Source organism: Pocillopora damicornis, chromosome 1 (assembly GCF_964200805.1).
Source record: "Pocillopora damicornis chromosome 1, jaPocDami1.2, whole genome shotgun sequence".
NCBI classification, from domain to species: Eukaryota; Metazoa; Cnidaria; class Anthozoa; order Scleractinia; family Pocilloporidae; genus Pocillopora; species Pocillopora damicornis.
In genome coordinates, this window is record NC_142670.1 from 25,296,375 (window position 1) to 25,357,322 (window position 60,948).

General features: G+C 37.6%; 7 protein-coding genes, 2 long non-coding RNA genes and 1 other non-coding gene across 12 annotated transcripts; 6 read left to right on the forward strand and 4 right to left on the reverse strand.

Moving 5' to 3' along the window:
• Nucleotides 1–2,542: 2,542 nt before the first annotated feature.
• On the forward strand, nt 2,543–5,204 carry LOC113664924 (uncharacterized). Its single transcript, XM_089208308.1, has 3 exons — nt 2,543–2,737; nt 3,700–3,996; nt 5,066–5,204. The coding sequence occupies exons 1-2, from the start codon at nt 2,674–2,676 to the stop codon at nt 3,966–3,968; spliced, it is 333 nt and encodes a 110-aa protein (XP_089064434.1). The 5' UTR covers nt 2,543–2,673; the 3' UTR covers nt 3,969–3,996; nt 5,066–5,204.
• Nucleotides 5,205–9,726: 4,522 nt separating this feature from the next.
• Nucleotides 9,727–15,150, forward strand: LOC113664952 (uncharacterized). The gene is made up of 4 exons (XM_027180581.2): nt 9,727–10,101; nt 10,794–10,905; nt 11,488–11,610; nt 14,271–15,150. Exons 1-4 carry the CDS (start codon nt 9,766–9,768, stop codon nt 14,810–14,812), a joined length of 1,113 nt encoding a protein of 370 aa, XP_027036382.2. The 5' UTR covers nt 9,727–9,765; the 3' UTR covers nt 14,813–15,150.
• Nucleotides 12,526–14,092, reverse strand: LOC149052932 (uncharacterized). The gene is made up of 2 exons (XR_016187342.1): nt 13,658–14,092; nt 12,526–13,183 (listed from the first exon to the last, which is right to left on the reverse strand). It is a non-coding gene; the product is annotated as an uncharacterized LOC149052932 (long non-coding RNA).
• A 4,391-nt stretch (nt 15,151–19,541) lies between the features above and the next one.
• On the forward strand, nt 19,542–24,651 carry LOC149052933 (uncharacterized). The gene is made up of 4 exons (XM_089208355.1): nt 19,542–20,373; nt 21,295–21,406; nt 21,993–22,115; nt 22,819–24,651. The coding sequence occupies exons 1-4, from the start codon at nt 20,038–20,040 to the stop codon at nt 23,358–23,360; spliced, it is 1,113 nt and encodes a 370-aa protein (XP_089064481.1). The 5' UTR covers nt 19,542–20,037; the 3' UTR covers nt 23,361–24,651.
• Nucleotides 24,652–25,573: 922 nt separating this feature from the next.
• On the forward strand, nt 25,574–35,982 carry LOC113664925 (uncharacterized). Of its 2 annotated transcripts, none has more exons than XM_027180545.2 (13): nt 25,574–26,204; nt 26,343–26,397; nt 26,909–27,006; nt 27,744–27,813; nt 28,803–28,861; nt 29,349–29,435; nt 30,253–30,312; nt 30,759–30,804; nt 31,153–31,212; nt 31,933–32,206; nt 32,957–33,025; nt 33,483–33,655; nt 34,930–35,982. In XM_027180545.2, the coding sequence occupies exons 1-13, from the start codon at nt 25,936–25,938 to the stop codon at nt 35,158–35,160; spliced, it is 1,551 nt and encodes a 516-aa protein (XP_027036346.2). In that variant the 5' UTR covers nt 25,574–25,935; the 3' UTR covers nt 35,161–35,982. The 2 variants fall into 2 exon arrangements, with proteins under 2 accessions (XP_027036346.2, XP_027036348.2); XM_027180547.2 differs by having other exon boundaries at nt 25,602–26,204; nt 31,936–32,206.
• Nucleotides 35,983–36,044: 62 nt separating this feature from the next.
• Nucleotides 36,045–36,119, reverse strand: Trnat-agu (transfer RNA threonine (anticodon AGU)). Its single transcript has one exon. It is a non-coding gene; the product is annotated as a tRNA-Thr (tRNA).
• A 1,147-nt stretch (nt 36,120–37,266) lies between these two features.
• Nucleotides 37,267–53,761, reverse strand: LOC113664949 (adenosine deaminase). Of its 2 annotated transcripts, XM_089208391.1 has the most exons (11): nt 53,389–53,761; nt 53,034–53,251; nt 51,480–51,541; nt 50,855–50,983; nt 49,295–49,542; nt 48,524–48,651; nt 43,374–43,445; nt 41,805–41,906; nt 41,650–41,717; nt 40,699–40,828; nt 37,267–38,139 (listed from the first exon to the last, which is right to left on the reverse strand). In XM_089208391.1, the coding sequence occupies exons 2-11, from the start codon at nt 53,058–53,060 to the stop codon at nt 38,050–38,052; spliced, it is 1,056 nt and encodes a 351-aa protein (XP_089064517.1). In that variant the 5' UTR covers nt 53,061–53,251; nt 53,389–53,761; the 3' UTR covers nt 37,267–38,049. The 2 variants fall into 2 exon arrangements, with proteins under 2 accessions (XP_089064517.1, XP_089064511.1); XM_089208385.1 differs by having other exon boundaries at nt 53,034–53,694.
• Nucleotides 46,259–47,614, forward strand: LOC149052935 (uncharacterized). Its single transcript, XR_016187343.1, has 2 exons — nt 46,259–46,550; nt 46,883–47,614. It is a non-coding gene; the product is annotated as an uncharacterized LOC149052935 (long non-coding RNA).
• Nucleotides 53,762–54,625: 864 nt separating the features above from the next.
• On the reverse strand, nt 54,626–55,981 carry LOC113664950 (uncharacterized). The gene has a single exon (XM_027180579.2). The coding sequence runs from the start codon at nt 55,979–55,981 to the stop codon at nt 54,626–54,628; it is 1,356 nt and encodes a 451-aa protein (XP_027036380.2).
• An 834-nt stretch (nt 55,982–56,815) lies between these two features.
• On the forward strand, nt 56,816–60,386 carry LOC113664967 (mitochondrial inner membrane protein Mpv17). Its single transcript, XM_027180597.2, has 2 exons — nt 56,816–57,334; nt 58,937–60,386. Exons 1-2 carry the CDS (start codon nt 57,253–57,255, stop codon nt 59,413–59,415), a joined length of 561 nt encoding a protein of 186 aa, XP_027036398.1. The 5' UTR covers nt 56,816–57,252; the 3' UTR covers nt 59,416–60,386.
• The last annotated feature ends 562 nt before the right edge of the window (nt 60,387–60,948 follow it).

Here is a 60,948-nt window from a genome sequence, read left to right on the forward strand (position 1 = left end):
ATGTCACTTGCAGGGTTTGAATAAATTATTTTTGCACTTGATGCGCGCGCTTTGCTTCTGCAGAATTATGATAACCTACCTCGTATTTTTTCATGTATATTATTAATACGTAATCATATGATTTTTCTCGTGAAATTTGGAATAAATAAGCACTTGTAAATTTTTTCAAAGATCACAAATTGCACTCGCCCTACGGGCTCGTGCAATTTTGTTAGTCTTTGAAAAAATTTACTCGTGCCTATTTATTCCAAATTGCACTCGAAATCATGTGATTGCCTATAAAAATGCTAAGGAATGTAGAGAACACAAAACACTCGCACTCGCCTAGAAAAGGCGTGAAATATGAAATCTAGAGGGCGGTGTAATTTATATAAAGCACGATAACAATGTTGAAAATATGAATATGCGACACAACGAAAAGAATGGGCGTAAATAAATGGTACGAGATACATAAGATATGTGCAAGAAATTGTAAATTTGCTAAGAGATTATTTTCTCCGATGGGACAATAGGACGTTAGAATATTTGTGTATTACAGTAGCTAACTTAAAGTTAAACAATGTGGCATATCAGTTTATTTGATATGTTCACCGAAATTTTAGTTTTAAATTTCGATAAAGGATCCCTATTATCAACAACGGCTCTACTGGTTTTGTTATTGTGGTAAAGGCCAGCAACCGCTTCTGTAAGGCCGCAATTACAGCCTTATTGTTGACTGGCGCGACTTAACCTAAATCTGGGGTCACACGGTATGGAATTCCGTATTGCTCGAGCTCTGACGAAATCAATAGGAACCTTCGTGGGTGAAAAGGGCTATCCATTCTGTAACTATGGATTCTTTGTTCACTTTCACTATTTCATCATTCCATTGTAGAAGGAATTGTCATGACATCGGACTAAAGTTTTCAGTGATTTTAGCTGTGTTGACTGTGATGTCTTCACAATAGCAAGGGACATTTTTAAAGCTTCCTTGAGAACGAGATGCTTCGGTTTTTAAGTCAGATAGAGGAGACAACGTGTATGAATCATTTGTCTATCTAGGCATTATGCGCATAAAAGGTGCTACGAATTTTTAAGAATACTACCCTCTGAAGCTAGCTTTTGTTATGGAAATACGATCACATTATTCATATGAAAGGATCAATCAATTATTTTCCAGTAAATCTCTAAGGAGTGATCCTTCGGTCAGATGAAAATGCTTTAAAGACAAATCAAAAGCTCAGACTGATCATTTTAGCAACCTGTTGCTTGCTGAAGGTCCCCAAAGCCCGACGAATACTTTGGTAAAACGCTTCTCCTCGGAGCTGAAGGTAATCACAACTTATTCGTTGCTGAATTTGAAGGTAGGCAAAAACTCGATAAAGTGAAAACTGGCGATTTTATGATTGTAATGATAAATAATAATTGGCTATCATGACCACGTTTAGTCGAGGCAGGAACAATTTTTTGACGAGAAGTCATTTACGGATAGATATGAAATAAAAATGTTGCATAGCTAACGGTAGAAATTGTTTCATATTTTGCGAATCACCATGAAATTATTAGGAGTATCAGTTATAAATGACTGTAAATATTTAATTGCGCTGCACCGGTATCGCAAAGGTCATGGGTTCAAATCCTGTACAGGCCTGAATTTTTTTCAGGCCTTATTTTCACTACTGCTTAAGAGTGTTCATTACTGCGAAGATCGCTTTCATATTCAAATATCAGTTATGCTTGAGTTTTCGACATTTTTTTCTTATCTTTTTAAGTTAAGTTGAAATCAAAAGAAAAGTCTTGCTTACGAATGGAATGGATATAGAAAAAATGGAATAGAAGCGAAACTACACATTATTTCAAGTGTAGCAAACTTTGAATAAACATTATGCTTTACTTTTTGGAGGGAAATTTTCTGCTTGTGTTGCTCCATAGCTCTCCAGTGAGTTCTTCGAACAATGAGATGAATGATATAATTAGTTGCCATTCACTTAATAGAGCCTTACTACAAAAGGTCATGATCGGTGACCGTAAGTAAAAACGAAGCTTTCTCCTGGAAAATCAATTGGTATTCGCTTGACGGTCTTTCAAGTTTCTTCACTCTTCGATATGTTTAATTTGCGTTTAAGCCTCGACCTGAGGCAAGTAAAGCCGAATAATTGAACAAGTTATACTTGCAATGAGTAATGAATCTCTCTCCTTTATCTCATAAAAGCATCTAGCCTTGGTTCTTTTTTCCGAGAACACCTTCATGACGAAGGGAAAGATGACAAATGCAGAATTAATTACAAGAAGTCTTTTGGCAGTTCTGGATGCGCAAACAATACTGAGAAATCACCTTTTCCCTCATGGTATCAATGAAAATACTTTTCATTTACCGAATTTTTTCTTGAGTTTCTCCCAGCACCATGTACCTGCAAATAGCGTAGCCCACAGTTTTTCTCGAGCTTCACTCTCGGAAAATCTCTCTCATCTCTGAACTGGTACTATCCGCTAACACGTATCCGAGAATTTTTCGCGCTAAATGAAGGCTCTTGTTTATTTAACAACTTGATTCTAAAATTGATAGTGACCCTTGGCGATAAAACATTAACTTATCATTAAAATCACGGTGAACAAATACATCTATTGCGATAAAGAATTTGACAATTTCTTTTTCTTTCACTTCATAAATTTAAAGCAGGAACTGTTCAAACTATGATGCAGTGGACGATCTTCGTGTTTGTCGCTTGCACCTTTGCTGTGGTCCTAACGGCTAAAAGTAAGTCACACCCAGAATTTAACCAGTGGATTAATGAATACTATGTTGAACTACGTCTGCTCAGTAACAGATCACAGATGACATCAAATAAGGTACGAACAAAAAAATGGAACACGGGGCTCAGCCAAGTGTGCCTCTGCTGTTCTTACACCATTTTGACGCCTTCTGTGATTCATTATTGTACAGACCCACGGCAACACGGAATCCTTTTGTTTCATATAATATAGAACGTCTTTCCCCCAATCCAGGACAGATGACAATTCAGAACCAGTGGAAAGGCGCGCGTAACTTAGCTTTTGTCTAATTCGGGGTTGATTACAGCTGCACAAGATCAGGATGACCCTTTTAATGTAGGCCTTAGTCATCGTTTCAAAATGAATTCAATAGTGAAATTGGGTTTCCCAACGAGGTGATACAAATACGGGTTTATTGTTGGTTACCGACTTTAATTCCTCCGTGTACAGCGTAGTCAGTAACAAAATAGCACGTCAATCGAACGGCATTCAAGTGTCCAAATGCACAATTCTTCGATTCAAAAGCCTATAAAACTGGTTCGCTCTCTGAATTCCGCAAAATAAATCATACTGCACTGGAAGTTCATACCGCTACTCAAACAATAACCCGAGAAGTTTTCTATCCTTTTTCTTTTCAGCTCGCCTCAACGATTGCGAGACATTTCTGCAATTTTAAAAAACTTCCTAATGAAAACTCGTCTGTTATACTTAAATGGACTAACGAGATGTCACGCGTAAAATAGCTTCGCTGTGTTATCAGACCCAAAAATTAGATTTAAAATGTTGATTAATGGAAGATGGGTATGAGAGAAAGGTAGGGGTGACGTTCACCTTTTAACTATGACCGTGGGAAAAAACGAGATTAACTTCAAATCTAAAGCAATAATTGGCGTTCAGTAATTTTTATTAAAGGAGTATCTAGCTGAGGCATTCTTTTCTTATGTTCAGATCTAGAATGCCCCTACTGTGAAAGCTTCACTACCTTGGAGGATTGTGATAACGATTCAACAACGCAAGATTGCCAGCCAAAGAATGTATGCTTCGTGAGAAAGAAAATGTTCGGCCCTACGCCTTACTTCATGCGAGGCTGTATTAAAAAGAAAACGGCCAAAGGGATACAATCCAGATGCAAAAAGGGCAGCTTAGTGAAAAATGACTGTCATTTTAACATCTGTAAGGAGAAGGGATGTAAGGCATCTCTTCCAATTGACAACTGATTTTGCATACAGCGGATGAGGAGTAAGGGTAAGTCTCAATCTTAATTTGGTCAGTTTCCAGACTACAAGCATTTCCCTCATGCTTCCATTTCGGTCATAAAATGCTATTCGCAACGTTAACGTCACGGAAATAGAATGACCGTAAGGATCTAAGAGAAAGTTGAGGAGGAGCTGCCGAGGGAAATTTTGTCGAGATTGAAATATTCTCACAGCTTGCCTAATCTAAGGAAAAACCATTGATCTCTCTGTGGGTGGGATGGCTGGTGTTTCCTCGTCTTACCCTCCGTCCGGAAGAGCGAGATAAGACACAGATCAGATATGTGTTTGAAAAGGCCTAATAGCCGATAATATGGGTTTATTTTGAACTGGTTGAAGTTGCCAAAGTAACACGTTACCAACCATTCTCAGTTGAAACGCGGTTACTACTGAGAATAATTGTTGCCAGACTTTCCGCGTTGCACATCTTGCATTTAGGGAAGACGTCATGGCGGCTGGTTTTCAAAATTTTGCAGCCTTTCTGCTTTCTACTTGGTAATTTTTAGCAATGAATCTGATAAAGACTAGAAGGGTGAGCTTCTTTGGAGAAGGAGCGGCCTCGTAATGTCACCGATTTGACCATTTGTCAGTACTCGGCTACTTTTTTCCGTAACCATTGCATCATACAATCACTCATAAATGGTCATTTTTGTGGTTTTCTGTTTTATTTTATTTCTTTATTGTTTGCTTGCTCATATCGCGTGTCACCTGAAGTTGAAGCCTTCGACCGATTCAAAAAGGCCCGAAACAATGGCAGTGGTCGTAACCCATTCCATGGTAGATATCTTATGTAAAGTACCATAAAAGGTTTCCAATTTTTTTACACCCTAGAAACTTTACATTCTGTGGGTATGTTATCAACCTGATGTAATATAATGTAACCTAGCACTGGGAATGTTGAAATCCCGAGACTTGATTAAGAAGAAATATGTACATTATGATTATAAAAAATTATGGTTATGCCAGAAATCAATTACTATGCGATGCCACATTTCTCATCGTAAATGTGTCAACATAATTATTTTTCTTAATGACATATGTGTTCTTGTTTTGTTCAGCAGAATTTCCCTCAGGAGTGTGGATCATACAATAAAAGCTCAAGAACGAACTTTTACGAAACATTTCAAAGTTGTCTCGTTTCTAACTTTGTGTGTATCATATTGCTTTTATGGTGAAGTTTACAATAAATGATCGAGGAAATGCTTTTTAATAGCAGTGTTTCTCTCTATAAAGATAACCCTTACTACCATAGGCATGAATTTTGCTTGGCTAATAAGATGCCACTGGTTGCTCGCATGGCTTTGTATAAGGGGGAATAAGAACGACCAAACAGCGGATACGATGGGGATTTGTCAGCAGTCAAAGAGAGTATTCAAAACGCCATGAAAATGGAAAAAAAGACTTTCGTTTCTGTCCGAAGCTGAAAACAAATCAAGCAAAATTGACAGATCCCAACCAACACCCATATTTTCGTCTCTGTCCCCTTACTTTCGCCTGCCAACCTGAAATGGCTGCTGTCCTATAATATTTAGGGGTACATAGGTTTTTCTTCATCTTTATTTTGATACTGGCATCCACATGATTCATACGGCGAGAAAGGATGTGCTTCAGTTTGATAGGTTTCAAGATTAAAACCAGTTACTGCAGCGGTACGAAGTAAAATCGGTGGATGGGAAAGCACTATGTAACATTGCTTTAGACCATGTGAACCCACTACATTCGAGCGGTTAGGGTTAGGGTTGGAAATGTTGCTTAGTGCTTTGCCAGCGGATGTCACCAATTTGCTTGGCGACCGCTCATGCCAATTAGTAACTGTTCCTCCCTTTGGAGTAGCCATACTTTTCCATGCTTTTGTTTTGATCAGTGATTCATTCAGATATCCAATTAATCCTCTGGCAATCCCCTATGTAAAGGTGGACTACGTTGTTATCTTAAGAATAAATTTCGTTCTTGCAAGTAACAACAGTTGTATTTTCCGTCAGAACTCCTTCGGCCGTTCGGGGACAGCAACAGTGTATTTTGTGGACCAGTGTCTTGCACTCTATTATTTTTTTATTAAATATGAGAAGAAATCCCGCCCCTTTGCTACGGAAAAAAACCTACTAGCTCAGTAGTGTTTATAACTGCAGGATCTCTTACACTCGTTTCTTCACCGCAGTGCACATATATGATTTTTATATATCTACAATCATTAAACCCTTGATTCTTCATGTTTCCCCTCACCCGCCCGACCCGTGTGTAAATAATGACTGGTTCCGACATTGTTGTGCAAACTCTACAACAGACTGAGGGAGAGTCGAGTGAAGGGCAGGAAGGCTTGACTAAATGTAAATACGATTTTGGTATTCCTTTGACATTCTTGTAAATCTGTTAGTAAATAGATCGCTTTTCGATTGAGTGTCGTAAATTAAAACCGAAGTAATTACAACGGCCAATCAGAAGAAAGGAAAGTACATTGAAAAGCCAATGAGAACTCAAAGCAAAATCAAGCAAAATGTCCAAAGCGCGGGAAAATGCGGGAGAGCAAGTCATGATAGGTTTAAATAAGGAATCTGATCGGTTGAGAAAGTGGTACGAGTTTTGAGGACCATAGAGCGAAGTAATTCCAAAACCAAAGAAATTCTCCAAAAGCATTGAGTCACGGAGTCTGATAAAAGAAAAAGCTGAGGGGAAATATTTTTTCTTTTATTTCAAAAGGCTTTTCTCATAGTAAGACGATTGTGTTCATGACATAAGGATTCGTTTATTAGCATCATCTAATTCTTTCCAGCATATCTCTCGGGAATGGCCCTGACTGGTTAACAGATCAAAATCTATTGATTTCGGTAAGAAAAGTGCGTTTTAAACAAGCGAAAGATTAGCCGCTTATCATTATTTTGGCATCCTGTTGCTTGATAGAGAATCCCGAGACACGAAGGAAGCGCTGGTAAACGCTACTACTCGAAAGAAAAAGGACTAAAACCTCATACGTCGCTGAAGGTAGGAAAAACTTCGATTGGGCATCACCTGGCGTACCCTGTATAGTAATAACAGGTGAGAAACAGCCACAATGATGTGGAAGTTGTTGTATCCTTAGCAGTACATTTACATGAGGGGGAGGGAATTTTTTTATTATGTGAGCTGCAAGGGTGGCAAAAGATGCTTTTTCCAAAGAGTAGAATGTTCAAAAAGCAACCCTTAGGAGAAAATAGGGTAATTTAGTAATATAAAATGAGTTGATAACGGAAATTGGCCATCGTGAAGAGTGTAAAAGCTGACATTTCGAGCGTTAGCCCTTCGTCAGAGCTATTGACGAAGGGTTAACGCTCGAAACGTCAGCTTTGAAAGTCTTTACGATGGCTAATTTACGTTATCAACTCATTTGATATTACTGAATTACCTTGTTGTGCTTCTCCCACCTACGCAACATCACAGTTTCTTTAGAAACTTACCCCCTTTGGGAATAATTTTTGTAAAAGAACTTTCGAGTGCCAGCCCGAAAAGCTTAGCAAATTCTTTTTTTCTCTTTGTATCTTCGGGACGTCTGCGGTCATTTCCACATTCCCACACAGAGCAGTGGTCTCGTTGGTTTGAGGGATTTTGCGAAGCCTCTATCCCGACTCCCCAATAGCTCTTGAAAACACAATTGAGTAGCCTGAGACTAAATAGAAGCGCTATGCTACCTCATCGAGAGATGAAATCGAAAAAACCAGGAGAGCAGAAGGACTACGAAAATTCGTATCAGGAAATGAACTTGTGGTACTTGTCCAGTGTTACAAGAACTAAATGTGAAATTTTATTAATGTTCAGTTTTTGCTTGTTTACTCTGTGTTCTCCAGATGTATAAAAAAAACCCTTTTAAGTAGTTCTAATATTTTTTTTTCCCTCAATGTTTCCCTCGGGAGCAGACATTAACTTTAATTAACTTTATATTTCTTCACAGTACGAATTCAAGTACAAGAACTGTGTGAAGATCATAATGCATTGGAAGATTTTCGTGTTTGTCTCCTGTGCATTTGGCCTGGTCCTGACGGCTAAAAGTGAGAAGTATCTTGACCTAAATTTGGCTTTTACTGCAGCAGCGTATGGCCTCTTAAGTCTGAAATTTAGGGCTCAACTTCTCCTTTAGAATTATCTACACCATAAGATAATCACTAATGAACGACCCGGCTGTCAAAATTTAATTGGAATCCAAGGCTTCTGGAATCATCTTCGCATGGTTTTTTCGTTTTATTGTTTTCCGCAACTATAACTGATATGTCTCTATATGAAGTATTAAATTTGTTTACCCACTGACCACTCGTATGTCGGTCTTTTCTTCATCCCCCACTCGTCGCCCGTGATGTAGTAACTCCCGAAGAGAACAGACAGAAGATATAAGGCATTATCTTCCCACAATGAAAGTCCATGTTGTAACCGTCATAGAAATTTTCCTACGTCTGGTCATTCAAACATAATATACATCGTAAAAACGCAAGACATTGCAAAATTCTTGGCATATTTGATATGCAGTACTTCATGGTTATCTAAAAATTATTCTTCGGAGTGGACGTGGCTAGTGTGAATATTTACCAAGCCACGAAGTAGTGAGTTAATTATTCACTGCAATCCACCGACACTGGGGAGAAGAGTTGTAAAATTGCAGGGGCTTAAAGACTGCAGGCAGCCTGCGGTCGGGCCCCTTGGGGCTTTGGAGGCTAACAGCTATGTCATCTTCAATCAAGCTCTATTACGTTAGACGGTGGTCATCGGTCAACATTAACGAGTAATGTGCATTAAGAAAAAGATTTCAGCCGTCTAAAAATCTTTTTGCTATGCCTCGTTTTCGGTGCTCCATCGCTTAATATATACAAAACCGCTACTCACATGAGCTAATTTTGAATGCGAACATCTGCTTGTTAATCGAAAACGGCTGATCATCATATTCGCGAACTAATATTCCAGTTAATTTGCTTGCCCAACAACGTAGATTTCATAGCATTTTGTTAAAAGAGATAAACTGGTGCCATACAGCATCTGATTACACATGGGGCACATTCATTCTCTCCTGGTTTACCTATGGCCGTGAGTTAATTCCCTCACATCTTGTACACCCGGTTCCTTTTGCTATTCAAATTGGGGTAGGCACCTTAAGCAAATCATGACGGCAATGGAAACGAGAATGTGGCAAAACAAAAGATCTAATGGGCAAAACAACAACTCCGCACGTGCATTTTGAAACTTTGTCCTAAGCCGTCCTTTTCAAAAGAAAGAATTTGTAATTAATTCTTGGTATGATACATTAGAAACCAGGCTTGTTGTTCTTTTATCTGTGGAGGATTTCAAGCCTCGCTAGTTTTGTTTTCATCGTTAGCAACGCTGGAAATAAGTGCGCAAACGGAAATGCTAATTTTATCAGAAGTTTGTATAACAGGCAAATGTCAAAAAAGCTCTTGCTAACTGTCAATCTGGTGAATATGCCTAATTTATAGTTTCAACCAGTTTAAAGTACTCTTTGAATATGAAAAAACGCTGAAAAAACTTTCTGACTTTTTGTTCTTGAGGCTGATGCATATATACACACACACATATATATGTACATATTCATAGCAGCTGACGCCGCCGAATGACAAGTTTTATTTATTATAGAAAAACAAACAAAACAAAATAAAAAACAAGCAAAGATTTATATTTTATCGGCAAAAATGACATAGAAAGTGGTCTTTGCGCATGCGTTAAGTGGCATGTTAAAGATATGAATGAACCTTTTTAATTCGCATTTTCCCATTGTCTGTTTAAAAAAATGAACGCCAAAAAGACTTGGTTTTTTCTGCTTCACGGAATGATGCATTTGGCAATCGTCGCTGCTGCTAAACAGTTTCCTATTTCTCGTAGAGCAATATTTTCCACACAGGAAAACGTGCGCTTGAAAGGCCATATTGTTGAGAGGCTTAACTCACCCAGTTTAACGTCGTGCAGCCATTCCTGCCTCAGGAATTCATGGTGTTCTTCCACAAATTTCCAGAAGCCATCAAAGGACAACGACCAAGGAACTTGTGAACTAAACCAACACGGGTTCCTCGACGAAGATGCCGAGTTTCAAGACGAGCAAGGTGTAACATACTCCGTGTTTCTCAAGGTAGGATATGGGAAAAATTTATGTTCATACATTTTTCTCGTATTTTTTTGTCATTTCTTTGGATTTACTTCAGTTTCTGATCTTTGTTATCTTATACATATATATGTGAAACTATCATAATAAACTTATGTTGCACTGAAACTTGCCGGGAATGACTTATCTCTCATAGAGCACAGGTGTGGTGTTATTTTCCAACGTTGATAAAAATAATCAAATGAGAATGTAAGCGCATAGCTTTTTGTTAATAATAGGTGTAGTTGGAGTTGTGGTCGAAAGTATTTGAGATTGGATTTAGAGTTAGAGTTGATGTAGTATCAAAACATATTACTTTGAAGTAGAAAGCTCAATTGTGATCCAAGGATCTTGGCAACTGCCTCTCAACCAGTTTCCCCACTGACATTATTTTGAGCAGGATAAGAATAAATATTTATAGACATGGCGCTATCGACATCGCTGATCCTAGAAGTATGCAGGACGCGTGTCACATACGAACTTCATAATGGGCGTCGTTCACCAGAGAGTCTCTGTGGCTCAGTTGTACAGCATCGTAGCGCGGAATTCGAAGGTTTGAGGTTCCATTCCTTATAGGAACTCAGAATTTTTTCTTTGTCCCTCGCTCGTGACAAGACGCAAAACATCTTGCTGTATTATTTTGAATATTTTGAAGATTATCATTATTATGTTAATCATAGGGATGTGATACGACCTGTTATCTCAATGGTGGATCTTGCGTTCTTGACGAAAACAAACAGATATTTCAATATTCGTGCAAAGCTCCTTGGACTGGAGAAAGATGTCAAAATGGTAAGATCTCTTTTAAGCTGAAATCTGGTATAGTACATGTTAAGCAGGATTTTCAGCAAACTGAGCTGTTTACCTGCCCTGAGGCACTAGTGATTTAGACTATGTAAGTCGTTTAGTGGATTAGAATTTGTTATAACTACAGTGTAAAATTTACGTAACATTTGATCTATAGCAGAGAATCTGGTGGCTCTTCTTGTCCACTGTTTCCAGGTCAAATTAGAAATTGGAATGTTGGCTTTCGTGGAGGAAGAAAACCGGAAGATCTGGAGAAAAACCCTCGGACGAGATCCGACAATAATCTCGCCTCAGATGTGACACCAGGTCCGGGAATCGAACCCGGGCTACAACGGTAGGAGGCGAGCGCTCTCACCACTGCGCCATCCATACTCCCTCTTGTAGTTAAGCTTATTTCTTTATTCTCCAAGATAGAACGTAAAGAGGTGTTCTCTGGGAAAATATATTGAGGTAGAGTGAATGGGCCTCTCTCTCGAGTAATGTCCCGGTGGCTTTCGCTCTTAGTTGAGCAGAAGTTGGGGGCGTTTATCGGCTGAGGCTTAAGTGTGGACTCTAATATTTTGATAGCTCCTCTTTCATGCAAGGACATCCGGGACTCATGGGACTCCATTGGGGACGGAGAGTACTGGATCGACCCTGAGAACAGTTGCAAGCCTGTGAAGGTCTTCTGTGACATGACAACGGAAGGAGGTAAGCTTGGTATGAAAACAGCTCATTCACAAGAAAGCGATCAGTCTTATAAAGTTCTTAGTCCTATAAATGCCAGATCAAGATAAATTAAGTTTTCATTAAACATTTCGAAACATTAACACGTTACGAGTATTTGAAAGAATATTTCACCCATCACAAATCTAAAAGGGTAAACTTCAAATTTCACCTTACCTTGTCTTTCTGTAAAACTTATGCATCACATCATCATTTTGATCTTAAAGGGCATGTAAACCCAAAAAACGTTCATTTTCTTTTCACATAGATGTTTAGTAAATATATCAAGTACACCAAAGGTACCATTCGTTTATTCTCAAAAGTCCATTTTCACTTTGTAAAAGCTCTTCCAAATTCGAAACATTCGCCATCTTGAAAGGCGCCATCTTTCCTGTGACGTCACGGGTGGACCCTTCAAAGTCTCGTTTTATAATCGCGTGAGGCACGAAGGAGTCTTTTCTACAGCCGTTGTTTGCTGGTCTCGTCATGATTTTTTTACTTACAGTTTACTTCAATATAATCAATTTTTTCGTAATGGTGAAGCGTTGTGCCGTCCAGTTTTGTACTGATTCAAACAAAACTGGGCATACAATGCAAATATTTCCAAATGACGCAAATTTGAAGCGACAATTTGTGAAATTTTTTCAAGTGAAAATAGCCGATTTCGTCGAGCCGTTCGAACGTTCTGTTGTTTGTAGCTGTCATTTTTCTTCCTGGTGCTGTACCGACGATTCAGGCCTCACCAGAAGCAAATTATTCGGAAGACGAAAAAACAACCGATACAGTCGGCAGACGACGAGGATTCGGAAGTGGCTGACCAAACTGAGAAAGAAGTTGAGCTCTTCAAAAGTTAGAGGTCAACAGAGAAAGTACAAAATCGATTTACACGAGAACGTTTCGTTAATTAAACAACAATAACTTTATTGGTTCTCTAAAAACATCTTTTTTCTCATCTAATGAAGATTATGGGGAAGCCAGTTGTTTGGGAGCCAGCGCTGAGCCCGTAAAAGACACTGACATGTCTGAACCTTTGCCTGAATTCGAAACACGTATCAAAGAAAGAGAATTCGTTGATATCAGTGTGTAATAACATGATCTGGAATTTTGTCGGTTCTATACAAAGAATTCTATACAGGATCCCATAATCAACCCTTATGTTCTATAAGAAAATCCATGCCAGCCCCACTTAGTGCTTCCTTTGAGAAACCCTGCAGAGAAACAGCAGAAGAATTTGTGTCGCGGTTTTCACAGCAGTGAAAATACATTCAAAGGTCAGTAGGACAATATTCATCATTTTGAGTACAACTTAAAAGATCCTGATTTCAGCTTGCAAAACTATCTTTTCGATATTTCAAATCGAAGCAAACACAAACAGGGTTGGATAATTATGAAGGCCACACAAGGAAATGTACATGATACAACTTGTTTATCGATGGAAATGCTTCTGAGATGAAGGATATTGTTTACCGCACAAGATAGCGCAGCGACCCTAAAGTGTTTGCCGAGATATCCCCAACACCAACGAACAAGCTATCTGTAGGCAATTTAGCGAAATTTCCTGCCAGGAAAGAAGCGAAAAACAACCAGCTCTAGTACTGTATTATTAAATCAATGGCAGAAACAACTCAAGTAAATCGATCTCAAAATATAACAAAACAGATGAAACAGAAAATATTTAGCTCAGTCGTTTCCGGTGTGATTATCTGTGCTTTGCTGCTGCCTGTAAGCGTACTTGGCCGTCTCCAGCACCCAGAAATCGAGGCAAATTGACTGAAAACCTGGATGCTCAGTGATACAACTTATCTGGGTTTCAGGCCATTTTGTCACAATTGCCCGATTTCCGTACAACAAACACTTTCATGAGTTGTCGGCATTGGTTGACAAGTTCCACACTCGCACCTTTGATAATTTTATATAAAACACTCTCAGAAGCTCAAGTTTAAAAAAATTCTGTTGCATTCCTTTAGATTGTACCCTCGCTTTATTGCATTTTCATGTTAAATACAAATAGATCACAAAGTAAATTAAATACCAGTCTGAGTTTCCGAGACGGTCGCATCGCTGTCGACATGTTCTGTACTGTCTTCGTGCGGATCGCTTCGGTGAACCCTACGCAGCTCATATTGTTAAGGACGTGGCCCAGACTCTCCTGAAGATTCTGGATTATCCCCAGCGCTGTCATGTACTAAGCTTAAGGCATTGGAGTCGCTATCTTCTGAAAAAACATCTTCCGAACTACCGCTACTTACACGAACTCCCACACCAGTTCTACTGGGGAATATGTGTTGCGCAATATTTTGGTTCCACCGCTTACGTCACGACTTCTCGCTATTGTTTTTACCGGAAATGGAATTTCAGTTGAAAATGCCGATTTTCTCCTAAAATAAGTCGAATTGGACAAAACTAATTTCAAATTCGTTTTCTACGCCACTTTTTACATAGTATAAGAAAAACATGTATTTTTGGGTTCACACGCCCTTTAATCACGTGACAAATATGAACCTTTTGAAATACTCAGCTAACAGCTACCTTACCCTCTACAACAGTTTCACCTTGTAACAGCGAGCGATCAAACTTACTGAGTGATTTCATTCATTGAAAATAGGCTTAAAAAGAACTTTAAATTCCGTTCTGTTTTATTTCAGGAGGATGGCTTCTCGTCGCGAACTTTGTGACTGATGGCTCTACTTCATTCACCAGATGGACTTTAAGTTCATCATACCGAGCGATCAGCAACTTCTCCAGCAATAAAATGGGTATTACAACAAAGGCGGTGCAAGATCTCAGATCACACTTGAATTTCACTCAGCTTAGATTCCACTGCAGTAAGAAACAGGGACGTACGTTCCACGTGGCCACTGTGGCTAACAGCTCTGGCGAAGCTGTAGTTCAGTACTTCAGCGGTCAGACAAATGTAGTGCCTACTTCATGCGGGTCCTTTCAAAAAATGCACGGGGATAACTCAGAGCTGGCAGCGCAGTGTGAAAGGTGGGGACATGAAAACAAGTACTATGTGGGAAAATGGGGAAAGAAAAACCAAGAAAGAGAGCAACGGTTGTACGATAGGGCTGCATTTGTTGGGTATAAGTACTACTGGTGTTTGAGAGAAGACTACTGGTTCTGTGATGACATGACTAATGTTACCATCTCGTCGCCAGGTGATTTTTGGAAAATCTACGTGCGTTAGATGATTACAACGCACAAGAGGAAGAGCAATTTTGATTTGAGCATCGAAGCAGTATATACAGATCTGCGCTATTCGTCACACTGTTGGAAACTGTACGATACGTTAATTATTCTTATCTGAGTTGACTGATATTTATTAGTGATTTCGGTTATCTATACATAGCCAAACTAACATGTATGCGGCACGTGTTTTATCGCCCCATATATAGCACTATTCCATCTGCTTACGACGGGACGTTTTGTGTGTGTTTCCTCGGAATAAGCTGAGAGTTGTTAGTGGGAGTTAACCGAAGCGTTGTTGTAAAATCGTTAAATCAAGTGAATAAACCGTGAGTTAATAAGGAGGCGTGGTACAGCTTTTTCACGTTTTGGACAACACTATGCTTTGTGAACTTTCTACCTTAAGACACGCACCATCCCGGCTCTCAATTGCCAATCAGGTCCAAAACTAAAAATAAATAACCCGAGATTTCCCGCCCTTAAGACCGATTTCGCACACTCACTCTCAGTTCTGAGAGATCTTCTGATCAGTTCCTTGTATAAATACTCTTCCTCTAATTTTCGTTTTGTTTCTACAATACTCAATCCAAAATCGCTCTATATATCTCTACTTTGTGTTTATTCGCACGTTAGGTCGTGTACATAAGTAATCTTGGCTATGCAGTGTTCATGAAAAGGGTTCATGAGGGTCACAATGGGGCAAGGGCTTTACGTCTCAAGCTAAACGTTTTAGCCATTCTACGGCCAACGGTTAATTTCTTTTCGTTAAAGTTGACAAAAAAATTTATGGTTAGCTTTTTTTATCGACAACCGGTGTAACTCTGATAGCTTTCAAGCCTGAAAGCTGAAATATTTTAACCGTTTACGGCTAACGGTAAACCTTTATGGACCCTCTTTCGATGCGCATGCGTTTGTAGGCAAATCAACTGTCATAAAGGTGGCAATTGCATAATGACATACATAATTAAGGTTTTTAAATGGAAGAAACCACCAAACGTTTACAGAAGTAATTTAATTCCGCCAAGTGCAATTTCAAAATCAAACGTGCTGCAGCGCCAATGTATGATTTTAGACAAAATTGCGGGACTCCAAGAGAAATTACTTTTTTTTTCGTATTTTTTCACGTGGAATTCCTTGTATAACACCATAGTTGATAATATATAGATTTAGCCAAGCCTAAAAGCGGAGCTCGCGTTTTTTTCCCGCACGTTTCGAGGGCACAACGCCTTGCCCTGGCCAGGACTAGAAACAGGGTCGTCCGACTCGGAGCCCAGTGCACTGACCACTGGACTACTGGACAAAGCCGTGGCGTTGGCGTGCCCGCAGTACAGTTGACCACGCATATTAAAAGTAGCACTTTGTACGGTCGGTCGTACGGTCGTACATATAAATTTTTTCGGCTTGATGGGTTACTACTATTTTGTATAATTACGGGGCTACGCTCTGCGAGCTCCGCTATAATAAAACAAAATAATCAACGATAAAACTAATAAATACATCGATAAGTAATAAGAAGGAAAAAAAAGAAATTAGTGTGATTTTTATTCTCGCCTAATTCGTACAGCGCTGAAATCTGTAATCTTACTTATTGTTTTTTCTCATTGCCTTAGAGAAAGTTACGACCAATGCCAAAAATTTGTGAAAAAATCGCACTGCAAGGTATCAATCACACTACAACGATGATGGATTTAATACATCTTGAAATATTTGGGAGATTAAATTGTTGAGGAAATTTGAGCCTGATCATTTTACTGGTGTAGAAGATTTTGAATGACACTGTCTGCTAAATGGGAAATACATAGTTCTAAATGAATAAAGACTGAACACAACGGAGAAATGCGTTGTTTCACTAAGAGGAAATTTGTAAGCATCGTAAGAGTTCACCAGTCCAATAGGTGTTCGCAGCGCACGCAGTGAAACGTGATGCATAAATTCCAAAATATCAAGTAGAGACAATAGCCTCCATTTGGCGCGAAAAATATGCGAAAATATGCGTTTCCCGGAGCAAAGCTCGAGGAAAACTGTGAGCTTCAACAAACAGATATTGTCCACTGAGGACAAGTACAAGAAAAATATCCTTCGCAGCTCAGAGCTCACAGTTTTCCATTAGCTTCGCTCTCGGGAAACTGTTCGCATCTCGGAACAGATAATGTCTGCCCTCTTCTAATATGTAGTCTTGCCCTTCCTGGCCGACTTTTTTGACAACCTTCGCTCTATAATTCCCTGCTTTGTTTTTATTTGCACATTGGGTCATCTCCATGAGTAATCTATGCAGGTTTATAAAGAGGGTTTCAGTACGCTTACATTGGAAGGCAAAACTGCTAAACTGTTCCTCGAATGACTACTAGTATTAAAAAACAGAAACATCAGAAGTTTGCTAAAACATGATCAGATTACTCGAAAAGCTTATATTAAGACTAACCCTAAGCAAACTTCATTTCTTACGGACAAAGAAAAACAAATTTTTAGACATCTTTTATCCTCTGCGATTCTCTTTTGTTTACCAATTGATTTATATTGAAACAACTCGTCATTCTTACACCTGTGGTACGTGTCCGTGTATTGGTGCAAATTTGAATCCGATCAGTTCACTTGTTTTAGAGATTTCAAAAGACACTGCACGCTACCTGAAAAGGCATTGTTCTAGCTGAATAAAAGCTGAACGCAAAACAGAAATGCGTCGTTAAACTAAGAGGAAAACTTGTACATTTGGTAACCAGACATAGGCATGTTAATTGGTCCTCTTGCTGCGCCTATGCACATAGGGCCTCAGCCATAAAACGCCATTGATTTCTTTTGGTTGCCTATCCATCAAGCTACCCCATATTCAGCCTCTGCCCCTCATTTTCTTTTTTACAGCTCTCCTCCACGCCTTGTTTGGTCTCTCTTTCGTCAGTCAAACAACCTTTGGACAATCCATTGCTCTGTTAGTGTGAGAGAAATTCGTTGGAAGTGCATTTTTCGAGCTAATTTTAGCCTTTACCCTAGGAATTTGATGAGGGGGCTCTAAATAGGGATACCTCAGGGATCAGCCGCGAGCCCAAACCACTCTGGATTCTTCAATAACTTATTGATCCTCATAAACTGTGAAAGTTTGAAAGAAATCGGTGAGATGGCATGTGTCACGCCTGCCTGTTCTTCTCGCGGACAGACTCTTTACTTCTCCTTTCCTTTATAATTAGAATTATCCACACCGTCAGATAATCACTAATGAACGATCCGGCTGTCAAAATTTAATTAGAATCTGGTAATATCATTTTGTGACAGGGTCTAACTGGCTTTTAAGGGCCTGCTGATTTTCATCGAAACTTGAAAGAGTAGTGAAAGAAACAAGTTTTCAACCTTCCCCCCCCCCCTTCTGTATGGTATGGACTTTCGCAATAAAACGATACATCACTATATTTAAGTCCAAACAAACGATCAACAAGTGACTAATGAATTGAAAACATAGTTAGAGCTATCCTTTGTGCTTTTCATTCCTAGGCTGTCCATCTTGCGAAGGTTCCTTCACATTAGCGGATTGTGATGGAAATTTAACGACAGAAATATGAGAAAATTTACCGTGCAGATGCTTTGTGAGAAAGCAACTGTACCCCATCGGGACGCTCTTCTTGCGAGGCTGTGTTGTAAAAGAAATGGCTGCGGAGAAAAGTAAAGCGTGCCGCGATGGCTTCTTGAAAGACACCTGTCAATATGGTATCTAAGGGGGAACTGGGTGTATAGCAACTTTCGAAAAGTGAGTTTGCATATCTGGATACTTAGTTGGAAAAAGTTTGGGGTAAGAGTCATGTGTCATTCTGGAGTTTCTTTGTTCCCCCATCCATGCTTTGTTTGTCTTTTTTTCGTTCGGTCACGTAGTGTTATTCCCAGTTTACATCTCAGAATGGATTGACTTTGAGGGCCTGGGAGAAAGTCTACAGGAAATATCTAATAGGGCAAATTTGGTCAATTATTTAATCCCAAGACTTAAAAATGATAAAAACGGAAGAGCTCCATCGCTCATTTTATGCAAAACGCCACTTACATGGGCTAATTTCGAATGCAGACAACTGTTTGCTAATCGGAGACGGCTGATCATATTCGCGAACTAATATTCAAGCTAAGTTTCTTGCCCAACGTGAATACTGTTGACAGATTTTATGGCATTTTGTTAAAAGTGATTAACTGGTGCCATAAAGCATCTGATTACAGATGGGGCACATACATTCTCTCCTGGCCTATCTATGGCCTCGGGTCCGTTCCCTCACATTTTGTGTGCATCTGGCTTCTATTGTTATTCAAATTAAGGTAGGCACTTTTAGCAAACCACGACAGCGACGGAAACGAGGAGGTGACAAAGCAAAAGATCTAATGGGGAGAACAAGAACTCCGCTCGTGCGTTTTGAAAATTTGTACGAAACAACAACGTGAAATCCCCAAAATTTGCGTGGATTAAGAAAGGAAACCCCGACGGCAAATTAAATTATTTAAGTTTCCGTCTGGAATTAAACACTACTTCCAAACGTGAAGCTGAAGTTGAAGCGTGGTGCTGCAAGACATTCATCCATTCACGAAAGTCTAACTAAAAATATGTATTTAATTTTTAATCTACGTCTTCCCTGAAATTGCCTTCCTCGCTGTTTAAGGTCCCAAATGATTCAAAGAAATGCAATGATAGCAAGTGGCCTAAACTATGGCCTAAACTGTTCAAAGCTGTCAAGGAATGATTTTTTAATTAATTCTTGGTATGATATCTTAGAAACCAGGCTTGATGTTCTTTTATCTATGAAGGATTTCAAGCTTCGTTAGTTTTGTTTCCATTGTTAACAACGCTAGAAATAAGTGCGCAAACGGAAATTCTAGTTTTATTAAAAGTTTGTTTAATACGCGAATGTCAAAAGAGCTATTGTTAACTGCCAACCTGGTGAATATTCCTAAAATTATACTTTCAACCAGTTTAAAGTTCCCTTTGAAAATGATCACTGGAAAAAACTTTCTGACTTTTTGATCTTGCGACTGTCGCATATAGAGCAGTTGTCGCCGCTGAATGATAAGTATTATTCTTCATAAAAAAACAAAACAAAACAAAACAAAACAAGCGAATGCTTTTTTTTTTAGAAAAGGAAACATTTGGCAAAAAGGACATAGAAAGTGGTCATGGAGCATGCGTTAAGTTGCATGTTAAAAATATAAATCAATCCTTTTAATTCGCAGTTTCCCATCTGTTTCTTGAATTTTTCTAAAAAAATGAACCCAAAAAAGACTTTGTTTTTTGTGTTTCACGGAATTATGCATTTGATAATCGTCGCTGCCGCTAAACAGTTTCCTATTTCTCGTAGAGCAATGTTTTCCATACGGGAAAACATGCGCTTGAAAGGCCATGTTGTTGATAGTTTTAACTCACCCAGTTTAACGTCGTGCAGCCATTCCTGTCTCAGAAATTCATGGTGTTCTTCCACAAACTTCAAGAAGCCATCAAAGGAAAACGACCAAGGAACTTGTGAACTAAACCAACACGGATTCCTCGAAGAAGATGCCGAGTTTCAAGACGAGCAAGGTGTAACATACTCCATGCTTCTCAAGGTATGACATGGGAAGAAATTGTGTTCACACGTTTTCTCGTATTCTTTTGTCATTTCTCTGGATTTACTTTCTGATGTCTCCTTACTCATATTATGTGTAACTATCATGAAAAACTTATGTTGCACTGGAACTTGGCTGAAATGGTTTAGTCACAATCTAAAGTGAAAAAGTAATTATTAAAAAGAAAATAACAGTATTTATAATAAACAGATGAAGACAATGATGACCTTCGTGCAACTGATATGACAATTCCATAGACAATTAATAGAGGAGATGATTACAAATGCAACAGTCATGTAATCAATAAAAACAATCAGTATTTCAAACTTTAAGTTACTGGAGTTTGATGTGACATCACTAGTGTTGGCAAGTGTTAGTGTTTTGTTTATAAAGAAGGAGCCAAAATAAGGCTCTTTTCGGTCTCATAAAAAACTTCGCGTTCTATAATTATCATTGTATTTCATTTGCATAAGACGTTACGCTGTTTTATTAGCGTAATATTCAGTGTTTTCTCACTAAAAAGGTTATTATTTATCTATGAGCCTTTCGTGCTTTACACTGTTTATCAATGGTTATAAGTACACGCCGCTATCTCACATAGAGCACAAGTGTGTTGTTATCTTCCAAGGTTGATAAAAATAATAAAATGAGAACATAAGCGCATAGCTTTTTGTTAATAGAGAGTTGTACTTGGAGTTGTGGTCGAAAGTATTGGATTAAGAGCCAGAGTTTAAACTAATCAAGGAGAAAATACTGTGAACTTTGTAGCAGCAAAACATGATACATTAAAGAAGAAAGCTCAGTTGTGTTCCAAGAATCTCGGCACCTTCCACTCAGCGAATTTGCTCAAGCCAGTTTCCCACTGACGTCACAACATTATTTTGAATATTTTGAAGATTGTCATTGTTATGTTATTCACAGAGATGTGATATGACTGGTTGTCTCAATGGTGGATCTTGCATTCTTGACGAAAACAAACAAACATTTAAATGTTGGTGCAAGGCTCCTTGGACTGGAGAAAGATGTCAAAATGGTAAGATCTTGTTTAGGCTGAAATCTGGCAAAGTACATGTCAAGCGGGATTTTCAAACAAGCTATTTACCTGCCCTGAGGAACTAGAGATTTATAATTTCCCTATGTAAGTCGTTTTGTGGATTGGAGTTGGCTATAACCCGTGAAATCTACATAAAACTTTGATCTATAGAGGAAAATCTGGTGGCTCTTCCCGTCCGCTGTTTCTAGGTTAAATTGGAAAGTGGAATGCTAGTTTTTTTGGAGGGAGAAGAGTTGAAAGATCCTGGTGAAAACCCTTGGAGCAAGGACGAGAACTGACAATAAACTCGACTCTGATGTGACACCAGGCCCGGGAATCAAACTCGGGCATAAAAATTTAGGAGGGAGCCCTCTCACCACTGCGCCATCCCTACTCCCTCTCATAATTAAACTTATTTCTTTATTATCAGAAATATAATGTAAAGAAGTGTTGTTCGGGGAGAGATTCCAGGTAGGATGAATGGGCCTTCCTCGAGTAATGTCGCAGTAGCTTTGGCTCTTAGTTGAGCAGAAGCAGGCGGCGTTTATCGGTCGCAGCTTTAGTGTTGACTTTGATATTTTGATAGCTCCTCGTTCATGTAAGGACATCCGGGGCTCATTGGACTCCATAGGGGACGGAGAGTACTGGATCGACCCTGAGAACAGTTGCAAGCCCATAAAAGTCTTCTGTGACATGACTACGGAAGGAGGTAAGCTAAGTATGGAAACGACTCATTCACAAGAAAGCGATTATTCTTTTGTCTTACAACTGCTGAATCAGGGCGAATTCAGTTTTCATTAAAAGTTTAGAAAAACTCACGCATCACTTGCACTTTAAACATTATTTCACACGTCACAAATCCAAAAGGGTAAACTTCAAATTTCACCTCACCTTGTCTTTCTGTAAAATTTACGCATCACGTATTAATTTTGGGCTTAATCATTTACGCATAACTGTGGAAAAACTTTTAGAAAATATTTACTTTTTTAAGGTTTAATTTGGTGCTAACATTACCATTTATTATCTCTTTTAATAAAAATGTACATCCAAGCCATTTCTCACAAAAGCTGCGTTCGAATTGGTTACTTTACTCGCTGTCTATTCCGTGATATATAGTGAGTAAAGAAATTAGGAACATTGTGTTATTATAAACAAGGTAAAATAAAAAAATGAGGTTTTCTTGTCGTTTGAACGACTAATAGATCTTGCTGAAACAATGAGATAATTTACTTTTGATTCATATGCATAATGTTTATTTGGGATTTGTCTTTGTCAACTATCAAGCGACAGAAATCTCGAGCTCGTATTGGAATTGTGAAATCTCATTTTTTATTCAAGCTGAGTGATTTCTTTTATTGAAAATAGGCTTAAAACGCTGAAAGAATTTTAAATTCCGATTTGTTCTATTTCAGGAGGATGGCTTCTCGTCGCAAACTTTGTAACTGATGGCTCTACTTCATTCACCAGATGGACTTTAAATTCATCATACCGAGCGATCAGAAACTTCACCAGCAACAAAATGGGTATAGGAACAAAGGCAATGCAAGATCTCAGATCACACTTGAATTTCACTCAGCTTAGATTCCACTGCAGTAAGAAACAGGGACGTACGTTCCACGTGGCCACTGTGGCTAACAGCTCTGGCGAAGCTGTAGTTCAGTACTTCAGCGGTCAGACAAATGTAGTGCCTACTTCATGCGGGTCCTTTCAAAAAATGCACGGGGATAACTCAAAGCTGGCAGCACAGTGTGAAAGTTGGGGATACGAAAACAGGTACCATGTGGGAAAATGGAGTAAGGAAAACCAGAAAAGAGAGCAACGGTTGTACGATAGGGCTGCATTTGTTGGGTATAAGTACTACTGGTATTTGAGAGAAGACTACTGGTTCTGTGATGACATGACTAATGTTACCATCTCGTCGCCAGGAGACTTTTGGAAAATCTACGTGCGTTAGATGATTACAACGCATAAGAGGAAAAACAATTCATTTGAGCATCAAAGCAGTATAGATCTGCGCTATTCAACACACTACGCTTTGTGAACTTTCTACCGAAGACTCGCACCATCCCGGCTCTCAATTGCCGATCAGGTCCAAAATTAAAAATAACTCACTCGAGATTTCCCACCTTTAAGGCCGATTTCGCACACTCACTTTCAGTTCTGTAATTCTTCCGATTAGTTCCTTGTGTATACACTTTTGCTCAGACCTTGATTTTGTTTCTACAATACTCAATCCAAAATCGCTCTATATATCTCTACTTTGTGTTTATTCGCATATTAGGTCGTATACATAAGTAATCTTGGCTGTGCAGTATTCAAAAAAAGGGTTTCGTGAAGGTCATAACGAGGTAAGGGCTTTTACGTCTAACGGTTAACGTTTTGGCCATTCTACAGCCAACGGTTAATTTATTTTCGTTAAAGTAAACCAAAAAAAAATTACGGTTGGCTTTTTTATCGACAACCGGCTTAAATTTTATAGCTTTTAAGCCTAACAGCTGAATTCTTTTAACCGTTTACAGTTAAAGGATAACCTCGATGAGACCCGCTTTCAATGCACATGCGTTGGTAGGCAAATCAACTGTCATTGAGGTGGCAATTGCATAATGACAAACATGATTAAGGTTTTTAAATGGAAGAAACCACCAAACTTGTACTAGTAATTTAATTCCTTCAAGTGTAATTTCAAAACCAAACGTGCCTGCAGCGCCACAGTATGATTTTAGACTTAAATTAAATTGCGGGACTCCAAGAGAAATTGCCAGTTTTTCAATTCCTTTGCCTTCACTGCCTTTATACACGACCTCGGTCTTATTCACATTTTAGCAATTTTAACAAAACAGAATAATCAACGATAAAACTAATCAATACATTGATGAGTAATAAGAAGGAAAAAAGAAATTAGTGCGACTTTTGTTCTCGCATAATTTGTACAGCGCTGAAATCTGAAATCTTATTGGTTGTTTTCTTTCATTGGCAGGAGCCCATTACTTGATGGGCTCCTGTCATTAGCTGAGAAAAAGGTACAATCAATGCCAAAAATTTTTGAATAAATCGCACTGCTGGGAATCAATCAGACTTCAACGATTATGGATTTAATAAATTTTAAATTATTTGTAGAATTAATTGTTGAGGATAATCGGGAGTCAGTTCTGAGGGCGACTCTGGCCAGGGCTGATGATGGCATCAGACTCGATAAAAACATGTACATAGATACAAATAATGTTATAAAAGGTTTGTGTGCTACAGTACGTTTGAACGAGCTTGTGTAATCGTTTTTTGTGAATCGTAGAGTAATAAAAATTGTTGTTTCTTTTCTATAAACTCTAGGAAGACACGTTTCTATTTACTATCGAGTAGACTTGCAGTACTAAAAATTAAAACTCTCACACAAAAACACATGCTCGGAAACCTTAATTAATGACTGAGAACCACCTTTGAAAAAGAGTGTCCCTCGTGCACCGTTTGCTTTATGCTTAGATGCGTTTATATATGACTACCACAGACAGCATGAGTTATTTGCAATATTATTTTATTCATCCACTTATTTTAGCCCCAAAAATAAGTGACATCAAGAGTTCTTGAAAAGTGTTCAAGAACTCTCGATGTCATTTATTGGCTGTATTACCAAAACTCATCTAGGCATTTTTTTTAGCTTTTTTGCCTTTAATGTTAAGCCAACCGGGTCAACCCTGTAGGAAAGTACTGATAATTGAGAAGAATGATTAACTAAATATATTAACGAATATGATTTATCAATGTACTGAACTAATTCTCGTAGTTCCGGTGCATATTACGGTTAATTTTGTTTTTCAATTTTCTCTTGGATATTTGATGTCTCCTCCCCCTGCCGGGTCAGCTTCTCCGATTCAATTTAAGATTACCAATGCACTCTTTTGGTTCACTAAGAATAAATTCGTAAAACAAACAACATTACGCGAGGCCTCCATGAACAATACAAGTTCCACTTCTTATAATAATAGAAACACACGAAATTTATAACTTGAAGATCCAACTCTTCAGAAAAGAGAAAGAGATTGTTTTTCTTTATCCTTTGAAAAAAAAAATAGTTTACGGAGTACAGCCCACGTAAGGTGGCCGATGGTTAGACCCACGCAAAATGGCTCTTTGTTCATTATCAAATCAAATCAGAACGCAAATTCGTAGTCGAGTCTGAATGCAGATGATCATTTAATCTCGGTTACTCTCGTAACCCTTTGTCACTAGCAACGAGTATTTGTTTTTTTACTTTTGCTTTTCTTTATAAAACTACACGGGTCATTCACGAAAAATCCAAGTCTTCAGCAGGATAAATGAGTTTTTAATTTGACACTAATGACGATTTGGTTACTATGTACGTCACCAGGGTAAACAAATCATGTGACATCCCATAATGCGCACGTCGACAATTACTGAGGTCACACAGAGCTCAGTGAACCGTGAGTGATTTTACCATGTCTTACCTAATAGTGTTCTTCTCTTCTTAAACTTAATTAGAAGTTCTAAGTAAGGTAAAAGAGGATTCCAGGATCATGGCTGCTCAAGAGAGAGGGATAAATATGATGGGAAAGCCGGTCTTTGTACATCTCAACGGGGACAGTTATAAGAGAAAGCGTATTGTTGTCAATCACAGAGACATGCGAAGCTTTGAATCTTTCTTAAATACTGTGGCAGCTAGTTTTCGTACACCAGCTCGAGAAATAAGGACTCCAGGTGGAAGACATCGAATCAGAACGCTTGACGATCTACAGAGAGACTGCACTTATGTCGTTAAGGGAAGAGAGCCGTTTAAAAAAATTGGGTAAGATTTTTGTTTGCGATGGCGCGATCAGACTCGTGTTTGCGGAGTAATTCTTCATCAAGTGTCATTTGGTTGATCTTTGTTCACAAATGCAAACTCTCCATATAATGATAGTCTGTTTGCGCTTTATTTTCTCAGATATGATGTGAAAGACTCGAGGCCCAACCGTTTACCGCCTCTCAAAGGACCTGAGGTAAGATATATTCAAAACGCGTCAACATACAGTTAAAATCTAATCTAGGTCATATTTTGTATACTTTGTCGTGCAGTGATAAAGGCAATTAAAGACAAATATTGTGTTCGATGTTTTTGGACTATTTTTTAATGATCGCACATTCGATCACAATCTATTTTTGTAAAGCAACTATCAATTGTTCAGAGTTTGATAGGTTGATCTTCTCTATTATTCATGGAGACGATAGAGCCTTAATTATGCCGAGTGAGTTCAATAACAAATCTGGTATCGAAGTGAACTTACCATGCATGAATAATTAAACACTTAAATGTTTAAATAAATATTTAACCCACTTGCTAAGGAGTTATATTTAAGTAAAGACTCAAAAAACGTCAATTTTGAAATCGTGAAAGATTAATAGGCTGGTCGTAGTTTCCAGAGTATACCTCACAGAATTAATTCAATGAGTTGTTCATGTACACTTCTCTCATTGTTTGACTGTCATTCCGTGATTATATTTCGTTAACAGGTAAATTTCCTCGAGCTAAATCATCGCAAATTTGGAAACGTGCCGGGCAGAGCGAGGGTAAGCGGTCTACGGAAAAAGGAAGAGATAAAAACCATCATGTAAGTACTGCAGCTCTCGGTAAATAATGTCCTTGTCGTTATTCACCATGAATTATTTCAAACTTAGCATGATTTGAAACCCAGCTTGTAAAAGGTGAACCAGTGGACAGTTAATATGTATGACAAAGGATTGAAACTTGGAGCCACACTGTTTTCTTCTTTTTTCATCAATAGGCACCCCCCTTTTTCAGTGCAGTCCCCAAATCAGTTGCAAAAGGCTCATGACCATTCTTTTACAAAGCTTCCATCTAACTCTTGGGCTCAGGTTATGTAGAGTAGTATGACTCTGACAATGCACTCGGGCAGCTGTACTGGGTGTTTTTCATAGCATAGCATAGCCCCTTGCAGAGCTCCCTTGCAATACTTTTGTCAGCATCTTACTAGAGGCTATGTGTCTGTCAATTATTCAAAAGTGTTCTATTCCATTTTAGTAACCTGAACAGAGGTATTCTGAATTAAATTTGAATGAGTAAACAATGAGTACCATTTGAAATAAAGTACTTTGAGCCCTGTTACTATGCTTGAGTGAGGCACACATGCCTTGAGTTTTCCCCCTGAAGAACTTTTTCACTTTGGTTTAATGTGAAATGATTTAGCACAGAATATAAAATATATGTAGAATTATGTTTTGGACAAATTAAGCAGATGTTCTTAATGTTCAACTGTTGTGTGGGTGTTAAACCATTCATATTCATGTCACAATGATTAATGTAATATGTAATGTTTTATTATAACAGTGTTTTTTGTAATGGAGTTGTGGCCAAACCAAAAAGAGTCCAGTTGCGAACAGACTTTAAAATGTTTCAGGTGAGGTGAATACTCCAAAAATCACATCATGTGCAAAATATGATTTAACCTTTTCACTTCCAAGATCTCATTTTAGTAATTCTCCTTACTATCTGCCATACAATTATTATTAATGATGTTTGTTTGGAGAACTTGGTATTCGATCAGTCAGTAATCTCCTATTGCTAGTTTTCTCTATTCTTGTTACTTGTCTGCTGGTGTTGTATTGATATTGCCTTGGTTGCTTTTGGGAGTAAAAGATTTTGAAAACATATGTAGGTCAATTTAATAAGCAGATCAGGGGCCTGTCCCTTGAAGGTTCTGGTAATTTAAAGCTGTTCTGTTTTAATACAAAATGGGGGCTTTTAAGGTTTTGAAAACTATAAAATTAAACTATAAGCTAAAGAAAAATATTGTACTTGAGGGGGTGATAGAACTGCTTCTCTATGCTTTAAATTTTGATCTTAAAAATTTGGCTTTGGGCCCATAAAGTTATTGACTTTCAAGAAATGACCTTTGGGCCGAGTTGTTCAAAGGCGGATTAGTGCTAATACCCTCTTTTTGGGATAATTTTCTCTATCCTTTTTACAACAACCAATCATCAAATTGTAGGGAAAAATAATTAAAATGAATTTCTTTTAAATCTTTTAGATCTGAAATCAAGTTTCACACTAACCCTGGGTTATATTCACCCAGCTTTGCACAACCCAGTTAAGGCCCTACCCTGAATAAAATAATGGAACCTTGACTTTCCAGATTTCCAGACTGGAAAGCCTATGAATTTAGGAATTTCAGAGTGTCTTTCTGGAGTGCAGAGTTGATTTCAAAATGATCGTATCCATACTAAAATTTTAAGCACTTTTAAAGCCAGGTAGTTGTAAATATTTTATTTCTTGATGGCAGAGATTATTGGTAAATATTTCTGAAGCATATTTCACCTTCTAATCTTACCAGTAGTTAGTTGATTGCGGTAATCAAAAGCCCTTTTTTTTTCCCTGAATATGATTAAGGTCTTAGAGTCTGTGAATGATAAAGTGAGCTCAGTCAGCAAGAATGGTGCAGTTTATGAGTAAGTCTTCATTGCTTTTGTAAATTACATGTAGGTAGTCTTGAGCAGTGTTAAGAGTGTGGTTATTAATTCTAGACGTGTTTGTGCACTCAAAAGAATTGTTAAAAAAAAAAAAAGAAGAAAAAAAGGTCAATTTTCAAATCTCTTTGAAACTTCCAAATAAGCTCTACATGAAATCAGTGTCTGTTAAGGATTACTTTGTTCATTGATAAATGATATCTACTAAAAAAAACACTGTAAGTTGGATTCTATTATTTTTTTGCTTTAAACATGGTAACATAAAACTTTAGATCAGCACCAACATCAACCTCAGTTGAAAGTCAGCCAAAAATAATCCTCTGGCAAAGTTTTAAATGCAATTTTGTTTCTCTAAATTGAATGAATGTGTGAAGACTGTCAACTTTCTTAATATCATTTACGCACATCACTTACTTGATCACTCAGTTAATATTCAATCATCTTTCTAATATTTATGTTTTTGTTTCAGTCTGTATACTTTAGATGGTCAAAAGATATCAGAACCATCACAGCTGAATGATTCTGGACAATATGTTGCTGTTGGGAGAGAACGATTGTATGTTTAGTCTAACTTCTTTTTTAATGATGTATCTGTTTAACCTTTCACAACAGAACATCTGTAAGTTTATACTCCATACTGTTCTCTATACATTTCCTATGGTGCTGACAAGGAGAATTTCTTTAACAATCAATAGTATCTTTAGTTTGTGATCAAAATCCTTTATTCTCTTGACTGAAATGTTTGATTCAGGGGTGATATTGAATGGAGAAATTAGATGCTAGTCACCCATTGGGATCAAAGTGCTGATCCATTTTCCATGATAGAAAAGAATGCTTAAAAAAGTGGAAATCAGAGTTGGAGCTGACTGTATTGTGCAACAAGTGAATTATGATGAGTAATTGTGAAATTATTCATAATTATTGTTTTGGAATTTAAAGTGTTCCAGGAAGTACTTCCAGTTTTAAAAGAGCATTTCTAGACACTTAAAGATCAATTACTTGGTTGGTGGGATGAGTCTGTAATTTTCCTTGATTATCATGATTGTGACTTGAAGCAAAAAGGTTCATTCCATGTTCTGAAGACATAATGTGTAGAAGAATCTGACTGGATTGCAAGTGGTTTTCCTTTGAAATATTTCAATTAACTCCCTTGGCCTCCTTACCAAGATCTACAAAACCATACTCCTATCAGTGGGCCACTCTGAGCAATTGATTATATAGTTTACTTCTATGTAACCAACAGACTGATGAAGGCTGAATAATTCAGTCAAAATATTTCCAAAGAAAAACTAATTACGTTCCCATCATATTCCTTTACATACAAATTTTATGATAATAATTCACCCTTAATGTTCTTTGGACTTTCATTTCAGCTTTGATAGAAGTGTTACCTACAGTGACCAAGGAGTAGCAGCCCAGTTAACTCCAAGAAGGTGCGATAATCATTTATTTAGGATTTTTCTTTCACAATTTCTTTTTTCACAACCACAGTTATTTTAAGAATTGGTTAAATAAATTAAGAAAGGTTTATTCTTAGGTTTCCATAGTGGTCATTGGGTTACACACATGTAAATATATTTATTTGTAAGATAACAATAATTATATTTGTTTTGAGGAAAGATGATTTAAAAAAAGAAAAAATAGTTATTAGTCTTTGAATCAAGGAACTCAAAGACAAACATGGATCAAATGTAGCTGATAAGATATATGTAGAGACATTCTTAAGAGAAACATGATTAAAAATCATATTTGTGTCAAGTTCACTTGTTAATCAGTTTTTAGTGTTAAGAATTAATACATTTCACATTGTGAATTGACTTAAGTTTTATTTTTAAAAGTAAACTTACTTCACGGCTGATGATCATTTGTTTTCCAACAGAACCTCAACCAAAGCCAAAGGAATAGAAAGAAAACCCCCCAGTAAAGTAAGGTTAACTTAAACATTTTGGGTTTAGAGTGTGCAGTGTTTCTCAGGGTCTTTGTAAAATTATGTTGGATACGAAGCCCCAATTTTTTTTTTGAATTCCATCTTAAATTGTACCCTCTTCCTTTCAGAAGTGAGGAAATTGTTTAATATGTTTTGATCATTATGACATGACCATCATGAATGACTGGCCCTTAAATATATATTTATATGAAATGAATCTCATATAAAATTGGAAAACAGCTACATTGATAATTCAAGAAACTGTTTTGTAAATAACAGGAAGAATTCGAAATTGATAACATTGGTTATTGAAGTTGATGAGTGTAATTTAAATGTTTTCATTCAGAGAGGAGCAGCTAAACGAGCTACAAAAAAGAAGTCACTTGTGGCCGACAATGAGGAGCCTGTGAGTAAAATAAATTACTTGAATCAGCTGTAGAGAGCAAGTCAAATAACATTTAATTATTCACTGAAGTTGACGTACATGATGTCCACCACTTTCAGTGACACTGAGGTGAATACATGGACTATGTCCTGTTTTAGTATATACCACACAGACACCAAAAATGAACCTTTATTTTTTTTTTTGCAATATACTGAAAAATAATTAGAAATTGAAGTACTGATATGCAATTTTTGCCTCTTCTGCCACTAAAAGGTAAATAATACTTGTTAATCACTTTGAATTCAAACTTCCCAATTCATGGGTGCAATCAACAACTATCCACCAAAGTGGAGGTGGCTAGTAGTGGATATTTACTGAGCCATGAAGCACAGCAAGGTATGTATCCACCACCAGCCACCAACACTGTGGTGAATATTTTTTTTCAGTACCTGGTAAAACAATGAGATCAGACACAGCACAAAGATAATTTAACTCATTTAGTCCTGAAACGATTAACTGGCTGTGATTTGTACACATGATTAGTAAATAAACATTTTATTACAGTGCCTATAATTTAGAGGCTCCATTGGTGCACCTCATCTGGCAGAGATCTGATACAAATATTGATACTCCAAGTTCAATCTTTTGCCAGGCTAAACATCTGACTGTATGGTTCACCCAGAATTGTAAAACTGTAAATCATCACTAATGTGTACTTAACAATATTAATTTTTTTTTCAGCAGGTGAACAGTCTGCCCCCATACATGGCAACAAGAGATGAACCAGAACCATTTTCTCATTTTGATTCTTTGAAAGATACTCTAGCTGAGTCTCTTAGAGATGATGAGCCAGTGAGAGGCCATGTGACAGAAAGAAGTGACTCTCCACATGAATCAGAGATTGAGGATATACCAATAGAGGAAACTTTACAGGATCAGGTTGCTAATGTTCTTGGAGACAATGGTGTTCCAGTTGATAATTTTGTGTTTGGCAGAAAAGATAGTGCAGATAATGGTAAGTCTAAAAACTCAATTGGTCAATAAGCAGGCTAGAAATTGAGGAAAGATTTTTCAAGTGTGTGATTAGCAGCTAGTAGTAATGTTTGTCCTGGTTAAACAATTTCTTTTTCCTTTTGACTTTTGTTTATTCTAGCATTGTATTAAGTTTAAGAAAGTTCTCAGGGATGCTAAAAATGACTCAAATATGTTGATGCAAGTTATCTGAACACTCTGATGAGCCTTCCTGTTAGGGTGCCAAACTTGTTACCTGGTGGTCCTGGGTTCAAGTAATACACCCTGCTACTCACTGGATTTGTTCTTGATTGTCTGGAATTCAACTCCTGGGCAGTACCCTGTAAATAGCCAACTGGTCTGGGTCCTGATAGTTGGGATTTTCAAGCACTTGCACTCGTTTTTGATATGTTACTCGAAATATTTGTTTCTCTCTCTTAACAGTGCTTGGAGGCTTGCAATAAGCACTAATATATAAATTGTGAATTTAAAATATTTGTTTCATTTCCCTCTCTGATTATCCTCCCTCTGGGACTTCAAGTTTGGAAAGCCCCCTCTTTGTCCCCCTCTTGAACTTAAGCAAAAGAAACCGACAACAAATTCACTCGGAGTGAGTTGTTCAGTGAACAATGTGTTACCATATCAGTTACTTCTGAATTTGTGCAAATCATGCTTCAAACAACTTGGTGCTGGTAGCCTTTAATATAACTCAATTCATTCTCTTGCTTGATATGGACATGTTTTCTCTTTACAGGGAAGCCATCAGTGTATGAAGCTAGTGGCGAGAACAGAGAGGATGCCAGAGAAATCCAAGATGATAGAGGTGACGCCCTGTTTACTTTAATTTGTTAACTATAAGTGATCTTGTGAGGAGCAATCACACTGGTTCGATATACACTATTTATTTTTCCAACTCACTAGCAACTCCGATCTCACCATCAATGACCCTAAATCAGCCATCATATTTTGGTACCAATCCGTCATGAACCTATCAACAAGCTCATTGTGACACTTCTGTCACAACAAACTAGTTTTTAATGTCACGGACACTATTTGAATACAAAGTTGACACAAATGTTACTTGTTTTGATGTGTATCCAACCTCGAGTAGTACATTTTGTATGTCTCAGCTGTCTTGTCCTGCATGTTGTGTGTGCAGTTTTGCCTGAGTTTGAATTTAAAACATTCAGAGATGATGTGGTGTACCATAATGTTCCCAGCTTTACATTACATGTTACATTGTATTGTAAAATTATAAAAATCTTTCCTTCTTTTTAAAGGAACAATAGAAGACAAACCCATTGATCAAATGCCAGCTGAAGAGGTTGCTGATGAAGAAATAGAAGATGAAAACTATGGCAACCGAAATAATTCTACAGACAAGATACGCAATGAAGAAGAACGGGAAGAGATGGAGGAAAATGGTGAAACAAAACATTATAACAATGAAAGAGTAAGTGACTGGAATGCATTTGGTTTGGACTAGTACTTTGCAATACTGTAGTTCAGTTAAAAGTAATAATTAAATAGTTCGCATAGCAGCACTTTTGGAACCCATACAGACACACAGGGGTATTGTTGTTATTTATAAATGTTGTCAAATTTTAGTAAAGAAAAGAAACCTCTGTGAAGTGGCATTCTGATGCATTTTGGGCCTCATAGTTTACAGCTAGCACCCACTCTTGTTAGTTAACCCTTAAACTCCCAAGATCTTATTGTTAATTCTTTTCTCTAGCTGCTACATCTTGCCTTGTAATTAAGCAATGAAAATTTGGTGTTTCATCAGGACAACTTCTTCCTGTTAAGTTTGAGTATTCTCATTACCTGTTTGCTGGATGATGTATCAATATTATGGTATCAATATTATGGGGAGAAGTTACATGTGAATCACTTCTGTGAGAGCTGTGGAAACCAGCAGGGGAAGCTGCACTTAGTGAGATTCAGTGAAGTCCTTTAAGTTTAGAGAAGTTAGAGCATTATCTTAGCTAGTTTTAACAATTAGAGTTAACTGTGTCAGGTAGCTGAGAAGGAAGGTACATTTGTCAAGTCACAGTCTTCGTTACAGAGGTTGAGACATCAGAGAAAAGGTGCGTTAGAAAAGTTAGGAGCTGATATTAAGCTTGATTGGCCATGTTGCCATGGAGCATCTTGCCCTTGAGTACAGAAGAAACCACGAATAGAAAAACTAAAATAGATCTGCCCTCAGGACTACAACATGACTGTGGAGGTTAACAGAAGGCAAAATAGATCTTGTTACTCGTTAAAAGCTCATGATGCAACAGTGAAGTCCCCAGACATTAAAAGCTTTGTTTTGGCTAACCCTAGCTCATTTTATTTGTGAGGCCAAACAGGATCATAGCTTTTTATCCCCTGGGATCTAGCCTGGCTGCCAAATCTGCTTAAAATGAGCTAGATGCTTTCTTCTCCTCCCTGATCAGCAGGGTTACTTAATAGGTAAAAGAGTATATGTAGCTTTTCAATCAGGGTAGGTGTAAGCTAAATTGTGCCCAAAATCTGTGGTAGAAGTGCTGAAACCCATGCATTCTTAACATACTCTTTTGAGTATTGTATTATTTTAAAAGTGGTAGAGTCACTGATAAAACTCCTGGTGGTAGTTGGTTGTGAGGTATCCATTTCAAAGTCAATTGAGGGAAAGGTGACATTTACTTTTGGAGATGGATTAGTTGTTAGGGGTGACTCACTTTGTGTGTGTGTTTCTTTTTTTAGGATCAACCAAAAGCAAGTGAACAAATTGAGTCTAAAGATACAAATGAAAGTATAGAACAACAAGAACAACTTGAGCCAACAGGCACTGACAGGCCACAAGAAGAGATTCATACAACTGAAAATAGTGAGCCACGAGAAGAGATTGATACAACTGAGCACAATGAGCGGCAAGACTTAAACAACCATGATGAACCACAAAATGAACACGATCGACAGGAATCTGTACAGTGAAATTATTTGTTATGATTATACAGTTAGTAGTTAAGTAGATGCAACTCTTGTTCTTCTGAGTGAAAACGTGGCATGCTCCACAGGTTTCCTGGAGGAAAGAAAAGATCCTCCTTTTTTAAGAAGAAAGCCTCTTGCCATGTTATGTTTCTAGAGGAAGAGTTGTCGAGAATTATTATATTTTTAAAAACTCAAGACATGACTCGGTGATTTACATCTTTGGAAGAAAGATTGTAGTTCAGCAACACACGTTATAGTCCCTGTCCTATACTGGTGGGGAACGTTTCAGGATTGATCAACTGTTTAAAGGACTGTTAAGAAGGTATTATTTTCTCCCCCAGATCTGAAAAAAATCTAAAAATTTATTTCAAATGGAGAATAAATCACAAAAGTCTCAGAAACATGTGCAAAATCTATTTAATTTCTGGAAACTATTCTGAGATTAACAAAGACTCTTAATTTCTTAGACTCGAAATTTAACTTGAATAAATCCTCTTGATGAACAATTCTGTTTTCGCTTTCCTCACAAGGAATCCTTTTGTTTGTTTTTGGGATTTTGTGTCAAGGGAAATCATTTTATACATTAATTAAATATGTTTATGTGGTAATGCAAGTTGTAACGGTATATTTTTACGGCGTTTCATTCGTTTATGCATTTCATAATGTAAATACATCAACTTGAAGAGTCTTTAATATAATGTGGGCTTTGTTTGTAAACGTAGTAAAGTGGTTGTTAAGATAGCTCAGGTACACCAGTTGTTTTCACTAGAGGTCTTAAATGGTCATTTGTCTGACAGTTGGATTAAATATTACATTTTAAGCAAATGAAGATCATCGCAGTATATACTCAACTTAAGCAGTTGAGAAATAAGGCCTGAAAAAAATTCAGGCCTGAACGGGAATCGAACCCATGACCTCTGCGAATACTGGTGCAGCGCTCTAACCAACTGAGCTATCAAGCCAACTGGGAGCTGATCAATTGTGAGTTCGTTATATACCCGTAGATGGAGAAGGTGTGATAAGAATACATGAAAGTCATATATTTGTACTGTGGAAAATACATTTTAAGCAAATGAAGATCATCGCAGTATATACTCAACTTAAGCAGTTGAGAAATAAGGCCTGAAAAAAATTCAGGCCTGAATGGGAATCAAACCCATGACCTCTGCGAATACCGGTGCAGCGCTCTAACCAACTGAGCTATCAAGCCAACTGGGAGCTGATCAATTGTGAGTTCGTTATATACCCGTAGATGGAGAAGGTGTGATAAGAATACATGAAAGTCATATATTTGTACTGCGGAAAATACATTTTAAGCAAATGAAGATCATCGCAGTATATACTCAACTTAAGCAGTTGAGAAATAAGGCCTGAAAAAAATTCAGGCCTGAACGGACTAAAGAACTTTCTTTACCCAAATGGAGTACTGATTTGGACAATGGAATTAGTAATAACAGCAAATATAAGTGAAGTTTATACCTGAGCTAAGTGGCCAATGCTGCCTGGGCTGGCCTACTCCACCCTGTATGGTTGTACCAGTTCATTCCAAAGTTACCACCCAGGTCTCCCTGACAATTCAACTGTACCCACATGCACCTTTGGGAGGAGAGAGGGATCGTGAGCATAAAGTATTTTGCTCAAGAACATAACACAATAACCAGGTCTGCACAGCTGACCGTAAGGCCACCGAAATAGTTAATATAGAATAGTAAAAGCTACAGCAGCTGGGAAATAAGTTGTAGTTTACCTTTCTGCATGAAAGTTTTTTAGTGGCTCGGTGCTTGAGAGTGATTTTCACTTTCTTGAATATTTGCTCAGTATTACAAACTAGCTTTAATCTGCAAGAACCCCTGTCTCTCACAACTGAACCATTTCAACATCAACATCTGTTAGCAACACAGTTTTCAAGTTGAATTCAACACTGTCTATTGCTTTCAGCATGGCTAGATACTGTTGAAATTGTTTGTCTGCTGGGCTTATAGCCAGCAGGTAGTTTTACATATATGCTAACAAATTCGTACTGGACTTTTTCTCCTTGATTGAGCTTTTTTGGTATGAAAACACTATTGCAAAAACAAAATGATCTGGGGATTAAAGAAGGAAACATTCTTCAATTTAGAGGAAAGAGATTTATTTCTTTTTAATATGAGCTCAAGTACTACATTTACAACAGTAATATAAATAATGATAGTGAGAATTTCAAAACTAACAACAACTAAAACACTTTTTCTTACATGGTTTTTTTTTGTTTGAGATTAAAATAAATTTCCAAGGTAAAATATTTTTTATCTATAATTCGTGAGCATTTCAGAAATCAGCCAGCTTTCTGAATTTTGAAGTAAACAACCCATAACCCACCTAACCCTTTCTAGAAAAAAATATAAATATTAGGTTAATCTCTTTGCTAATAACATCTTCAAAAATTTTACATCAAATGCAAGGAAATGGATGGCACATTTCCCAATAAGACTAGATCCTAACATATCTAACAATCTCAATTGGCAAGTTCTGCTCCAGACAAAATGAATGACAAAAAAAAGAGAGATTCATGTGCTTGGATTTCATGATATAGAGATGTTCAGAAACTGGAAAAATAGGAAACAGAAGAATTGGTTCCAAGTGCTTGTTTGGCCAAGAAGACTGGATATTAACCTCTTTGTGTGTGTTTTCATGGACTGAGACAAAATGGGGGAAAAAAAACTTTGTCAATGTCTCCTCATCTTGACCTTGTGCTTGGATAATAACCCCACATATATTGTTATATCAACTATAGTAATCATTATTGATTTGTGTTAATTAAAGGATCAATCTATTCCAAAGACTAATTTCGACAATAACCCTACATATATTGTCATATCAGCTAACCATCATTGATTTGTGTTAATTAAAGGATCAATATATTCCATGGACTAATTTCAGTCGCTCAATAAGGTTGTGCTTCTCATTTTCCGGAAGAAATGCAGATCTTGCAGCATTAAATGTCTGAAAAACACAATGATATCATGTATGCACCTCTTTGTTATATCAATACACTTCTTAGGAAGAAAAATAAGTTAAAAAACTAATGGCAAGTGTGGTAAAACATGTTATGAGCAAGCTAGGGTGCATTTTACATGCATGTACATTCCACCCAGCAGGCTAGAGTGCATTTTACATACATGTATATTCTGCCCAGCAAGCTAGTGTGCATTTTGCATACACATATAATCTGGCCAGCAGGCCAGGATGTATTTCACATACATGTATATTCTGCCCAGCAAGCCAGGATGCATTTCACATACATGTATATTCCACCCAGCTGGCTAGGGTGCATTTCACATACATGTATATTCTGCCCAGCAAGCCAGGATGCATTTCACATACATGTATATTCTGCCCAACAAGCCAGGATGCATTTCACATACATGTATATATTCTGCCCAACAAGCCAGGATGCATTTCACATACATGTATATATTCTGCCCAAAAAGCCAGGATGCATTTCACATACATGTATATATTCAGCCCAACAAGCCAGGATGCATTTCACATACATGTATATATTCTGCCCAACAAGCCAGGATGCATTTCACATACATGTATATATTCTGCCCAACAAGCCAGGATGCATTTCACATACATGTATATATTCAGCCCAACAAGCCAGGATGCATTTCACATACATGTATATTCAGCCCAACAAGCCAGGATGCATTTCACATACATGTATATTCTGCCCAACAAGCCAGGATGCATTTCACATACATGTATATTCTGCCCAACAAGCCAGGATGCATTTCACATACATGTATATTCTGCCCAGCAAGCCAGGATGCATTTCACATACATGTATATATTCTGCCCAACAAGCCAGGATGCATTTCACATACATGTATATTCTGCCCAGCAAGCCAGGATGCATTTCACATACATGTATATTCTGCCCAGCAAGCCAGGATGCATTTCACATACATGTATATTCTGCCCAGCAAGCCAGGATGCATTTCACATACATGTATATTCTGCCCAACAAGCCAGGATGCATTTCACATACATGTATATATTCAGCCCAACAAGCCAGGATGCATTTCACATACATGTATATATTCTGCCCAACAAGCCAGGATGCATTTCACATACATGTATATTCTGCCCAACAAGCCAGGATGCATTTCACATACATGTATATTCTGCCCAACAAGCCAGGATGCATTTCACATACATGTATATTCTGCCCAACAAGCCAGGATGCATTTCACATACATGTATATTCTGCCCAACAAGCCAGGATGCATTTCACATACATGTATATTCTGCCCAACAAGCCAGGATGCATTTCACATACATGTATATTCTGCCCAGCAAGCCAGGATGCATTTCACATACATGTATATTCTGCCCAACAAGCCAGGATGCATTTCACATACATGTATATTCTGCCCAACAAGCCAGGATGCATTTCACATACATGTATATTCTGCCCAACAAGCCAGGATGCATTTCACATACATGTATATTCTGCCCAACAAGCCAGGATGCATTTCACATACATGTATATTCTGCCCAACAAGCCAGGATGCATTTCACATACATGTATATATTCTGCCCAACAAGCCAGGATGCATTTCACATACATGTATATTCTGCCCAACAAGCCAGGATGCATTTCACATACATGTATATTCTGCCCAACAAGCCAGAATGCATTTCACATACATGTATATTCTACCCAACAAGCCAGGATGCATTTCACATACATGTATATTCTGCCCAACAAGCCAGGATGCATTTCACATACATGTATATTCTGCCCAACAAGCCAGGATGCATTTCACATACATGTATATTCTGCCCAACAAGCCAGGATGCATTTCACATACATGTATATTCTGCCCAACAAGCCAGGGTGCATTTCACATACATGTATATATTCTGCCCAGCAAGCCAGGGTGCATTTTGCATACATTTAACTACTGCTTATTAAGCCAGGGTGCATTTTGCATAAATGTATATTCATCCAGCAACTCAGGGTCCATTTTGCATTCATGTCTATTCTGCCTAACAAGCCAGGGTGCATTTTGCACACATTTATACTCTGCCCAGCAAGCAAGGGTGCATTTCACATACATGTACTGCCTGCTCATTCCCGCCTGCCCATTTTTTCCACTGAACATGAGCTTGCCATAAGCTAATATTCATTGCTGCTGGAGTTTAAAATTATTATTATTGTATGAAGCAACTGGACTGGACTGAATGTCGTAAAACCAAAACCAAAGTAATCTAAATGGCCAATTAGAAGAAAGGAAGATAATTTAAAAAGCCAATGAAATTCACTTACCTACTAACATGTACACACATAAAAACAAAATAACTTGTGCAAAATGTGGGAAAACATATATGACCTAATTGTAATTGGTTTTAGTTTTAGTTTCAGTGCAGAGTAGGGCTTCATTACACCCAAACATCCTAATCTAAACTCCAGTGCTCTGTTTTGTGAAAGAGTAGCTTAACTATCACGCAGCTTTGCATTGCAAAAGCCAAGAAAGAGACAACATAACATACCGCTTGGGTTAATTCTGCAGGGGTCAGTCCAATTTTATTAAAAGCAACGCCTTGTTCAAGGTCCACTCTTGTTTGGCAAACAAGTGGATCATCTGAGTTAATGGAAAAATTTACACCATCCTCAACAAACCTTGAAACAAAGAACACTCAATATTAAAATAAAACTAAATTAGAAAAGAAACACAGGATATTTGCTCAAAGCCACATTTGCAACAATCTTGTCCAGTGAAAGGGATCTTACTCCTTTTGGACAAAGAGTAAAAGTAGCAATAACAAAAAGATATCATTTCAAAACCGTTAAGTTAAACAAGCCTTTTCATACAACCTACATATTATTGGGTCCACTTTACATTGCTCTAATGGTTACAATTTAATCTTCAAATTACTAAGGATAACAAGGAACACTTTCACACAGATAGGCATTAACTTTTTTATAACTAAGCAATTCTAATGAAGGATAAAGTTAAATTGACTAACTATACAGAACTTAAGATGTGGTATCCTAAAACTATAAGCTAAATTTTCAATGTCAGTGTCAACAAAGCTAATCTTGTTTGAAGGACAGCAGATAGCTTCTATGGTCACCCATCCCCTGCTGCATACATAAGTTTTTACTTGTAGAGATCTATCAAATATATAATAATGTAGAAAGTATATGCAGGTTACATATTTTTCTCCCAGCACTCAGAGGCTCACTATAAAATTTGCATAATTATATAATAATAACAATAATAATGATCATTATTATCATTATTATCATTATCATCATCATCATCATTATTACTATTATTATTATTATTATTATTATTATTATTATTCTAAATTAGCCGAGTTCACAATTAGCAAAAATTTTAACTCCCAACAAATGAAGCCAATTTATCTCTTGGACCAGCTCTCTTTACTTAACTGTTAATCTAGTTCAGAATTTGTTTTTAAGAAATTACTTCCTACCTTCTTAGTGGATGTGTTTTGAAACATGGCTTTACAGCACCAGTTAGTATACTTGATGTAGGACACACCTATCAGAGGGCATCAACAAAGAAAATTCTTGTCTTAAGAACAATACTCAAATTTTCAAAGCCTTCATTGCAATTTCTTTTTCTAACCTCTAGGTGAATTCTTTCGTTGACTGTTCTCCGATAGAGTTCAGCATCTTGTATGACATGATATCCATGGCCTATTCTTTCAGCATGAAGGATGTCTAATGCCTCAACAAAAACAAAATGTAAAATGAATGCTAGTGATTGATTGATCACCACACAAATTCTCAATACTTCCCATGCAAGGGAATTAGGAGTGGCATTAAGGGGTGCCAGCATGATGGTCACCCCTTGCTATTAGCCTGCAAGCAGGCCTTCATCACTAGGGTTACAGGAAACATGTTTCTCTGCCTGTGGGAAGATTGGAGACAAGGTTTTCCTGGGGTCTGGCACTAATACTGACCCCTTTGCAGGCCTCTTACCATCTACAAATGGTTGCATATTCTGCCTTCTCATAGAAAGAATGAAACCAAAAGTCCACTCTCCTGCATTTTCAATGTCTTTGACTCCACTTTGAATCCCATTGCATTATGGTTGTGACTAAAAGTGGGACTCAGGGACGTGGGACTCAGGGACGTGGGACTCGGGGACAGAATAGTTTCAATGCAGGGGGTCTTGAAACTGTTAAAAACATCGTGGGCAGCTATGGAGGACATTCCTGGTAAGTAACTGTGTTTTCTTCTTGATCCTTTAACATCGATGCCTTATCCTTGCTAAAAAAGAATAAGGAAGAAAACACAGTTACTTACCAGGAAAGTCCTCCATGGTTGCTTATGATGTTTAAAACCCCCTGCATTCAAACTATTCTGTACCCAGAGTTCTCATGGTCAGACAGGCAAGCAAACATATCCAGCCAAACCATGGATGCTGGAAATCATCAGCTACTACTGACAAGCTCTCCAGCAGTCATTACAGACCGAGACCACTGAAAATTATACTTTACAAATTCAGTGCAAATCAATTCATTCAGTTTGTTTCTCAAAAGTCTAGAGGGTTGCAATTCCCAAAGCTGTTTTTTTCATGTTTTATTTCAAAATGGATTTATGCTATAACTACCGTAATTAAAACTAACATCTGTTAATTAAAACAGTTTTGAATTTCAAACAATAAAAATATCAGAAAATGAAACGAAGGCTTGCACTGTTATTCTCCTTAGAGCAACAGTTTAGAATATGGCTTTAAGCCTGTTAAGCTATTATAACTTTCAAGAAACTCTCCCGTTGGTCTCTGTCTGACCTTCTATGCCACTGGAATGCTGGCAGAAAAAGAATGTTGCTGTAGCAACTCTTATGATGTAAGCTCTTAAAATGAATAGGGTAATGATTTCACTTCAAACCAACAAATTGCGTGCCGGCTTGTAATTGTGCTCTTCATTGACATATTGATTCTGAAGTTCACATAGGCTTCCTAGCTTTGCTTTTGAGTGATGAAGATTATTTTTTTAAGATATGTTAACATTAAGGCAAGGAAGACATATTTACATGAAAATAAGGGAAGAACTTTGATGCTCACCATTTAAGAAAGGTGGTCAACAATAAATGGTTTTCTTTATATTCTACAATGAATCTGGAAATAGCTCTTGGATGGATAACACATACTTCTGGTTTAAAATACTTTTGTTTTAACAATACTTACTATTTTCACATTGGAAGCTGGGCCTGCTTCTCCAGCATGGACTGTTCTATGTATATTGAGCCTTTTAGCTTCCTGCATAAAAAAAAGATTTCTTTCATAAATGGCAGACCTACTATGTCAGTAAGACATTTACAGGGTAGACCAATCATGCCATCAACCAGAAAAAGGGAAATAGGTCAATAGTGAGCTTGAGGGATTGTGAATATGGAATGTTAGGGACACTAGCCAGAAAGCTCGTTTTTATTTAATTGATAATTGATTAGTTTAATTATTTCTGTTATCCTAGATAAGAACATAGTTACAAGTTATCTGTTTGTTTATGTTTCTATTTGTTTTTGTAATTGGACCTTTCAGTGCCACCACGTGCATAAAAAAGCAAGTTTAGTGTCCCTATAATCAGTTCTTCGCAAGTTTTTGATTGGTCTTCATGAACTTTCGACTTTTCGATTTAAACCTTTGGCACAAGCGGGACCAATATGTGAGTAACTTTGCAACTTTGTTTTTTCTAATTTAGTTTTGCAGCTTTGGGTGAGAGTATACAAACAGATATTTTGTTATAATATGATGTATTTTGAATCGAATCAAGATTTAAAGGCAAAAATTGTGTCAGATTCAAGTGAATGCCCACCATTTAGATAATAATGATAGGCTGTTAACCAGCCACCAAATTCTTACAATTTTTGTACTTTAATATAGTTAATGTATTGGTTTATTTGTATTGTTTTATCATCATTTTAATCTCCTTATTGGCATTAAGGCCTAGCTTTTTACATGCAATTTTTTATTATGTTTTTCGCAGCATTTCTTTTAGATTGATAGATCTTATTGTTTCAGTTTATAATCATTCAATTAATTGATTGACTGATTGTGAGATTGGTCATGAATTGTAGTCTGTGGATTGCTTGCAAGATTAAAGATTTGTGTAAAGGTCAACTTTGGTCTATTACATTTCAATCTCAATCTGTAAAATAGCCCTAAATACCTCATTAAACATGTCTTGGGGTGACACTGCCTGAAATCTTCTGAATTAGATTTTTGGTTCCCACAAGTGCTACATGGAATTATGTCCCTCTAAATTATTATAGTCCACACTACACAGAAGTTATTATACATTATGTTATTTCACAAATATTTTGCTTTTTTAACCCCATATCTTAAAATCTAAGTTATTATATTGCTGGCAGTGCTCTTGGGCAATATCAATCAAATCCTGTGTTCTGATTGGCTACTCAAGTAAGCAAGATTGGCCCATTTTGCCTGCTTGAGATTTTCCCCTTTGATCACATACAATAAAAAAATTTACTTGGAGCAGACATACAAAGTTTATAATTTTTGGACAATATCAGCCATAGAGTTGCAAAAAGCAGCAGGAGACAGTCAACAAACAAAGAAACGACTCCTGTGGGTTTACTGTGCTAAAACCACAGTTGGCTTTCTTTCAGGTCTCTTGAAATAAACATGTCTTGATTCTTACTAAAATGACAGATCTCTTTTGCCATATAATAAATCCTTCATTTACCAAGCTTATGGGGTCAAGAATTGGCTGGACATCACACTATGAACTGTAGTTTTATGAAAATTCCATGAATTTCATGTGAAAAACCCACGAAGATCATTTCATGGCCCATGAATACTGCAAAATGAAATTTCATGGGGTTATTTTTAGCCATGAATTTTCCATGAATTAGGGGAATTTTTTTCATGATCCATGAATTTCTTCAAAGTCAATTTTTATGACCCATTGATTTGCCATGAAAGTCACCAGAATTAATTTCATGACCCATGAATTTCTTTATATGCCTACTTTCATGACCCATGAATTTCTTCAAAGTCTACTTTCATGACCCATTAGTTTCCCCAGAAAGTCATCAGAATGAATTTCATGCCCATGAATTGCAATCAAACAGCATTTCATGGGCTAACAATTTATTTGTTTTGGGAGAACAAAATTAATGGGCCATGAATATTTCCTGAAATCTGTTGCCCATGAATTTCATTGATGAATCCATAGGCCATTAAAAGTGGTATTAATGAGTTCATCACAGTCACTGATTTATTAACGAGCTGACTTTCATGATCCGTGGAACTGACTTGTTATAAATTTATCCACTGATGGAATTTTGGTGTACAGCGCGAAAACTGTCGAATGAAAATGTCCCTAAACATCTTAAGTGGCCTTTGTTAACGTAAAATGTACAGGAAATCACAAAACAATGACTAAAAACAATGGATCTTCAATTTGCTCCTCTGTTGAGACAAATGGGGCTGGAGGCAATGACCCAGATGTTTGATCCTCACTTTGATTTTTTGGGGCCTTTTTGCCTTCGCCATGCCTGGACGACTTTGTTGAATTTTTTCTGCCTCACTGCTGGCTTTGATTGTTAGCCATGACTCTGGAAACCTGTTCAAGGCCTTCTCTTACATTCTTACGGCTGAGGAATCTTCTAGGGCTTTTCCAGTAAGGCACCTGCAGAGTACAGATGCTTAAGTTGTACAGCAATGGTACGCATTGCATCTACACGAAATGTGGAACAAAACAATGAAAAATCAATCACTTTGTCACCTCAATTTGGAACTTTGAATAGTGTGCAAATGTAACCTGAAAAAAATGCTATTTTTACCTCGTTCATAGAGTCGCCGGTTAACAGAGTCAGGCCATCTTCTCAGTCGGGATGAAACGTTACCTTCATGTATTCATTGAGATCGCCTTCTACAACATCGTTGTTGATTTCGTGATCGCTTTCACAGGAATCACTGTCGATGTCAGCTCTGACTTTCTTGGACTCTGATGTCCTGTCGGTTGTTACTTGCTTCAAATTCCAAATACCGAACAGCTTTTTGTGCTGCTTTATTTTGTAAGATTACAGACGCAGCAACGAAACCTCTTCGGAGTCATTTCGTAACGTCGAACACGATTCCCTGTGAGGTCACTATGTGACCGCTGACCTATGATGGCTGCGATGACCTAAGGTCACCACGTGAAAGTACACGTGATTTACGAAGAAGTGGCGGTTTTTTTCGTACCTCGAACGGAATGGTTCCATTCCAATTGCATTTCTCGTAGTGTTTGTGTAGCAGTCTCTTTTTTTCCAGATCAACGCAATGGACCGTCTGAAAAGTTTTTTCAAAGAGGTTTCCTCAAGATGAAGTTATCGATATGCATTACAACGTGATGGGGTAAGTTCAAGCTTGGTCATCTTATTACGCGTAAACATCGGAGCACGCACGCTAACTATTGATTTAACTTGAAAATTTTTATTCTGTGATCATCTGGCGAAACATCACAAGAGTTTGTATGGAAATACTTACGACCGTTCTTAGGAATAAAAAATACAGTCAAATTCTGAATACGAAATACCTCACCTCACTTCCACAGTGCGTCGCTTAATATCTGACGGCTTCATGTTGAAAAGAACCTGTTTTGGCGAGTTATCCATTTCTAGGTTTACTACGTACATAAGAAAGGCTCTTAGATAACTGATGATGTGCTCCCTTTATTTTGCAAACAGTGAAGAGTGTTGGTCTACAAAACTGATGAAAGGAAATGCAAACTTGCTAAAGCAGCCTATCTTGGTCCAAATGATGATGAAGATGCAAATAGTTATGATAACCGAAAGAAGGATGGCACATTCAGGTGGCCAAAACAGAGAGACACTGACATAGTCAGCCATAGATATATCTTCACACATGCAAGAGTGCAGAAAGTTGGTAATTGTTTTGTTGTTAGTTACCTTGAGAGTATTGATCACAAGTGTAAAACATATCAAGAAATTTACATGAATGCTGTTACATAAATAGACATTACAATAACTGTCCATAACATTTTACACATGATTTTAGACGAAGGAAATGATATTTGAAGTTTAGACAAAATACATCAAACCAGTGAGTATATTTTCAATAATTTCGTCCAAATATTTTTCACATCAAATTTATTTATAATATACCTTCAAAATAGTTTAAATAAACAGAAATATAGGAGCAGAATCTGTCTCCACAAGGAAAATCAGTGATATCAAAATAGAGCTAAAAATCATTAACATCTTAATTTTATGCAGAAAATTTCATACCAACTTTTTTATTTAAGAAAGTGTAAACTGAATTATCACAATTTTGGAATCCTAAAGTAATATTTATATACAGCTGGTGAAACAAAATAAACTATCAGAGAATCCAGACTTCTGGTCATGTCTTTCATGTGTGTGTGCTTGTACAACAGGACCAAGAAGTTTCACAGATAGGTTAGTTCTTCAGTGTATAATTTAAGTGATAGTGTATGTATTACAGTTGTGGTGTACTGCAAGCTATACACTATAGTACAGTCTTTGGTACAAGAAAAGTGAAGAATTTTTAATTCCAAATTCATAGGGTTTCCAAAGAATTTTCATGGTGCTTGCATATTCCTAACAACCCCATGAAAACTAACTGGCAATTAACTTTCATGTGCCATGAAAAAACCATGTAGAGGCCATGAAAATTCAAGGAAAATTTTCATGGTCTATGAATTTTTAACATATTCACAGGATATTCATGGGTCATGATTTGCTGCAACCCATTAAAAACTAGTGAACTTTGACACCATGAAATTTTGGGCTTGAAATTCATGGGTTTCTCAGTACCTTTGAAAAGGCCATGAAATGCCATTTTCATGGGTATTTCATGGCTTCTAGGTCACTTTACTCAATATTTCATGGGTCGTGAATATGGAAATTTTCACAGGTTTTTCATGGGATTTTTCAGGTCTTTTTCATGGCACTGAGACCATGAAAATGTCATTGATTTAACCATGAAAATCCTGTGAAAAATCTGTGAATTTACAATGAATTATTTCACAAGATTTTCATGGGTTTTGAGTTCATAGTGTCAGCCTTGTTCTTCTTTTGCATTTTTAGTAACCTCCATTTCATCTCAGTCCATAAAAACAGAAAAAAAGAACTTGGCTACTATCCAGCCACCTTTACCTCATGGCCAATAATGCATCTATATATATATATATATATATATATATATATATATATATATATATATATATATATATATATATATATATATATATATATATATATATATATATATATATATATATATATATATATTCTGGATATATCATGACAACCATAGCCACAGACAGATGAAAAGTACAACGAGACCTTATAAGCAATCACATGTCCTTCCATAGCTTGTCCATCCCACACTGGCTCATCACCAGCAATATCAATTCCTACCACTCCCTCATTTGCAAATTCCTGGCAGAGGGACACAACCTCCATTGAACAATCTTAAAACAAACACAAATTTAATTATACACATGCATAATTAATTAGCATTAAAGAACACATCCACTTTTCTAAGGCAATGACTGTATGTCTGTTGATGTTTAGATTTCATACAACTTGGTAAACTTGTTTATTTAAAAATGCCAAGTTCTTGATTTCATAATGATACAAGAAGTTGATTTCTACAAGTGTTTTCATTTGATCTTCTCAAAAAGTAATCTTAGTTTTTATGATACTTCAATGTGTTTGTAAATTTGTCTAAATCTGTTCTCACTTAGCAATAAGATAACAGTTTATTAAAATTTGAGTAACACATTGTTAAATAAAATTTAATTCATTTCAACCCTTATTAACAATCAATGTGTTCAGGAGGTGGGGAAGGCTGGCAGCAAACCCAGAGAAAAATTGGAAGGTATTCCCACAAACCTTACATTGGGTTATCACAAACGAGAATTGCCACATGGAGGGTGAAGTGGGAAAAAGCTTAGAAGAAAAGTTCTAGCAAACTGCAAGGTGATTCCTGCAGATCAAGGGCTTTTTAGCTTCCTCTCATTGAAGTTGAAGGCCACAACTCACTATCAATGATAAATTTCTGTGTTAATTAACCAGCTGAATAAAATCTTTTACATGTCATCTATACATTACCAGGGAGGTGACGCATACAACAGAGAATGGAGCAAGCAATCACACCAAAATCTTCAGCTCCTTTTTTCAATCCTCTATTCACTGCTTCCACTATAGCTTTTGGGGACACTTTTTCCTGGTCTGGAAAGGCTGAGTTTTCTGTACAAAGGGCATGAGGACTGTAACGAACTTCAAAGTACAGGACACCACATGCTGCCTGGTCTTCACAAAATTCATATGCTATTCTCTCCATTGCTTCAGTATCATTTCTAATTTTAAAAAGAAAAGTCAGGGAAACAATCATTGACTTTCATTAGCAAGAGTAAGTAGATCATTGTGCCGCTTTCAACCACTTCAAAACTCTTTAAAATCATAATCAAAGCTGAACTCAGTCAGTTAACCCTTCAACTTCCACAAGTGACCAAGACAGAATTTCTCTGTACAAAATCAACACAATATCAAGCCGGAGAGTGATGAGAATTGAGAAAAATATCAATCAGGGATTATTAGTAGATCCAATACCAGACTCTCCAGACCAACCTCATAAGAATTCTATGGCAGACAGTGAGGAGAATTATTAATGAGATCTTGAGAGTGAAAGGGTTAACTGATGTGATTACCTAATCAGTGCTGTCCACACTTTAATCATAACCATTACAAATTCCTCAAATATTATCGGTGCATTCACAGCTTCATTTTTTACCAATCATTCTGTACAGTTGTGATGGGACAGTGTAATTGAACAGTTGGCTTTAATTGCACCCCTGTAATCGGAAGTTGAAGCAGCCAATCATACTCAAGTCCACTCAGCTAATCCACCAATCACAAAAATGATCAAAATAACCATAGCAACAACAACTAATCCAAAGAAAAACTGGGGAATTTCCAAAATGGAGGAATTCTTAACTGAAGACATAGTCTCCACTGGAGATATTTGTTCTAAGTGTATTTGTTTTTTCAGAAATTGAAATGGTTATGATTAATTGGTAACAGGACTTCTTGTCATCCATATTCCATCTGTGATCATATGAGTGATTACCAAATCAGATTCCCGCTTCGCAGTTATCTGATTTTGTTAATCACTCATATGATTACAGACCCAACTGGACTACACTTGGTCTTATTACCATTATAAATAGAATGCAGTCATTGATTTCATAGTAGTCTAGTATAAGCATTTAAAGCATGACATGCAAAACCCATATCATGAAGAGGACAGGTGAATCTTGCCAACAAGAATTGGCTCCACCAGAGAGCACTTGTTTGTGGCTATACATGGAATATGAACTTGAGAAACTGGCACGAGCAGTTTGGAAATTGTACTTTGTAGCAACTTCATTCTGAGTTGTGTAATTCATGAGTTTTTTGGGTAAGATTACTGAAGATGCACCTAAGACACTTAAAGTTCTCAACATTTTCTTGGGGTGGGGGAAGGGCAAAGCATGCCTCCAAATTTCCCTTATGAATGGGACCTTCAGCCATACATCCAGTGGTTGGTTTAACAATTGGTTAGGGTGTGTACAAATGATCAAAGTTTAAAGTTAAGTTCTGGTAATGGTGGGTTGAGTTTGTGGTACTCACCGAATAAGAGGGTAAAAAATTTTGAAACATTCCAAAAAACCTGCCAAAGTTGATGGTTTATTTAGACTAATGGACACATAGTCCTTTAAACAACTCTCATCAAAAGAAGGTAGCTGATATTGCTTCTTCCTGTAATTACAACCAAATAAGTAAAATATTCACTTGTGGATCTAATACTTTCCTATTTGTCTTTTCACTCCTAACTGCGAATTGCCACAAATAAATCTAGCCATGTCTTGTGAAAAGCAAACCTTCAAATACCCTATGACATCAGGCCTACCCTCCCCCCATCAGCAAAAACTTCATATCTTTTTTTTTCAAAGGGTAATGCCAAACTTAGCAGCATATTTTGTGCCTTCAGAATTGTATTTTCTCATATTGTGTTTAACACTTCCTAAGTAATGTTGACAAAATACTAGGCAACCATTTTGAAATTTAGTGCTTCAGTTACAACCACCTTGTGCTAAGTGATTATAGCAAGATATGATGCAATCTTTTACCAATCAAAGCACATGCATTTCTATAATCATCAGAGCAATTATATTATTCTGTAAATAGCCAGTCCCCTTGCAGGCAAACTGTGCCCAAGCAAGGACCTCTGCAAGGGTGACCATAAGTGCATTACTTTGCCAAATCGATTAGGGTCTGTATCCTAATGGCTCCATCAAGATGAACATGCAGTTCTACCTGGAAAAAAAAAAAAGGAAAAAAAAAAGAATAAAAGAATAAACAGATGTCCTTTATTATATGATTACAGTGCTCATGGGGCTGGCTGTTTCGTCCTGACTAGCTGGGCTAATTATTAGACATATAGACATATGGTAAAATTCAGAAGGATTGCGTAAAAATCCATGGGAAATCATTTTGATTCAAGTTACTGCAAGGCTTGAGGTATAGAAATTTGATCAAGTCATTGGGAGTTGAATGTACTCCAGAAGTAAAAGCATGTGACGAGTTTGCCATTAAATTCAAATGGGACTCCCAAAGTTTCTAACAATGCAAACACTTGCTGATCTTTATATATTAGGTCATTAACCAAACTAAACTTGCCATTCAGAATGCAGCTCTCCTCCCATACATATTAAAGTAGCTAGGTTTAGTGTAAGGAAAATGCATTATTTAACAAATAGATTCCAAGTTGCCGTGCATCTGTTCAGTAATAGATCACAGATGACATCAAAATGTGGTAAGCTACCACATTTTGACGTCATTCGTGATCTATTACTGAACAGATGCATGGCAACTTGGAATCTATTTGTTTTATATAATAAAGAATTAAAATATACAGAAAAAAAGATTTAATGATGACATCATCTATATGTCTGTCCTTCAATAGATCATAAGTGAGAACCAATCAGAGTGCTTGCATAACTGAGCTTATTATATAATTTTGTATAGAGTAACATGATACATGAAACAACACCTCCAGTCCCTCCCAACTTTCTCTGGACGAGGCCCAAATATGGACACAAATATGGCTTGACTCTGATTTATTTTGCCAAACTTCCAGAAAATTTAATTGTAATAACGACTTACTTAAAAGCTATGCTTGAGCATCAGGAGAGTGTTGAGTCTTAGAGATGTTTCTGAATTTAACCTTGACTTGAAATACAAATATTAACATAGTATCATCGATCGCATTGGATTAAATTTCAATGACTCAAGATCTTGGATTTAGCAACGTGGAGTTTGAAGAACGAGAGTAAACATAACGAGTGACTCAAAGAAAATTCTAACTTTCACTGATATGCGCTCTGAAGTTGATTCAAAACGAAGAGATCGGATTGAAAAGAGGCAAGGATTTAGGAAACAGAGATACCCGTCACAACACGTGTTAGCGGGTTTATACGTATCCTTAGACCGGCTACGCGTGTAAATCACTTCACATTTGCACAGAGTAAACTTATGTTTAAGGTAATCTTACACCGTGAAATCAAAGATATGAGACCCCTTTAATTATATGAGACCCCTGCAATGCTTTAAAAAAGCATACGGTTTAAGGTTTGTATAAACATTTAAGACGATAGGTTCACGTTACAGCTACGACAGGCTACGACAGACATGCTGTGAAACGTTACAACAGCACTACGAGATATATTTGGTTACTACGCAGAAATCGGCCGACGTGGCTAGTTATTTTGAAGTCAAACCTAAAATAACTTCACTCTCACCAACTTACTTTCGACTTTGGTTGTATAAGTGCCATATCTGTTCAACTTTCCGGTCTTTCACTTCACCGTCTTTTCACTTTCTTCTGCGTGACGAGTTGGATGACTGCGTGACTTTTGCACAACTCTTGTTCTTTAGGAAAACTTTGTAGGGGTAGGCTCAACGCTCCTTGCCAAGTGAGGGAGGGGTAGGAAAGGAGTTGCACCTATGGAGGTAGGCTGCAAGAAACTGAACTACAACATTGTAGATCAAAAGGTGAATAAGCTAACCTAATAAAGATGAAATATATTTTGAGCTCGGAAAGTTGGTTTAGTCTGTCTTGTTACGAAGGAAAAATTTTGGGTCCCCATGAATCCTTAAGAGACCTTCCGATGTCAGTGGTTAGTTTCAGCGACTGGAAAGACGTCGAGCAAAAAAAGAATATTGTATTTTATGTCAAGCGTCCCTTTGCCACACATCAACTTAAGCAAAACTTAGGTGGACAGCGTTGAGTTCCAGATGCAAACTGGAATAATTTGCTGTCGTTTCCGTACACGAACCAAGCAAATCTTGGTCTGATTTCACGTGGTTGCACATGCTTGTGCAGAGGACAGCTCAGTAAGGAATATTCAAAGTTTTAAACGCACGTGCTGGGCTATTGTTCAGCTTCCCATAAGATCTTTTTTTGTTTTACCCTGACCTCGCCGCTGTCACTGTCGTGGTTTGCAAGGGACTCATGCCCTACATAGTGCTTGGATAAGCAAAGGCAGAGTGTAATTTGATCTTTGTCTCATATTCTTGGCAAGACGAAAAACAATTTCCTCTTTAATTCCACTCTGAGGTCAAAATTAAGCCTCTCTCTGTTCTATTAATTCACATGCTGCTCATGGATACATACAATATTTTCGATGTCTTGAATTCGTCACAGAACGTAAAAAATTAACAATTTTTTTTACAGTAAGTTCATTTACCTTAAATATATAGGATCAATATGAGTATCTGGGCAACTGCCCACCTACCCCTCCCCTAACCCAACATTAACCCTAAGTTGTTATCAATTGACTGTTGTTGAGTCAGGGGAGGGGTAGGTGGGCAGTTGCCCAGATACTATACACACACATATATATATATATATATATATATATTCTTAATTTGGCTATATTTCATCATATGATTCTCTTCTAAGTATCAGTTGAGCAGTTCTGCTGGTTTCTTCATTCAATTGTTAAATGGCTTTTATGATCTATATTAAATTGAATTTTTTTTACTGATGCTAGGTGGCTTACAGCCTGTAGCACTTGTAGACTATTTACATTGGAATATAAAAAGCAAAAATTAAAATTGATCAATTGATTTTTGTGGTCAAAGAAGCATTAGATTATTACTTCCTTAACACAATAAGGTGACTTTCTCAAGAAAGCATTATATTTAAAAACTCAGCTAACAATTTTTCTCCGGAGCATTCTTATATTAAACTATATAATTAGATATTATATATTATTTACCCACGATGAAATAATATAATGAAAACAATTCCCTCGCGCAGTCTTTTTTAGCAGTGTAATGCGAGTTTAGGAGTTTTAAAAATTGACTGAGATGAAGTTTCAGAACCTGCGTATCATGTCATGCATGTATTCCACTCTCCTCTTTTGGCTCTGTTTGGTCTTGTAGAGAAACAGCAATATTCGCCATCGTATTCCAGTCTATGTAACTCATAGAAGGAGAGGTTACAACATGAGGAATGAATTTTTGGATCCGATCTATCAAAGGATGTGCGATATCCGTACCTTCGATCAGCCCAAATTTTTTCTTTTGGTAATATAAGGGTGTTCCTCGTAACAACATCAGAGGAAAAGCGACCAGCGAGCCATCGGTCGTCTCTTGAAGCTTCAGTATAGTCTGCTGGAAACTCTCTACGGTTTGCAGGGGCAAGCCAAAGATGAGGCTGACTTCATGCTTAATTCTACGTTGATTAACAAGTGCCAGTTTGTGTAAAACTTTCTCGGCTAACTTATATGTGTTAGCATTGCGCACTCGCTCTATATGTAGCAACTCTTCGGGGTCGAGTGTTTGCACACCAAACTCCAAAACTACTTCAGCTCCTGTAGTTTTGCTCAGGGACTCTACCTGATCTAAAAACGCCTCCGTGATTCTTTCAGGCCTGCACTGAAGGCTGATTTTTCCGGAAAATCTGGCACGTTCTAGAAAGTCAATTACCATGTTTCCGTTCAGCGTGTTAAAAGTGGGATCTAGCACAGCAAGATCGTGGACATTATTGTCGACGAACCATTCGATTTCCGATTGAATCCGATCCCTTTGCGAGTGCTGGATTTTAGTCCAGCTCTTATTTGCTGGCGAAGAAGGTGATGGATCTCTGTGCTGGCAAAATGAGCAGCTGTAAGGACAACCACGGGTCGTTTCCCAACGCATGAAGTGCTGAGGTTCTAATGTTCCGTCGAGGAAAGGCGACGAAAGCTCGGATAATTTGGTAGACGTATGAAAGCCCTTGTCTGGAGTGTTTGCTAAGTGGGCCCCTAAGATATTATCCTTCCCTTCCGCTAGTTCTAACACAGCCTGTTCTGCATACCCCCGTATGAATACATCTCCCTCCGGATAGTATTTTTCTAGCTCTCCTCTCTCGACGTAAGACACCTGAGGACCTGCAATAACAATCCGACCTGGGTAGTCATAATATTTCAGTTCGCGAAGAATCGTCTTGAGGAAAGGCTCATTCCAAACAAAGCCTCCAAACATGAGATCATATTTCGAATCATTGTACTGGCTCCAAATCGTGTCAAGGATATTCCTTGCTAACGGGTAAACCTGCACTTCTTGAGCGATATTGTACGAGTGAGCATTGTACTCGATTTTGTTATGGCTCAAGTGGCTGATAATACTCGCCACACCAAGCGACAATCGGGGATCCTTAGGCCGAATATGATCGAGGCTTATCAGTATTGGAATTCTAGATCGTAGCATTTTGCTTTGCTTTCAAGCAGGAGTTATATAATGGGCTCCTGGTTCAAGGCATTCCTTGAAAAGAACTTCGATTTTAACCAAACCCATTTTGTTTTCCTATGGCGTCATTTAATTATATTTCTAAGAAAAAGCGGAAGTTTCGCGCGCGCGCACTCCTGGAGCGCCACAGGCTAACCAACATCATCGAAAGGCTGTGTGTAGAAGCGTTACGTCCAAGGCCGGTGAAATGAAAGGAACTCCGAGCAATAACTGGCTGCAACAGAGAAAAAGAAATATTTTTTTGCCTGCTTTGGACCGTCCGATATATTCCCGCAAAACTTACACTATTACACTATAATAATAATGATAATAATAATAATAATAATGATAATAATAATAATAATAATAATAAACCCGACAGCTTGAATGCTGCAGGGGTTTAAAACAAAGAACCATCCAGTTACCAGCGTCTACCGCCGCCTTATAAGACCTGACGACCACAGTTAGCCTTTTGGCTATTTAGCCTACTCTCTTTAAATAAAGAATTGGCTATGCATGTACTACTAAGACCTCTTACTTTCGTCCGTTTAGCCTGTAACAGGCTCCCTTCACTGATCACCGCCTCTTATGACATCATCGACAGTGGCATAGGGAAAAGATAAATAAAACTCCTGGGAATGGATGTAAAAACCGACCTCATTCGTTCCTCGTTTTATTGTTTCCTTACCAACGAAACCGTTAACTGTTCGTAGCTGAACTTTCTATAATTACTGCACACATGATGTGCACGAGCTCAACCTTGTGAAAGTTATCAATTTCAATTTCGGGAGACTTTTTGCTTTCGGACATTAGCGACGAGGTGCGGCCTCCCCTCCTCTCCCCTACATGGGGGCAGCCAGTTTTCACTTGGGAATAGTCATTTGTGCAACTTTCGTTGTGGGGTAAAAGTCATTCGCAACTTTATTTCCTGTTCGAAAGTTATTTATCGTAGCGATAATTCCGTTGAAATCTCTGATATGAATTTCCGAACCCAACATTCTGGAAATCATTTGGTCCGAGTTCAAAGTTTCGTTTAAAATTTTTATGTTTCTATGGTAGCGGTGATGCTGGTTTATATTGAATATTGTACGGCGAAATGCAAATTTGACTCAGGCCACAATATATTCAAGGTTCACTGCTGCCGGTAATAACGTCATTCATATTTCACAACACAAGCAACTTGATAAATAGTTAGGAAAGCATCATGGCTGGGCTGTGAAACGTTAGTGTAACAACAAGGATTCAGTGGTGCCATGAGATTACCTCTTCGTGCTTGGAGATGGTACATGCGATGTTTAGAGATTCATCCGTGGAAAACTCAGCTCATCTCGACAGGTAGACTTTGACCCTTGAATCATTAATCGTTCCTAACAAGCTAATTTTTGAGGTAAATTAAAAAATTTGTGGGCAAGATTTATAATTTTTCAGCGGCTTGGTCATAAAAACCTCAAATTACTTCTCGGGTCTACGTTCCCAACCAGTGTTCTGCACTCTAACTGGGATTACGGTCTATCGAACGCAAGGTAATTAAATATTTGTCTTGACATCACAATAATTCGAAGAGTCGTATGTGTTTTTCAAACCACAGGCACTTATTTTTCTAATTTCTCATACATTTACTGCCACTCCACTTTAGGTTTCTCAAAATCTTTCCAGGTAAGTCAGATTTTTACTCTGCAGGAATTTCTAGTTTGCGTTGAAATTCGTTGTGGTATAGGAAGTCATCGCAAAATCAAACTCGTTCAGATTGAAACCGCGGCTCCTCGTGATCTAATTCGGTCAAAATTTGCTCTCACAGTCCTCTTTGCGAAGTACATACGAAATACATTATTTTCAATATAAAATAATCTTTTAAAGACAAGCGAAAACTTTTTCAAGGATCAGTTCCGAATCCTTGCAAGATATTTCAAATGCCGTCGACCACTCAGCTGGAGAACTTCTGGTTTTATGACATTACGAGCTCTAAGAATCACTTCAATCCTGATCAATCGTGTTTAGAAATGTTACATGGCCTTTTCGTAAAGCAGAATGGATTGGCCACCGAAAAATCAAGTGTATCTTTCAAAGTCTCGGAACTGTCTTACATAAAATCAGTGAACGCTGCTTACGGTAGCGAAGTAGAGAACGGTAAAGGAATAAGAATTATCAGGAAACTAAAATTAGTGTTCGTTTTTGCAACTTTCTTTTGTTTCAAAGACTTTCTCTAAAGCAGCATTGACGGTAAACTTTACACCTGACTCTTAAGTGTACATTAAAATCGCCGAAAATGAGTATGTGGTTCTTTACTTCGTGGCGTCAGCCTGCTTTCGAGCACAGAAATCTGTCACTTTCATTTGTTTTTGTCCCAGGGTCCTCAGTGGGTACGTTATATATGAGGACATAAATTATAGCCTAGTGTGGCCTACACGTTTCTTCTTCCGTGCTTCCCTCGTTTTCCCACTTTCCTTGGCTTGCGTATTTTATTTGCCAGGATTATTTTACTCACAACTGCCTGAAGTATTTGACCCGTCAGACTTCACTGACGTGGCTTACTTGATTTTACACAACTGCCCGTCCAGGGAAGGGAGTAGGTGGATCTCACTGTCTTTAGTTGTGGCTCTGTGAGGCCGGAGACCATTTTTTGCAGCTTCGTTCATTACAAGAACTCAGAAAATTACAACGCTGAATAGTTTTCTGATAATTTCTGTATATTTTAAAAAATCTGATGTTAACATTTCACATTACGTTATTCTACATTACTTACACACATACATTACACATACATGCTTGCCCGCTCACAATTGCCCATGATTCCCAATGCAGAAGAAGTGGTGGATTTAGTCTCGAAAAAATATCCAGAAGGTGAATCAGGTGGAAGGAGAAAAAATAAAGGGTGACACAAAAGAGGCTACTGACAAAAATAACATGGTGTTCTTATTTAGCTTGTTTTATTTTCAGGAGCACTTCTCGGAGCTGGAGACTTCATTGCACAACAATACGTTGAGAAAGTCCCATTGCGAGAGCATGATTTGGTTCGTACAGCCCGAATGGCGGCTGTCGGAACTGTTGTGATTGGCCCCATATTCCACGTATGGTACGCACAACTGGATAAAAGATTTGCTCGCAAAAGCCCTGGAAATGCCATCCGGAAAATGACAGTGGATCAAAGCATCCTGGCGCCTGTGTTTCTTGTTTTATTTTACGGTGCTGTCGGAGTCGTTGAACGTCGCACCATCAAAGAGATTAGTGACAAAATCTACGAGGAATTTTATCCCAATATGGTTGTGAACTACCAAATCTGGCCAGCTGTTCAGTTCTGTAATTTTTATTTTTTTCCAGCCCATCTGCGAGTGCTGGTTGTGAATGTTGTATCACTGTTTTGGAATACATATCTAGCATGGACTTCGCACAAGGAGTTGGAACATTCCAAGCAGTAGTGTTGTCTGTCCAAGAAATTTTTGTAGGGGTTAGTGGGGGGGGGGGGGAGGGGAGGGAGGGTATCACTGTTTTGGAATACATATCTGGCATGGACTTCACATGAGGAGTTGGAAAAAATAAAGACTAGACGAAGATGTCGAGAATCATAGATATTTTGTTTTGGAACGAAAACGTTGTATTGACAATTGAGATCAGTTGTCAGTTGTGTAGTGATTGTTGTTATACTGTTTTAGTGGTCTCTGTGGAACTGCAATTTAACTGATCTCTTTTAAGGTTTGAATCGATCAAAGTTTCATCTTTCTGGAACAGGAATGGACTTATTTAGGGGCTTTTACTCAAAATTTTCTTCGAAGATGCTATATTCTGCAATTCAAAATCCCCCTTCGATCAATTTCTAACCTGCCCCACCGATTTATTCTGAGTCGTATCACAGTCTCTCATTGGATGTTTTTCATGCCACAATTACCTCTGTTTTGGGTTGTTAGGGAAGCTTCTCTACTATGGAGAAGTAAGCTGGTTGAGGGAGTATTCTCAATTTCAATGATTTGATTTGTCGATTACGAGACGTCAAATCATCACAGGGGCATCTTCGCCTTCAATATTTTCATTTATGGCAAAGGTGCAGCTAATTCATGAATCTTTCCTTATCACGTATTTAAATAGTGACAGTACCTATTTATTTATTACTGTGGCTCGCAATCTTGTAAATAGATCGACGGCGTGGTTTTATGAAATTTTAATGTCATGTACTAACAAGAAATCCAGAAACACATCCAGACAACATAGCGGTAACTCAACATGCTTTTTATTTTTAACCTATGCGTGCGCATGAAATCAATTAATATATACAGTTAATGCACAGGCAGACCATAACATCTCGTTTGTACGTAATTTAGAGCTCATTCCGTAAACTGTACCATGTCGCGGCTTTTACGTCAACTGTAAAATTACAGGTATCAAAATTTTAAAACGACTCGATTTATTGTATTAAAATTCACTCAGCAGCGAAGCTATATCGCAAAAAAGAAAATCCCAAAGGTTTGGAAAAATCGATCGAGGAAATTACGAGACCTTTCCGAAAAACTCTTTAGCCGGATTTCTCCATAACATTAGCATAACGACAACGATTGTTGTGCCACAACCACTGTTTCAAACTTCAATCATTTGTGTGCTTTGATAGAAACCAATCGTTTTTTATGCCAGTAAACCGATGTACATGAAGATGGTAAATTTTTAATTGAAGGAAGATGTTATTTAGTAAATGACGCAGGCCTACTCGAAGAAAAAAGAAACTTCGAGAGCTGCTAATAGGACTCGAACCTACGACCCTCCGATTAGTGTTTTGGATGCTCTGTCACTGAGCCTTACGAGACTTAAGCTAGGTCGCTCCCTTGGGGATGAAGTTCCTGTATTCGGGAAGGACTGGAATGTCAATATGTGATAATAATGCGCATGAGTGATGTGTAAATGAACATGATAAATATTAAGGCAGGTGATTGAAGTGAAAAAAGATGTTATTCTGTGAATGAAAC

Coding starts and splice junctions, on each gene's coding strand:
- LOC113664952 (XM_027180581.2), top strand. CDS start 9,766: ATGAACGCCAAAAAGACTTGGTTTTTTCTGCTTCACGGAATGATGCAT. Junction 10,906..11,487: donor TGGAGAAAGATGTCAAAATG/GTAAGATCTCTT, acceptor ATATTTTGATAG/CTCCTCTTTCATGCAAGGAC. Junction 11,611..14,270: donor TGACATGACAACGGAAGGAG/GTAAGCTTGGTA, acceptor GTTTTATTTCAG/GAGGATGGCTTCTCGTCGCG.
- LOC113664924 (XM_089208308.1), top strand. CDS start 2,674: ATGATGCAGTGGACGATCTTCGTGTTTGTCGCTTGCACCTTTGCTGTG. Junction 2,738..3,699: donor TGTGGTCCTAACGGCTAAAA/GTAAGTCACACC, acceptor TCTTATGTTCAG/ATCTAGAATGCCCCTACTGT.
- LOC113664949 (XM_089208391.1), bottom strand. CDS start 53,060: ATGGCACTTATACAACCAAAGTCGAAA. Junction 51,542..53,033: donor TTATACAACCAAAGTCGAAA/GTAAGTTGGTGA, acceptor TTTTTTTTCCAG/GTAGAACTGCATGTTCATCT. Junction 40,829..41,649: donor AAAACACATCCACTAAGAAG/GTAGGAAGTAAT, acceptor CTTTGTTTCAAG/GTTTGTTGAGGATGGTGTAA.
- LOC149052933 (XM_089208355.1), top strand. CDS start 20,038: ATGAACCCAAAAAAGACTTTGTTTTTTGTGTTTCACGGAATTATGCAT. Junction 21,407..21,992: donor TGGAGAAAGATGTCAAAATG/GTAAGATCTTGT, acceptor ATATTTTGATAG/CTCCTCGTTCATGTAAGGAC. Junction 22,116..22,818: donor TGACATGACTACGGAAGGAG/GTAAGCTAAGTA, acceptor GTTCTATTTCAG/GAGGATGGCTTCTCGTCGCA.
- LOC113664967 (XM_027180597.2), top strand. CDS start 57,253: ATGAGATTACCTCTTCGTGCTTGGAGATGGTACATGCGATGTTTAGAG. Junction 57,335..58,936: donor AACTCAGCTCATCTCGACAG/GTAGACTTTGAC, acceptor TTTTATTTTCAG/GAGCACTTCTCGGAGCTGGA.
- LOC113664950 (XM_027180579.2), bottom strand. CDS start 55,981: ATGCTACGATCTAGAATTCCAATACTGATAAGCCTCGATCATATTCGG.
- LOC113664925 (XM_027180545.2), top strand. CDS start 25,936: ATGGCTGCTCAAGAGAGAGGGATAAATATGATGGGAAAGCCGGTCTTT. Junction 27,007..27,743: donor GAAGAGATAAAAACCATCAT/GTAAGTACTGCA, acceptor TTATTATAACAG/TGTTTTTTGTAATGGAGTTG. Junction 29,436..30,252: donor GCTGTTGGGAGAGAACGATT/GTATGTTTAGTC, acceptor CTTTCATTTCAG/CTTTGATAGAAGTGTTACCT.